The following is a 70184-nucleotide window of genomic DNA, read 5'->3' as shown; positions in this document are numbered from 1 at the left end:
ACATGTAGGAGGGAAGGAAGAACCATGGAAAGGGTAAATATTTGAGTAAAGATAGGAATTTCGAAGGATGATTCCATCGTTAATGAATTAATAGAACATTAGCCCACATTTACTCTGTATTTGATTTCAAAAATCATTTTGACCTGTATTGAGCCTTGGGCATGAATGCTCTCCAGTTGGAGACCCATGTGTCAGAAGGATGCAAAGGTTGGGGGCCTTACTGTGAATTCTGAGGGATGACAGCTCCACATCAACTTCCGGAAAGAAAAAACCAGAATAACTGCCCTGATGGACCTGCTGGCCCAGGAGGAAGCTGTAGATGCTAATTCTTGAGCATACATATATATAAATTTATTTATTTTTGGCTGCGTTGGGTCTTTGTTGCTGCACGCGGGCTTTCTCTACTTGTGGTGAGCAGGGGCTACTCTTTGTTGCGGTGCACAGGCGTCTCATTGCGGTGGCTTCTCCTGTTGTGAAGCACGGGTTCTAGGTGCACAGGCTTCAGTAGTTGTGGTTCGCTAGCTCTAGAAGGCAGCCTCAGAAGTTGTGGCGCACGGGCTTAGTTGCTCCATGGCATGTGGGATCTTCCTGGACCAGGGCTTGAACCCCTGTCCCCTGAATTGGCGGGCGGATTCTCAACCACTGCGCCACCAGGAAAGTCCCTGTAGATGTTAATTCTTTTAGTCCTTCTTTTCCTAAGTAGTCAGCCTGTCCCCATATCCTCCTTGCATATGCCCTTCAGGTATGATGGGAATAGTAATTAGGATCCAACGAGGAAAACAGAAACTCTTCTCTGTATTTAAAACAGCGAGAACTACATCCAAATGTTATTCTGAATTGGATCTTTGCACAGGAAAAGAACATTAGTGAAAAAACGTATTAATTCCAAATAAAGTTTGTACTAGTTAATGATTGAATCAATGTTAATTGCTTGTTTTTGACAGATGTACTATGGTTATGCGAAACATTAACATTAGGGGAAACTGTGTGAAGGGCATATGGGATTTTTCTGTGTCTTTGCAACTTTTCTGCAAATCTAAAATTACGACAAGGTAGGTTTTTTTAAAAAATAAGTTAGCAAAGATCTAAACAAACATTTCTCCAAAGAAGACATAAAGATGGCCAACAGGCACATGAAAAGATATTCAACATCGCTAATTATTAGAGAAATGTAACTCAAAACTACAATGAGGTATCACCTGTCAGAATGGCTGTCATCACACATATATATGGAATCTAAAAAAAAAATGGTTCTGCAGAACCTAGGGACAGGACAGGAATAAAGATGCCGACGTAGAGAATGGACTTGAGGATACGGGGAGGGGGAAGGGTAAGCTGGGATGAAGGGAGGGAGTAGCACCGACATATATACACTACCAAATGTAAAACAGATAGCTAGTGGGAAGCAGCTGCATAGCACAGGGAGATCAGCTCGGTGCTTTGTGACCACCTAGAGGGGAGGGTGGGAGGGAGACGCAAGAGGGAGGAGATACGGGGATATATGTATATGAATAGCTGATTCACTTTGTTATACAGCAGAAACTAACACAATATTGTAAAGTAATTATACTCCAATAAAGATGTTAAAAAAGAAAGAAAGAAAAGAATGGCTATCATCAAAAAATCTATGAATAATAAATGCTGGAGAGGGTGTGAAGAAAAGGGAACCCTCCTATACTCTTGGTGGGAATGTAAATTGGTGCAGTCACTATGGAGAACAGTATGGTGGTTCCTTAAAAAACTAAAATAGAGCTACCATATGACCCAGCAATCCCACTCCTGGGCATATATCTGGAAAAGATGAAAACTCTAATTTGAAAAGATACGTGCACCCCAATGTTCACTGAAGCACTATTCCCAATAGGCAAGATAGGAAAGTAACCTAAGAGTCCATGACAGATGAATAGATAAAGAAGATGTGGTACATATATGCAATGGAATATTACCCAGTCATAAAAACGAATGAAATAATGCCATTTGCAGCAACATAGGTGAAATAATGCCATTTGCAGCAACATAGGTGGATCTAGTGAAGTCAGACAGAAAAAGACAAATATTATATCACTTACATGTGGAATCTAAAAAACAGTACAAATGAACTTACTTACAAATGAACTTACTTACTTACTTACAAAACAGAAACAGATTCACAGACATAGAAAACAGATTCACAGACATAGAAAACAAACTTATGGTTACCAAAGGCGAAAGGAGGAGAGGGATAAATTAGAAGTATGGAATTAACAGATACACACTACCATATATTAAATAGATAAACAAGGATTTGCTGTATAGCACAGGGAAGTCTAGTAATAACCTATAGTGGAAAAGAATTGAGAAAAAAGAATACATGAGTAACACCCACGTATTCTTTTTCCATATATATATATATATATATATATAAAACCAAATCACTTTGCTGTACGCCTGAAACTAACACAATATTGTAAATCAACTACACTTCAATAAAAAAATAAGTTAGCAGATACATATTTTCTAAAAAGAAAAGAAGGATCAATGGTGTTGACTGCAATAAAAATGCACAGTGAGAGTTGTGAGGTTCTGTTTTATTTGGGGACATACTGAGGACTGTTGCCCAAGAGACAGCCTCTCAGAGAGCTCTGAGGAGCTGCTCCGATATCAGCATCTATGTGATTTTGGGGAAGGCGTACATGCCGTCAAGCACACATCTCTGTAGAAAGCTGCTGCTACTCACGAGGAACAGATACCTTAGTTAATGACTTTAGTGCTTTTCTAAGTACGAGAAGATGCAAGAAATTGGGTTCATAAAATCTTCTCCTGAAAATATCTAACTCTCTGAAGGCCTGTTCTGCCAGCTTTCCCAGAGCACAGAGTGCCTCATTCCAGATCCCTGCCTTGAACACCCTTCAGGGTGTGTCGAAAGTGAGTAACTCCAGTGACTAATGACTCAATCCTTGTAGAGCCAGATAGAAAGTGACATTCTCTGGTTGGCAGTGATCACCTGGGACCAAGGAGCAGCGACCATAAAAATAAAATAGCCAGTTTCCTTAGCAGCAAAATGGTTTATTCGGGAATCGCAGAAAATTGCTATTTGGGACAGGCCAGCTATGGTGGATCACAGGCAAGTCTAAAGAGATAAAAGGGAGGTCACCTCTTACCGGGTTTTAGGAGGAAACGGGGAAGGATTGTTTTGAACAGAAATTCACTAAAGAACAAGAGTTAGACGTTGACATTTTCTCATTGGCTGGAAGCAGTGGTTAGAGCATTGTTGCTGGGGCATGGAAGGATCTTCCTTCTTTTTCTTAAAGCAGGGGATGAAATTCCCATGTAATTAATGTCCTCCCTTGTCTAAATAATTCTCGTCTTCCTTCTCCGTACTGGGAGTGCAGGTTGCACCAAGTGCTACATGCCTGAGAGTTCCCCTTTCCGGGCTTCCCGGCTCCATTTTAAATGAGGTTACTTTGCTTATTTTCACAAAGGGAACAAGGAATCTTGGTGGCGATGGAAATCTTGACTATGATGGTGGTTTCACAACTACCAGAGCTCATTGAATTGCACATATTTAATGGATGCAGTTGGCTGTCTGCAAATTATCCTTCAATAAACCTGATAAAAGCCACTAATGAAGATGAGAGAGAGAGAGAGAGAGAGAGAGAGAGAGAGAGAGAGAGAGAAGAGAGAGAGAAGAGAGAGAGAGAGAGAGAGAGAGAGAGAGACCAGAAAAACACGGATACATAGGGCTGGCTGGTGTTAATCAACGAGGGTGACCCCTGGACTTCATCCTTTAGCCTCTACCATCTGCAAGGCCATGAAAATAAAACTTAATGCATCACTGTCAAGGTGAGAGCCATGTTCAGCATTCAACTTGACTCTGGGGAATCTTGTCTTCCTTTAATTTTTGACTACATAGCCTTCACCTAGTGTTCATTTCTTTGAGACATTTAAGAAGACCTTTAAAATAGTCTATTAAGCAATTTTAGTTTTTAAAATAATTATTATTTTAAAATGGAGCGTGGTCCACAGATTTAGTCTGAAATTTTGACAGAAAATCTAGTATATTTATTGTTTACTTATTAAGAATTCCAGGGATAGGCAGTCCCAGGGCTGGTTCAGCATTTGGGGACCTTCTATGAACCCTGGATCTTGTATTCTTTCCCCTCAGTTTGTTCAGTATTTCTGCTATTGTAGTCAAGCTTGTTGCCTCATGGTTGCAAGATGGCTGCTGCAGCTCCAGATATCACATCATCATGATATAGCTGCCCATGGACAGGAGAAAAGGAGGCAAAAGTCTCATGAGACCCTCTGTTATTAAGAGACAAATATGATTCCCAGAAGCCCTGATATATCCTGCTTTATGTATCATTGGCCATACATGCTCATGTGCCCCCTCTGGACCAATCGCTGCAAATGGGATTGCTGGCTTGCCTTAACCCAAATTTTATCCTCTGCACTCCCCTCATCCCTCAGCTCCAGGGTTGGAACATAGCCACTCAAACAGAACTAGGTTTCTGTTGATAAGGAAAAAGTGAGCATCGGCTGCTGTGCAGACATCAGTGTCTGGCACAGCTACCCCCTGGGAGAAGCAGCTCTTGCCTGGCCTCAGGGGCAGTGGACATGAGATTCCCTGATGGGGCTCCTGTCTTACTGGGCTCCGTGTGCACAAACGCCCTCCCCATCCCTGGTCCTGCTCTTTATTTCAGCACCCAGCTGGGTGCCCCACCTGATCCCAAGCCCAGGGCCAGCTCCCAAGGTCTGTCTCCTGATCACCCAATCCCTTTAGGATTTTGCTTGTGCTGATGGACCAGCCTCCCTTTCCCTGGTTCCCATGCCACTTTGGGAAGATAGGCAGAGAACCCATGTGAGTGAGATATTTTTAATGAGCTCAATACCTTGCTGGGAATGTAACATATATTGTAATATTAAATACCTGGAGGGGGATTTGGGGCTTCCCATTTTAAACACAAGGAAATGTTGGCATAAAGTGGTGTAACTCTTTGCCCAAGAACAGACGGCTATTGTGTGGAGCTGGGACCAACAGTCAAGTCAGTTTGCTGCACAAATCCGTGTTCTGCTTGCCCCACAGAGTGAGAATGAGGCTCCCACCTCAAGGGGTGCCTCCAGAGACGAGTTCAGCCTCATCAGTGCACAGGGGGAACAAACAACTTTTGGAAGCCAGGCCCCACCTCTGTCTCGTTAGTGGGAAGCGTGGATGGGAGGGGAGAGAGAGCTCTTCCCCTTTGTGTGAGGCCGTTGATGTAGAAACCCCAGACAGGGGCCCTAGCCACCACATCCTCTTCTCTCGTGTCACCTGCAGGCTCTCTCCTTCACTCACAAACTCCAGGACGGTGCCGGGGGCAGGGGCTGGGCCATGTCCCCCCGTCCCACCACCCTCCTGGGCCTGGGTGAGTCCTGGAATGGAGGGGTAGGAATCCAGGGGCAGAGGGGCTCTGCTTCCCAGCTCCGTCCCGACTCCAGCCCAGAAGACGCTGGGGCCCTAGCGGGGCAAAGTGGTCCCCCTCAGCTCTGGCCAAGACCTAAGTCTTACCACGGAAGGTTCAGTGCTGGAAATGGTGCCTGGGTATGGGGTTGAGTTCAGACTGAGAAGGGCTGGGGGGCAGGGAGGAACACCTGCTTGGAAGAGGGGTTGGGGGTTTGTCCTGAGACGATTTCAGAGCAAGGAGAGGGCTCGTACTCAGAGGCAATGTTGACCGGGGTGTCGGGGAAGTATGGGACGATGACCACCCCCTACCCCGCTGGCTCCTCAAGGCCCCCGCTTGACTGCGGCCCCATGAGGAAACCGTACAGTGGGCGTCTTTCTCACTACAACTTCTCTTCCAGTGCTCTGTCTGGGTCACACGATGCACACACAGGCGGGTGAGTCTTCTCCCCAATCCCCTCTGCACCCCGCAGGCAGATGTAGGTGAGAGTGGAGCTGATCCTGGGGGCCCTGACATACACCTCGAATTGCAAACAACCTCCAATGTATAACCCTCGCTCAGGTCTCTCCCGCGTTCTCCCCCTCTGCTCTTGATGGCCCCCAGGGACGATTCAGAGCATACAGACCAGGCTGCACCCACGAGCTCTCCCCGCACAAGCCCAGATCTCCCGCGGCAGCCCCTGGGCAGAGAACATGACCTCGCCAAGGGCAGACTCAGAATCCTCCTCAATCCCACCGTCTCCATCCTCTCGTACGGACTGTAGCACACAGTGATGTGGTTTTAAATGATCATTTAAAAGTTTTACTTAAAAACTTTAAATATCTATATAGTATATAATTTATCTTCAGGACCGTAATCTTCCTTCAAGTCCTCTCACAGTTTACCTTCAGACAGACTGAGACCCACGCATCTCTCTTTGGCCTGGATCTGTCTGTCCCCATGCTGTCTGGCCCACTTATCTCAGTTACCTTGGTTTTCTTTCCCTTTCTAAATGCCATCTTCCCACTCAGCTCCAGACTCCGCACCACCCTGAATACCCGGTGTCCCCTGTCCCTCGGCCTGGGGAATTCATCCCTGACCTCAGATCTTGGCTCAGATATCTCTTCCCTTGGACCTCCCAGAGGACGGCAGCTCTGCCTCCTGTCTGCCCCCGAGATTCCCACACTCACCCCGAGGGCATGTACCACCGTTTGTACCCGTGGATTTGCACAATTATTTGTCAATGGCTATCCTCTCTCTAGACTTTCAGCCCCAAGAGGGCAGGCATCCTGGGTGTTTCTCATATTTGTGGAACCAGTGGTACATGGAGGCATCAGTAAACAGATAGATGAGAGCTAAGGTGTGGTCAAAAGAAAGAAAGAGTGAATGAGTGACCTCTGCCAGCCCCCTGCCTCTATGGGATTTTGCTGAATGTGAGGCCAGCTTCCTGTTTCAGGGCTACAAACCCGCTCTTCCCCCTGCCCCCAGCCCAGTTGAGACATTTGGGGTTTCCAGAGCCTCCGTAACAAGGAAATGGAAATAAGCTGAGATGAAGGTAAAAATACAGAGAAAACCCAGGGATGAAAGCACAGAAGACTCGCATTGGACACAGAGATCCTCGCCTGCTGAGGAATGTGGGATCAGATCTGTGCTCCAGCTCCTACACACACACACACACACACACACACACACACACACACACACACACACACACACACACACACACAGCCGCGCTGCAGACTGCGTCCCTCACCCCACACAATCCCACCTGGGACTGGCAGCTGCCCTTCAGACCAGCCCAGATCATTCCTACCGACTGAGACCCCTGCTCTCCTTGTCCCAGGAATGACCCGGTCATTCCCGTCCTGTGCCACCCTCCCAGCTGTCTCTGTTCCCCTAGAGTGGCCGTGGGCAGGGAGGGAGCCGCCCCCTGCAGCAGACATGCCCGGGGGCCCAGCCTGCTCTGACACCTCCCACGTCACCCTGAGCAAGACGTGACCAAGCCTCAGGGTCCTTAAGTCAAGTGGGGAAAATCACTCCGCAGTGATGGGAATTTATATGCTCATAGAATGGACCTGGGGGGTCTTTTGGGGGAGGATGATGGAAATGGTCTAAAATTGGATTGTGGGACTTCCCTGGTGGTCCAGTGGTCAAGACTGAATGCTTCCAATGCAGGGGGTGTGGGTTTGATCCCTGGTTGGGGAACGAACATCCCACATGCAGTGCAGCCAAAAAAAATTGTATTGTGGTGACGGTTGCACAACTTTGCAAGTTAAAAAAAAAAAAAGTACCGAATTGAGCAACACAAATGGGTGAATTATGTGACGTGACGATTTTCACTTAATGGATGCTGAGACTCTGCTCTTACCCATCCCAGGGACCCTGCCCAGTCGCTCCACCAGGGCTGAGCCCGACTCTGTAAGCCCCCAGGGGTGGCCTGTGACCATTGTGTGCAGGGGCCCTGCTGGGGCTGAGGAATTCCGTCTGGAGAGGAAGGACAATAGGAGTGACTTCAAGGATGAGAAAACTGTGTTTCAAATTGGTCCATACCAGACAGAGGCCAGATTCTGCATCACCGCTGTGAGTAGAGACGCTGCCCAGCATTATCAGTGCCTCTATCGAAAAGGTGATCACTGGTCTGAGCCCAGTGAGCCCCTGGACCTGCCGGTGACAGGTGAGGAGGTCTCTGCTCTGCCCTCAGGTTTGCCCCAGGTCCCTGGACCCTGTCCCCAGCTGTGTCCTCTGTCCACAGGCTCCCCTGCCCCCTCCTGACCCCCAAACCCTCTGGTTCCCTCTTCCCTCTGCACACACATCTCTCTGCCTTCACACCTGGCTCAGGTCCCTGGAGCCTGGTCTCACCTGGACACCACGGTGACCTGGGCACTCAGCCCCAGCATCAGGGTGGGCACAGAGCTATCCCTGCTGGGCTGGCGGGGGGTGCGCTTCCAGAGATGGGGTGAGGACAGACCCCTTCAAGGGAACCTGTGTCTTTTCCCTCAGATGGTGTCGACTGTCCTTTCCACTGGGTGAGAATCTGTGGGCCCTAGGCCATGTGTCCCCTGTGGTGTGGCCCACCCTCCATTGGGCACATCACATGGTCCTAGACCCCTGACCAGGCCTGGATGGTGCTTTGGGGGACCTCTGGGATGAGGCCGTCCCTGTCCCTGTGTGCAGTCAGCCCCCAGGATGTCCTGGAGTCAGCGCCCACTGGGGACACTTTGACCCCCTCCACACCCTCCTGGGGCACTGACCCCGCCGTGCTGCTTTGGGGACACAGGAGTTCACGTACAGAGGACACCCGCTTAAATATGCTCCCAAATGGGACAACCTGGAGAAGGGCTAATCTTATTAATACCGAGGAAACATTTTCTTCTCACCTCGTGTGCACCAGACAGCCTCCTGCCGTGGGACTGATGCACATGGTGAATGAGGAGAAAGGGTCCCTCGCTTCCCAGACTTTAGCGGGAGAATTCATTAGAATGAATGATAGGGGTGCATATAAGTACACATGGGCGTATGAAAACATAAACATATACGTTACAACGTAAAATTCCAGATCTATAATTTAAGGAAACTAGGATAGTTACACTATTAAATACATAAGTAATACAACATAATATACATTACTATATTGTTACATGAGTGATGTGTGCTATATATTATGTTATCATGTATCATGTATTACTATCATCTGTATATGTAATATTAAAATGTGTACCATAATATATATTAAATATGTATAATTGATATCATTTTTATGTATAGAATAATTATGTATAATTTAAATTATTCATATAAATTAAATTATACATATGTAAGTTAAAAACACATAATTTAAAATATAATATATATTAATATATATAATATATTTATATTATATTATATATATTATATATATTAAAATATATTTATATTTACTATTTAGGCATTAAGCATATTTATATAATATGTAATATACATTATAGATGCAAACATATTGCTATATATTATTTGTACGGGTATAACATATATGCTATTCTAAATCGTAGTAAATGTCAGCAGGGGAAGCTCAGGCAGCAATGGCGTTAAAACGCAGGATGGGGTCGTGGATCCTGGACCAAGGACAGTGTTGAGGAAAGGATGCTCCAAGAAATGAAACTTTCTATTGTAAAGGACGTTGAGGACTCAACCTCTGGAGCAGTGGGAGGGAGGGGGCGCTGACCAGAAGAGGGGATGAAGCGCTCCAACCTTGTGGGTGTACCAGCCCCCGAGACCTCAGTTGGACCGCCTGTAAAATGAGCCATGCTGAGCACGGCACTTAGATGTAAAGGAGGTTATGGACAAAAGGCGCATGCGTGGAGTGCAGCTCGTGGCGGGTGCTGCGTTCTCTCACCTGCTAAAGGCTGGGCTTCAGGCAGCTCGAGGACATCGGGTCTTGGCTTCTTGACTCACAGAAGAGCATTTCCGCCCCATCAGGGATTGCTGCGAAAAACAGAAGAGATCAGACATGGGGATTCTTGTGTTTGGCGTGGGAACCCAGAAGGAGGTGAGCAGGCAGAGGTTCCTGCTCTCGATTCCTGCTGGGTTTCCGTCTCTGTAAAGGTTGCACAAAGCGCGGAGAGCAGCGCCGTCCCACGCAGCCTCCTGCAGGAAGGAGATGCTGTGTATCTGCGTCATCCCGGGAGGGTGTCATTAGCCAGGGGTAGTGCAGTGGCTAGTGCAGCTGGCGATCTGACTTTTAGTTAACCTAAATTTCAGTGAAAATTGTCCCGCGTGACTACCGTGGTGGTAACCATCCTCACAGCAAGGTCCATGGGGCTGTTCTAGGGGGAGCAGGTCGGGGTCCGGGGAGGAGACCCCTTGGAGGTGGGGATGGGGGACTCAGAGGCTTCTCTGTCCAGATCAGGCCTCTGACCCAGACCCTCCTCACTCCTCGGAGACACAGACGCATCCGCAGGACAATGACCGTCCTGATGGGCGAGGGGGACGCAGAAGCACGAGCCCGGTGCGTGTTCTTTGGGGAAAGGGGGAAAGAAGGGGCTTTGGTGCCGGTCATATCCCAGCTTGACCAGTGCCCTGCAGACAGAGGACTCCAGCGCTCAGATCCGGTTTTGTAAAGTGGAGATCATGTCACAGGACTATTGGGCATGAGAGATTTATGTGTAAGTGGGGACATGACAAGCGCCCAGCGCATGGTGGGCATGCCGCCGGTAATCGGATTCCACCCTCCCACCTCCCGCAGGCCTGCCGACAGAGCATCTTTATATTCTCATTGGGGTCCCTGTGGCCTTTCTCCTTTGTCTCCTTCTCCTGGGCCTTTTCCTCCTCCATCGTCGGCACGAGAGAAAACGGGGTAGGTCTTGGGGACAGGGTGGGGTGACCCAGGCGGGCTGTTTGGGGTGCTGGGAAGAAGGCTTCTCTTCTGAATTCACACCCGACTGTCCCCAGGGCCCCCAAGAAGCAAAGGTGAGGAGCAGAGGCCCCAGGAGAGGTGAGGCTCCTGGGAGTGACCCCCGGGCCCCCAACCCCCTGCCCCCAGGCAGCCCCAAGGGCTCACGTGTTCTCTCCCCTCAGGCTCAGCCCCGCTGTTGACGTTGCAGATGAGACACCAGGTAAAGACAAGGATGGGGGACAGGTCTGGGAGCGGGGAAGTGGGGATTCAGTGCCATCAGGAAGCAATGTGGTAGGAGGTGTTCGGGAGCATTCTAGAATGTTCCAGATGGGGTGGGAGACCAAATATGAAGCTATGAGGTCAGACGTATTTGCCCCCTAAGGTCCACCCCAGAGAACTGACCCCTTGTCCTCTCCCTGCCAGATCTGGCCACTGTCGACAGACTTCCTGAGAAGAGTGGGGAAGTGGACACCTCAGTAAGTGCTTGCATTAGTCACCTCCTGCTGGGTACCAAAGCCCCTGAAATTAGCAGCTTAACAAAATCATCTCAGTTTCCTGGGCCAGGAATTAGGAATCGGATCAGCTGGGCGGTGGTGGCTCATGGTCTGTCCTGATGTCGCTGTCAAGATGCCAACCAGGGCTGCATTCATCGGAGGCTCAACTGAGGCTGGAAGATCCACTTCCACGATGGCTCAGTCCCCTGGCTGTGGGGAGGAGCCCCATTTCCCCACCACACGGGCTCCTCCATGGCGGCCGGCCTCCCCCAGCAGGAGGGACCCCAAAGAGGGAGGAACAGAAGGCACACTGTCCTCTGTGGCCTCCCCTACAGGTGGCCCTCACTCTGCCACATTCTATTGGTCACACAGACCAACCCTGCTTCTCTGCGGGAGGGGACTACACAACGGCGACTCAGGAGGTGGGATGTGCGGGGGCACCTGGCATCTGGCGACCAAAGTCTTCCCCTCCCACAGCCCCTCCCTCACCTCAGCCACCCATACTCACCCTGAGTCTCTCTCCTCAGGCCTCTGCTGCAGGAGGCCCCCAGGAGGTGATATATGCCCAGCTGGACCACCCGGCCTTCACACAGAGGGTGGCCAGAGCTGTGTCCCCACTGTCCACAGAGCCCACAGCCAAGTCCAGCATGTATGCAGTCCTTGCCAGAAACTGACCCCAGGCCCACCTGGCCTCTGCACTAAAGACACAGGAGGGCACTCTTGCAAAAGCCTGCAGTGGACATTTGGAGGGTTTCCCTGTGGAATCGGCCCTTCCTGAAGTCATCCGGTCAATTCTCCTGCTGGCAAGAGCTGGAGTCCTGAGACCCTCCAATCAACTTCTAGGAGATTCATTCACCATGTGGCCCCTCCCACAATCAACTAGCTCCTTGGAGAGGACGTGTAGTACTTGTTTCAGAGACCCAGCTGTGGCCCCTTGGCTGTTTCCAGAGAACCAGCTATAGTGCTTGGCTGTTTCCAGAGACCCAGCTGCAGTCTCTTGGCTGTTTCTAGAGACCCAGCTATGGTCCTACAGTCGCCCAGCTGATTCCAGATATGTCCTGTGAATCCTCCCCTGCCCCCAGAGACCTGTTTTGTTTTCTCAGCCGACTGTACGAACCTTCCTAGAGTTCAGTTGTTGATCTTGAATCTGGGCTACACTTATGCGGCTCATTGCTGATACCCTGTTTTCTGGATCATGCTTCACGTTTTTCATCAATAAATGTCCTCACAGGCCCGACTGCGTCAGCCCTGCGTGTGGCGCCGGGGTACACAGGTTCTAGGTCCCAGTCTCTGCCTCCACAGTCACTCAAGACTTAGTGAGGGAAACGACAAAAAGGGCATCCTTGTTTTCCGATTCAAGAGTGTCTCAGGGATGAGAGAGGGAGATGTCTGAGGGGACTTCTGTCTGGGTGAAGGCGCAGGCCTGCCCCACCTGATACAGCTGCCATCCCCCCCGCCATGTGCACGCCCACGAATGCACCCATGTACTGTACAAACGCATATACTTATGCACACACCCACATGCACGGACACGTGTGGAGCGGGCGAGGGAGTTGATGAGACCACGACTGCACACGGAGGGTCCCTCAGGCTTTAGGTCCACCCAGAGGAACATGCAGGTCCCCATTTCGCACCCCTACTCCAGTTCATCCCCACTGGACGCCATGCATTCTCCAAACACAAGAGGACCCATCAGCTGTAGGACACTGTCCTTGATCTGACCTTCACCCCGTCACCTGGCTAATGCCCTTCAGGTTTGGGAATGGAGGCTGTTCATCCCAACAAGCTTGCAGTTGCTGCTGTAACGAACCCCTCACATAGGGGCACCAAACAACACAACTTATTATCCTACAGTTCAGGAGCTCAGAGGCTAACATGTTAAACTGGGCTAAAATCAGGGGTCAGCAGGGCTGCGCTCCTTCTGAAGCCTCCAGGGCAGAGCCCATTCCTTTACCTTTAGCAGCGTCTGGGGGCCGTCTGCATTCCTTGGCTCGGGGCCCCTTCCTCTGCCTTCAAGGAGAACTGTAGCCTCTGCAAATCCTCCCTCTGACTAGGACCCCTGCTTCTGTGGTCGCACCTCCTTCCCTCTCTCTCACCTGCCTCCTCCCTCTTACAAGGACCCTGGTGATTACATTGGGTCCACCTGGAACATACAAGCTCATTCCCCCCCCTTGAGATCCTTAACTCAATCACACCTGCAAAGACCCTTTTTGCACCTAAGGTAACACAGCAGTTGGCTCCAGGGCGTCGGATGCGGACATCTTTGGGGCTGTTATTCTGTCTACCTGAGCGGGTGTCGGGCCTCAGCACCACCTCCGCTTGTGGGCTCCTCTGGGCTTGAATGCCTCACTCTGAATTCTAAGTACCTCCTTGCAGGAATGTTTCCTTCTTCCACTAGCTTGTGAAATGATCAATGTTTGAGAGTCTATTTCTTGTATCCCTAGAACCTCTACGTAAGAGGAGGTCGGGGAGGAAGCAGTGGAGACTGGAAACGCACCCCACAACCCGTTAACCCCCCCACCCCCACCCGGTGCTCAAAGTGACAGGAGGTTCCTGTGTGACAGGTGGTCCCCGTGTGACAGGACTGTGGCTGCTCACCAGCACCGTGTCCTCCCTTCCTGGGCTCCCAGCGAGATGATCTCCCCAGCCTCCCTGCAGTTATGTGTGTCCTGGGATGAAGTTCACAGTGGCATGTGAGCTGGATGGACGGAGCTTCTTCCAAGCCTGGCCCGTGAACCTCCCACACAAGATCCTCACGGCTCTTCCCTTCTGCTGATGGGTATGGATGCCCTGGGTGACCTTGGACCCACACGCTGAGTGTGGCACCTGGTTCCCAGGATGACCCCATAGAGTAGAGCCTGCTGTACCCCTTGTATTAGTCATATTTCAGGTTTCTCTAAAGTTGATGCTTTAACATGGGTCATACATGCATATGCTAGTGTGAAAATTAATAAAGGGAAACCTAATTTAAAACGGAGTTGGGAAGCCCTAAAGGGGAGCTCTCTCACCCCTACCCTCTGCTGCAGCTTACTTTACATTCCTGGGCAGGAAGAAACTTGATTTTCAGAAGAAGGATGATTTTCTCCTCGCCCAGCAATAGCCCAGCCAATGAAAAGAGCAACAGGCTAGCCAATGAGAAACAGTCACAACTTAGCCAATGAGAAACAGCACCAGCTCAGCTAATGAGAAACAGCAACAACTCAGCCAATGAGAAAACAGCAAAGCCCAGCCAATGAGAAACAGTCACAACCTAGCCAAGGAGAAACAGCACCAGCTCAGCTAATAAGAAACAGCAACAACTCAGCCAATGAGAAAACAGCAAAGCCCAGACAATGAGAAACAGTCACAACCTAGCCAAGGAGAAACAGCAAAGCCCAGCCAATGAGAAACCACCACCAGCCTGACCTCCTGGTTTTCTCCAAGGGACTTTCAGTCAAAGCAGCCCCTTCCAGCTTCCTCCTTTTTCTCTGTAAAGTAACATTCCTCTTCCTTGTTCTCTGGACTTGACTGTGGTTTGCCATAGTTTGAATGTCCTGAATCGCAATTCCTCTGCCATTCCTAAATAAACTCATTTTGCCCGTAAAATAACGACATTTAATTTTAAGGTCGACACTGGACACACCTTTTCCTAGATGACCCAATAATATGCCTGAGTCACTTGCATTGTCCCCCCGCCTTCTCCCTCACTGCCCCCCACCCTGCCCCAGCTCCTGAGCAACAGTCCTCTTCCTGGGGTGCACTTATCAAATACAAACCAGTCAACCCAGAGTCCACACCGCACCCCCTCCTTTATGGGGGTCCACAGTCTGGGCCACGACCCACCTGCCCTTGTCACGCTAGGGCCAAGCACATGACAACTAGGGACGCCCCCTCCACCCCAGAACCCGCTGAAATCATTAATCCAGCCAATCCCATGCCTGCTTACCCTTTCCTGCTCATTCCTTCTTGTGGAAACCACAGTAAAGGCTCCCATTTTCCCCTCACTCCATCTCCTCCTTTCTGTCTCTGGTGCTTCCCTACGTGGCCCTGGTGGGTGGCATGCATGCCCCCTCCTCCTGGGAACTGTGATGAATATCTTTTCAATGGCAGGCGTCTCCTGATCTGCTCCCTCACATTTTAGAATTAACACACAGTATTTTAAAGCACCTCCCTGCTGAGCTGGAATCAGCTTCACCTGTTTCATGGAAGAGGCACTAATTCCTATCACGTGAGTCGTTACACTTTTGGGTCTATTGGCTGCAATAGTTACACAGCTGAAACGCACAGTGAGACGGCCTCCGCCCGGGTAAGGGCTTACCCTGCCTTGGCTGCTCAGAAAGCAGACCCCCATATCTGCCTAAGTCTGCTCTTCATCTTCTGTTCCACGTGCACAATGTCAGTCCGCCCAGCGCCCTCTGAATTCCACACCTGGGAGACCTCATGCCTCTCTCCCTGATCCCGCCCCCGCTCCATCACTGACACGTGGGCGGGCCTCATGGACGTGTTATATGAACAGATATAACCAAATATATTCTTTCCTCATGTCAGTTCACACAGATTTAGGTCCGTCCACAACTGCCCACTTGATTACTTAGCCTTGTTGCTGAAGCTACAGGGCTTCTAAACAAGGCCACTCCGTGCTGTCTCAACATGAAACACTTGGGATCTGCACGACCACGTCTCCGGAGAGGGACCAGCTGCGCCGCCAAGGACGTGGGGTCACCGGGAGGCCCTCGCCCGGAGAGCCCCGATCCCGCTGTGAGTGGGACATGTAGGTGGTCACCGCCCTACTTAGGGGTCAGACCTGCGGTTCCCACTCAGATTCAAACGAAACGTTACGGCTTCCCTGGTGGCACAGTGGTTGAGAGTCCGCCTGCCAATGCAGGGGACGCGGGTTCGTGCCCCGGTCCGGGAGGATCCCACATGCCGGGGAGCGGCTGGGCCCGTGAGCCATGGCCGCTGAGCCTGCGCGTCCGGAGCCTGTGCTCCGCAGCGGGAGAGGCCATGACAGTGAGAGGCCCGCATACCGCAATAAAACTAAAAACAACAAAAAACGAAACGTTAGCCTGAAGACCCGCTAGGGGGCGCCAGCATTGAGTTCTCAATTTTTTCGTCTTCTGTATCTTTTTGATAGAAACATAAGAAACCTGCATGCCTGTTAAAGGCCTGGTATTTAAAATGTTCTTATATATCTTAAGAATATTTTAAAAATTCAACCTAGATTCAGCCAGCTCTTAAAATGGTGCAATGGCTCTTTTAGTTCTATGCAAACATTAGCATATTTAAACTTTGTACAAACCCTCCACAGAATGCCCTATTCTTTTCACTTTTTTTAAAACAACTTTATTGGAGTATAATTGCTTTATAATGGTGTGTTAGTTTCTGCTTTATAACAAAGTGAACCAGCTATACATATACATATATCCCCGTATCTCCTCGCTCTTGCGTCTCCCTCCCACACTCCCTATCGCACCCCTCTACGTGGTCACAAAGCACCGAGCTGATCTCCCTGTGCTATGTGGGTGCTTCCCACTAGTTATTTTACATTTGGTAGTGAATATAACTCCACGCTACTCTCTCACATCGTCCCAGCTTACCCTACCCCCTCCCTGTGAACTCAAGTCCATTCTCTATGTCTGCATCTTTATTCCTGTCCTGCCACTATGGTCTTCAAAACCTTTTTTTTTTTTTTAGTTTCCATATATATATATTAGCATACAGTATTTGCTTTTCCCTTTCTGACTTACTTCACTCTGTATGACAGACTCAAGGTCCATCCACCTCACTACAAATAACTCAATTTCGTTTCTTTTTATGGCTGAGTAATATTCCATTGTACATATATGCCACATATTCTTTATCCATTCATCTGTCGATGGACACTTAGGTTGCTTCCAGGTCTTGGCTATTGTAAACAGTGCTGCAATGAATACTGGAGTGCAAGTATCCTTTTGGACCATGTTGTTCTCCAGATATATGCCCAGGAGTGGGTCTGCAGGATCATATGGTAGCTCTATTTTTAGTTCTTTATGGAACCTCCATACTGTTCTCCATAGTGGCTGCACCAACTTACATTCCCACCATCAGTGTAGGAGGGTTCCCTTCTCTCCACACCCTCTCCAGCATTTATTGTTTGTGGATTTTTTGATGATGGCCATTCTGACTGGTGTGAGGTGATACCTCATTGTAGTTTTGATTTGCATTTCTCTAATAATTAGCGATGTTGAACATCTTTTCATGTGCCTCTTGGCCATCGGTATATCTTCTTTGGAGAAACGTCTGTCTAGGTCTTCTGCCCATTTTTTCATTGGGTTGTTTGTTCTGATGATATTAAGCCTCATGAGCTGTTTGTAAATTTTGGGGACTAATCCCTTGTCAGTCACATCATCTGCAACAAATATTTTCTCCCAATCCGTGGGCTGTCTTTTGGTTTTGTTTATGGTTTCCTTTGCCGTGCAAAAGCTTTTGAGTTTAACAAGCTTTTCTTCTTGAACTAGACAAGTTGATACTAAGCTCCATATGGAAAAATAAAAACGTAAGAATACTTAGGAAAACACACAAAGAGAAGAGCTATGCGGGTAGTGGGGACGAGATCAACCAGAAATTAAAACACACCATACAGCCTCTGAGTCGTGAGGAAATAAGAAAGCCTAGATCCGTCTGCTTATTATGACAGAAGAAACACAAGAAGGATTGGCCGTATTTTACAGGCATTTAAAAGTACTGGGATATTATAAACAATGTGATTTCCACGTGAATGGGTGCATTTGGGAGAAGAGAAGCTTTTGCTATGGCATAGGGTCAGTAGCTGCTAAACTTATAAAGTGAAAATTTAATAAGGAGCATGATACGTACAAACTCTCAAAGTGCCTCCCCACAGACCAGTGATTAATTACAAAGGGGAAATAACAGCCTTACTCTGGAGAAACCTGGGGCATGCCGAATTAACCAAGTCAGGAAAGACCCAATCACCAAAAAGGAGAAACAAGGACAATATGGCTTGAGTGGTATTCCACCCCAAAATGCACAACTGGCATCTAAGCAGGAAGTGCTTTGGGCAAACCTCCTATTCTGTGTGTATCACGCTTCCTTTCTCTGCAGGGTCTGCCCTTCCTCAGGAGCCCTCAGTCACGTCTCTCATCAACCCCAGTATGACCAAGGCTGTGAAGGAAAGAACCCAACATCTCAATTCGTGAGCTTGTTTTAAATCTCATTAATCCAAACAGGACTCCATGATCTAGGAGCGTTTGGAGATGAACACAAACCACTGAAGTGGGGGGAGAGGAAATACCTTGGGCGGGAACCATTGATCTTCTGACCGTCCAGCTCGAAAGCCAGCATCGGGCTCGCGGCACTTGATGGCGTATTTGGACCGTGTCTGGAGCTCACATCTGGGGTTTATGACGCGCAGAAATTGTTTTCTGAAAAAGGAGGCGTCATGCATCTCATTTGGGATGGTAACAGAGACTGACGTGTAGGGAAACAGCTGCTCTGCTTCCTGTGAAACCTTTAGTGTCGAAACCCGTGCTGGGGGTGATGGGCACCTGCCCGAGGTATCCTTAGTCGGCGTCGCCTCCCAGGCTCTGTTCTCTTGTCTCTCTGCTCAGACGGGGTGGGCAGGAAAGTCACCGTGATTTCGAAACTCACTACCTGCTCTACCTTACTCCGCGCAGAAGGATACTGAGTTCTATTTGTATTATTATCATTTTGTACTCTTAGGATGAGCCCTGAATTTCCCCTGAAGATCCCCCAAGGCACCTTCTAAGTGCTGGAGATGAGGAGACAGTCCTGGATTACCCGGGGGGGGCGGTGCGGCCACGTTACCACCGAGGTCCTGAGGAGTGAAGGAGCGAGGTACAAAGGTCAGAGCCAAGGTCAATGGGACTCAGAAGCAGAAGAAGGAGAGACGCGCCTGCGGGCTTGGAAGATGGGAGGGGCTGAGTCCGGGGACAGGGCAGCCTGCAGAAGGCCGCTGCCCACTCCAGCCTGAGCCCTGTGGAAACTAGTGCCAGGCTCCTGCGGAGGGGCAGTTCCCCTTCCTGTGGGGCTGCTGACGTGACAGCCCCGTGACGGGGAGGACCAGCCTCCCAGTGGACACACCCTCGGGTCTCCGTCCTGAGGGCACCGTGGTCTCCTCCATCTGCACCGCCTGGACCACAGGGACGAGACGCCATGACCCCCAGCCTCACGGCCCTGCTCTGCCTCGGTGAGATGGAGGAGGGGGAGGGGAAGACCCAGCCAGAGAGGGACCTCTCCCCACAGCCAGGCTGCTCTGTCAGGAGACCCCAGGACTCAGGAGGCCCACGGGTAGGAGAGGCGCTGCTCAGGATTCAGGGCGAAACTCTCACAGGGGTCTCTCTTCCAGGGCTCAGTGTGGGCCTGAGGACCCAGGTGCAGGCAGGTGAGTCTGTCCCCAGGTGTCCCAGCTCCCTACTGATCATGGGGACAAGGGGCCACCCTCAGGCAATGGGGTGGGGAACAGCAGTTCAGGGCTGAAGGAGGGGGAGTCTGGGAGGTTGGGGGCTGAGAGCTGGGGACGTGGGGGTGAGGATGTCTTGTGACGCAACCTCTGATGTCCTTCCAGGCACCCTCCCCAAACCCACCATCTGGGCTGAGCCAGGCTCTGTGATCCCCTGGGGGAGCCCCGTGACCATCCGGTGTCAGGGGACCTTGGGGGTCCGGGAGTTCCATCTGAATAAAGAGGGAAGCTCACCTCCCTGGTACAGAAAGCCCTCACTGGAGCCCGGGGACAAGGGCAAGTTCTCCATCTCATATATGACACAATCCGACGCAGGGAGATATCACTGTTACTATCACAGCCCCACTGGCTGGTCAGAGCGCAGTGACCCCCTGGAGCTGGTGGTGACAGGTGAGAGGACACTCGGGGGTCCCAGCCTCGGGCTCTGCCCTCAGGAAGGGGGTCTGCTCTCAGGGGTGTGTCCCTCTCACAGCCCAGCCCTGGAGGAGGCAAGGGGGGTGTGAGCCCCATTTGACAAGCTCCCTCCTTCTCTCCTAGGGGTCCACAGCAAACCCACCCTCTCAGCCCTGCCGAGCCCTGTGGTGACCTCGGGAGGGAACGTGACCCTCCAGTGTGGCTCATGGCAGCGACTGGACAGGTTCATTCTGACTAAGGAAGGAGAACCCAAGTCCTCCTGGACCCTGGATGCACAGCGAGGCCCCCATGGGCAGACCCAGGCCCTGCTCCCCGTGGGTCGCGTGACCCCCAGCCACAGGTGGATGTTCAGATGCCACGGCTTTTACAGGGACACCCCCCAGGTGTGGTCGGCCCCCAGTGACCCCCTGGAGCTCCTGTTCCCAGGTGAGGAGGTCCCACCCTGGCCTCACGCACTTTTTGAGGCACGAGACAGATTATTAGATGCTTTTCTCCCAGGATTGTCCCAGATGAGAGGGTGGGGTGAGGGGGGAGCGGGGGCGCACAGGACAGAGACACAGAGTGTAGCGACAGTGAGGCCTGGGGACTAGGACGGGAGAAGGGGCTTCATGGGAGGAACCAGCCCCTACAGCCCAGGGCTGGTCTTCCCCCAGGTGTGTCTGGGAAGCCCTCCCTCCTGACCCCGCAGGGCCCTGTCGTGGCCTCTGGACAGAGCCTGACCCTCCAGTGTCGCTCTGACGTCGGCTATGACAGATTCGCTCTGTCCCAGGAGGGGAGACAGGCCCTCCCCCAGCGTCCTGGCCGGCAGCCCCAGGCTGGGCTCTCTCAGGCCGACTTCCCCCTGGGCCCGGTGACCAACACCCACGCGGGCCGGTACAGATGCTACGGTGGACACAACCTCTCCTCCGAGTGGTCGGCCCCCAGTGACCCCCTGGACATCCTGGTGGCAGGTGAGGAGCCAGCGGGTCAGTCAGGGACCCAGACTCTGCAGAGGCCCTGCCGGGGGAGCCCCAGCTGGTGATGCTGCGACCAGGCGTGAGGGGTCCCCAGGGAGGGAGGGAGGGAGACAGAGAGAGACGGGGGTGGGCAGGGAGAGGGAGAGACTCGGAAAAAACAGAGACAGACAGAGATGAGGGGCCTCAGGGAGGCCCTGCTGAGTCGCAGTTCGGAACCAGGGGGCGGGCAGCCCCTCACCCCCCTTCCTCTCTCTAGGGTGGTTCCCTGACACGCCCTCCCTCTCGGTGCAGCCGGGCCCCCTGGTGGCCTCAGGAGAGAACGTGACCCTGCTATGTCAGTCAAGGAGCACAAAGGAAACTTTCCTTCTGTCCAAGGAGAGGGCAGCCCAGCCCCCACTGCGTCTTAGATCAAAGTACCGAGGTGGGCATTTCCAGGCCGAATTCTCCATGAGTCCCGTGACCTCAGCCCACAATGGGACCTACAAGTGCTACAGCTCACTCAGCAGTAACCCCTACCTGCTGTCACATGCCAGTGCCCCCCTGGAGCTCGCGGTCTCAGGTGAGGGACGCTGACCCTGTCCTCTCTGACTCAGTCAGCTCAGGGCTCTGTCCCGAGCACTCTGGGCTGGGGTTGAGTGAGGGGACTGTGAGGGAGGGTCACCCAGAGGGGGATCTGCCCCTCAGAGGCCCTCCCATCCCCTCCCACACCTTCTCACCTCACCTGGAATCCGGAACCTGACGACTGTAGAGGAGACCACAGGGCAGGTGTAAGGGAAAGGTTTCATGAGGTGGGGACTCCAGGGTCAGCCCCACCCGCTTCCTGTCCTCATTCCCAGGACCCTCTGGGGGCCCCAGCCCCCCACCGACAGGCCCCAGTTCAACAACTAGGAAGTCACTGAGGCCTCTCTGCAGAGGGAGCACAGGCCACCCCAAGGCAGTTTCAGGGTCTCTGGGAGGATCTAATGCCCTCAGATCCTCAAGGACAGGCTGGTGGTCAAGCAGAGATGCCAGGAGGACCCCAGGGCTCCAGGAGCTCTGAGGCTGGTGGATGAAGGGTGGGGGTCATGGAGAGGGAATGACCCCTCGGGGCCCATCCTGGGGGAGGAGCAGTGGGCTGAGGTGGGGAGAAGCAGCCCCCGACCCTCACCTTCTGTCCTGACCCCCAGGAGGCTCTGAAGTTGGGGCCCTTCCCCCCACGGAGCCAGGCCCACAGACGGGTGAGTGAGGGTCTGTGGGACATGGTGTTGGGCCCAGGGGGGCAGGGCTCGGTTATGGCCTTGGTTCACGCACCTCTGGAGACGCTGACTTGGACCCCCTTCCCCTGCCTGGGCCTCAGTTTCTCCAAGTGTAAAGGCAGAGAATCGTGGCCCGGAGCTTAGATTTCCTTCAGTTCTGACTTCTGGCTCTGACCCCCCAGGAGAGGAGGCCTCACAGGGAGGCCCCTGAGGATGTGACTGTATGGGGGCCTGTCCCCAGTGCCGCAGTGGTGGTGGCATTGTACGGGGAGGGGGAGGGAAAGATGAAGAGTCCACCGCACACAGCCGGCCCCTCCCCCAGTCCCTGCTGTGGTGGGGGAGGGCAGGGTAACAAGGAAGGACCCTCGGCTCCAGATGAGACCCTCGGACAGGCCCCCCTGCAGATGAGAAGCCCCCAGAGCACAAAGCTGGTGTCCACCTTGGGTGGGGCGCGGCAGGAGGACAGCTCGGGGAGCCCACAGCCCTGGGTTCCAATCCCAGCTCTGCCACCTCCAGACTGGGTCACTGGGGTTGGTGAATTCCCTCTCTGTGCCTCAGTTTCCTCATCTGTAAAATGGGTGGGGTGGGTTAGAGGAGATGAATGCACAGACCCCAGCACGAGCCTGCACACAGTAGGCGCTCAATTAAATGGCATCTTGGGCTCATGCATGACGTCACTGGTGCCCCAGGTCTCAAATGGTACCTGAACGTCCTGATTGGGGTCTCGGTGGCCTTCGTCCTGCTGCCCCTCGTCCTCCTCGTCCGACACTGGAGTCAGAGCAGACGCAGGAAGTCAGGTGAGTAGGGAACGGGGTGACTGGAGGTGGTGGGCTTAGGGCACCAGCCGAAGGGAAACCTAAGAGATGGGCAAGGTCAGCTTAGAAAAAGATTGTCCAGAGTCTGAAACTCAAAAATCTAGAAAGAAAACACGTACTGTCAGCTGACATGTATAATTTAAGGTATTTTCCTCCTTTTCAATCTCATGAAGTGTTGAAACATGTACGCAAGTATGAGTTCAGGTCTCCTTCTTTCCTCCTGAATCCCGTGTGAGGGGCGGGGGTCGTAAGAGTCCCAGGGCCGAGCCTCTGTCATCTGCCCCAGCCCAGGGCGAAGCTGATTTCCACCCTCCCGCAGGGGCTGCAGACCCAGAGCCCAAGGACACAGGCCTGCAGAGCAGGTAACTCCCGCCCCGAAGACCCCCAGGCCCGCCCCGCCCACAGCTCCCCCTCATTCTCCCCCTAACACGCCCGCCTCCTCCCCAGCTCCTGCTCGGCCGCCGCCGCCCAGGACCAGGCCCTCTGTGAGCAGAAGAGGACGGGGTGGGGGACACAGGGTTCTGGAGGCACCTGTGTGGGGGAGGGGAAGGCTGGGAAGGGGTGGGCTCAGGGGGTGCGGACTGAAACCCCACACTTCCCCTCACCCCTGGGTCTCAGTGGCCCCTTCTGGATGCACTGCGGGGGCTCCAGCTCTGAGGGATCTCAGGGGATCCCACCAAGCGATACACACCCTGTTCCGCCCCAGCAGATGCTGCCGTGAAGGACACACAGCCTGAGGACGGGGTGCAGCTGGACCATCCGGTGAGACCCCTGCTCCTGTCCAGGCCACCAGAGACCTTCTTGTTGCCAAACTCAGTCCAATGGACACATCTCTGTCCTCACATCCCAGCTCCAGCAGTGTTCCACACTGACGTCTCCTTCCGCGCTTCCTGGGTCGTCCTGCTGTGACTCCACCCCTCCTGCTTCCTTGTGACCTCATGGCCCCTCCTTCGGGGTCCCCTTTCCTGGCTCCCCGTCCTCTGTCTGACCTTCTGGTGTTGCAGAGAAGCCCCACGTCTCAAGAGGATTTGTGAATAAGTGAATCACCCGAAAGTCCCCAGGCCCCCCTTCCTTCATTCACCCAAAAGTGGTGCACAAGGAGAGCGCATCCCCCCGGCTCCCTGTAGGTGCTGCAGGTGCAGCAGGGAGCTCACCTGGTGGGTGAGAGAGACTATATGTAAAGAAGCAGGTAGCGTCCTAGAATGCAAGGTCCTGATAAGGAAAGTAAAGCAAGAGGTGACAGAGTGCATGGTGGGGGGGCAGCAAGTGCAAAGGTCCTGAGGCAGGGACGTGCTTTTGCAGGAAGATGGCCGTGCGGCTGGAGCCAAATGTGCAAGGGAGATAACGTGTTAATACTGAAATCAGAACAGTAGAAAGAATCCAGAGGCTCCAAGGTGTTAGGAGGTCCCCGGAGGTTCCATCAGGAAAGTGACCTGACCTAAGGTTTTAAAGCATCACTCTGCCAACACAGTGGAAAGCTGACGGAAGGAGATCACAGTGGATCCAGAAAGTCCCCTTTCTGTCCTACTCTCTCCCTCCAGCAGAACAGGCAGGATGCAGACCCCCAGGAGGGGACATACGCCCAGGTGAACCACTCAAGATCAAGACTAAGGCGGGGGGTGGCCACCTCTCCTTCCTCCCTGTCGGGGAGATTGCTGGACACAAAGGACAGACAAGCGGAAGAGGACGAGCAGAGGGACGGTCATGTGGGTCCTATCCTGTCCGGGCCCCCAGGCTTCCCCCACCCCAACCACACACCCTCCCTCCCTCTCCCCCACCACAGGCCGCCGCATCTGAAGCCCCCCAGGATGTGACCTATGCCCAGCTGAACCACTCGACCTTCAGACGGGAGACTGCAACCCCTGCCCCCCAGTCAGGGGAGCCCCCAGAAGAGCCCAGCGTGTATGCTGCTCTCGCCGTCCGCTAGCCCACGAAGGACCCAGACCCCACGCTCCGGGGACGCAGACTGCACGGACCCCGGAAGGCACAGGAGCTGCCTGCCCGCAGTGGACACCGCCTAATGACCATCAGACAGCCTGGACTCCCAACACAGACCACCAGGAGCCCCTGGGGCCCTTGGGCAGTCACCTGATTCTACCCTCAAAGATAACTAATATCCTTACATTTGGGAAATAATGCAACAGACTTCTCAAAAATCAATGTGTGAACTGAAAACCAAAATCAAAACAAAACAAAAAAAAAACAAAACAGAAGTGGGAAAATGTTTTCAACGAATGATCATGTAAATAATACACATCAAACCTATGAATTGAGAAAATTAAGAATCATGAATGAATTAGAAAAGCCTTTAAAAAAATCGATGACCTAACATATCACACCAAGAGTTTAGGATTAAAATAGCAAATTATTTCAAATGAAGGCAGAAGGTGGGAATAATAATGACAAGGGTAGCTAATAATGAAGACAACCAAAAAGTAGAGAAAATCAATTAAGGCAAAAAATAAACTCATTCTTGAAAACATTCATGAATCCTAGCCACCACAGCCGAGGGAAAAAGAGAGAAGGCTCACACTTCTAATAGCATGAAAGGGATTGCAGACAGCACTACAAATCCTACAGACGTTATAAAGATAGTAACAGAACATTATGAGAAATTTGACGCCAACATACAGAAAATGTAGATGGAATGGAAATCTTCACGTGTACAATTTACTAAATGGACAAAATAAGTGGAAAATCTATCACCTTATACATTGACTCTAATCAAAACTTACCCACGACTGAACTATATAGAATCTAACAAAGTCAAAATGAAAGAAATAGTAGAATGCTGGTTCCCGGGGTTGGAGCGAGGGGGAAATGGGAAGATATTGGTCAAAGGGCACAAGCTTCCAGTTATAAGATGAATAAGTTCTGGGAATCTAATATACAGCATGGTGGTTACAGCTAATCACACTGTATCCCATTCTTGAGTGTTTTTTTTTTTCCTTCGGTATGCGGGCCTCTCACTGTTGTGGCCTCTCCCGTTGCAGAGCACAGGCTCCGGACGCGCAGGCTCAGCGGCCACGGCTCACGGGCCCAGCCGCTCCGCGGCATGTGGGATCTTCTCGGACCGGAGCACGAACCCGTGTCCCCTGCATCGGCAGGTAGACTCTCAACTACTGCGCCACCAGGGAAGCCCCTCTTGAGTGTTTTGAAGAGAGCAGATCTCAAATGTTCTCACCAAAAAAAGAAATGGCGACTGTGTGATGGGATGCAGACAAATGCTGTGACGGTCATCATTGTCCGACGTATAAGTGTGCAGTTCAGGCGGCTTCACTGGTGATTTCTTCCGAGCACTTATGTACTCGTGAAAGACACACACACACGCACACACACACCCCAAAACTGCACAAACATTTCCCGAGAACAGAAAAAGAAGAAACATACCTCAACACATCAGATCAGGACAATATTTATACCAAAACCTGACAAGGGAATTATACATGGGGAAGTCACAGGAAGATCTCTCACATGAGCTTAGATGGAAATCCCTAAACAAAGTGTACACAAATAAGATTTAGTGATATATAAAAAGGACATTACTTCATGACCATACTGTGGGATGTTTTATTTTGAAGGCTAGAGTAGCTTAAAATCTATCACATAGTGCAATACCTTAACAGAACAAATAAAAAATAATCACCTTAACAGATGCAGACAAAGCCTTTGATAAAATATACCAACAATTCCTGGTGAAAATAAAAACGCATCAGAAATAGAAGGGAATTCCCTTTCGTTGATGAGGGCATGTTTAACAACACTAGACGTCACTTGTACAGGTGAGAACCTGAGGTCCTTTCGTCTACGACTGGTAATGATCCAAGTATGTTCCGTATGACCACTTGTATTCACCAGTGCCCTGGAGGCACCAAGCAAGTAAGTGAAACAAAACAAGGCGAGAAGCTCTGAAGTGGATAAGAATAATATTGTATTACTAAGAGACTGCACAGCTGTGTTCGTAGAAAATCCAAAATAATGTAAAGATCTTCTACTCTAATTAAAAAAGTTTTCCTGCATCGCTGCATACAAGGTCAATATATAGAATTCAACCGCCTTCGAGACTTCCGGTTCTGGATGGAGATGAAGTAAATGAGTGTCTCCCTGTTCCCTGACTTTATACCAGTGACCTGACTGTATACTGCTGAATTCCAAGAGCCGTAAGATAATATATTTGGGCTGTTTTTCTTTTTTTGAATTTTATTTTATTTTTTTATACAGTAGGTTCTTATTAGTTATCCATTTAATACATATTAGTGTATATATGTCAATCCCAATCTCCCAATTCATCACACCACCACCACCACCACCACCCGCCACTTTCCCCCCTTGGTGTCCATAGGTTTGTTCTCTACATCTGTGTCTTAATTTCTGCCCTGCAAACCGGTTCATCTGTACCATTTTTCTAAGTTCCACATAGATGTGTTAATATACGATATTTGTTTTTCTCTTTCTGACTTACTTCACTCTGTATGACAGTCTCTGGATCCATCCACATCTCTACAAATGACCCAATTTCATTTCTTTTTATGCCTGAGTAATATTCCATTGTATATATGTACCACATCTTCTTTATCCATTCGTCTGTCGATGGGCATTTAGGTTGCTTCCATGACCTGCCTATTGTAAATAGTGCTGCAATGAACATTGGGGTGCATGTGTCTTTTTGAATTATGGTTTTCTCTGGGTATATGCCCAGTATTGGGATTGCTGGGTCATATGGTAATTCTATTTTTAGTTTTTTAAGGAACCTCCATACTTTTCTCCATAGTGGCTGTATCAATTTACATTCCCACCAACAGTGCAAGAACGTTCCCTTTTCTCCACACCCTCTCCAGCATTTGTTGTTTGTTGATTTTCTGATGATGCCCATTCTAACTGGTGTGAGGTGATACCTCATTGTAGTTTTGATTTGCATTTCTCTAATAATTAGTGATGTTGAGCAGCTTTTCATGTGCTTCTTGGCCATGTGTATGTCTTCTTTGGAGAAATGTCTATTTAGGTCTTCTGCCTATTTTTGGATTGGGTTGTTTTTTTCATATTGAGCTGCATCAGCTGTTTATATATTTTGGAGATAATCCTTTGTCTGTGGATTCGTTTGCAAATATTTTCTCCCATTCTGAGGGTTGTCTTTTCATCATTTTTGTAGTTTCCTTTGCTGTGCAAAAGCTTTGAAGTTTCATTAGGTCCCATTTATTTTTGTTTTTATTTCCATTACTCTAGGAGGTGGATCAAAAAAGATCTTGCTGTGGTTTATGTCAAAGAGTATTCTTCCTATGTTTTCCTCTGAGAGTTTTATAGTGTCCAGTCTTACATTTAGGTCTCTAATACATTTTGAGTTTATTTTTGTGTATGGTGTTAGGGAGTGTTCTAATTTCATTCTTTTACATGTAGCTGTCCAATTTTCCCAGCACCACTTATTGAAGAGACTGTCTTTTCTCCATTGTATATCCTGGCCTCCTTTGTCATAGATTAGTTGACCATAGGTGTGTGGGTTTATCTCTGGGCTTTCTATCCTGTTCCATTGACCTATATTTCTGTTATTCTGCCAGTGCCATACTGTCTTGATTACTGTAGCTTTGTAGTATAGTCTGAGGTCAGGGAGTCTGATTCCTCCAGCTCCATTTTTTACCCTCAAGACTGCTTTGGCTATCTGGGGTCCTTTGTGGTTCCATAAAAATTTTAAGTTTTGTTCCAGTTCTGTAAAAATAGCCATTGGTAATTTGATAGAGATTGCACTGAATCTGTAGATTGCTTTGGGTAGTATAGTCATTTTCACAATATTGATTCTTCCAATCCAAGAACATGGTATATCTCTCCATCTGTTGGTATCATCTTTAATTTCTTTCATCAGTGTCTTATAGTTTTCTGCATACAGGTCTTTTGTCTTCCTAGGTAGGTTTATTCCTAGGTATTTTATTCTTTTTGTTGCAATGGTAAATGGGAGTGTTTCCTTAATTTCTCTTTCAGCTTTTTCATCATTAGTTTATAGGAATGCAAGAGATTTCTGTGCATTAATTTTGTATCCTGCAACTTTACCAAATTCGTTGATTAGCTCTAAGTGGTTTCCTGGTGGCATCTTTAGGATTCTCTATGTTTGTATTCTCTCATGTCATCTGCAAACAGTGACAGTTTTACTTCTTCTTTTCCAATTTGTATTCCTTTTATTTCTTTTTCTTCTCTGATTGCCGTGGCTAGGCCTTCCAAAACTATGTTGAATAAAAGCGGCAAGAGTGGACAACCTTGTCTCGTTCCTGATCTTAGAGGAAATACTTTGTTTTTCAACATTGAGAATGATGTTTGCTGTGGGTTTGTCATATATGGCCTATATTATGTTGAGGTAGGTTCCCTCTATGCCCACTTTCTGGAGAGTTTTTATCATAAATCGGTGATGAATTTTGTCAAAAGCTTTTTCTGAATTTATTGAGATGATCATATGGTTTTTATTCTTCAATTTGTTAATATGGTGTATCACATTGATTTGCATATATTGAAGAATCCTTGCATCCCTGGGATAAAGCCCACTTGATCATGGTGTATGATCCTTTTAATGTGTTGTTGGATTCTGTTTGCTAGTATTTTGTTGAGGATTTTTGCATCTATATTCATCAGTGAAATTGGTCTGTAATTTTCTTTTTTTGTAATATCTTTGTCTGGTTTTTGTATCAGGGTGATGATGGCCTCATACAATGAGTTTGGGGGTGTTCCTTCCTCTGCAATTTTTTGGAAGAGTTTGAGAAGGATGGGTGTTAGCTCTTCTGTAAATGTTTGATAGAATTCACCTGTGAAGCCATCTGGTCCTGGACTTTTGTTTGTTGGAAAATTTTCATCAGAGTTTCAATTTCATTACTTGTCATTGGTCTGTTCATATTTTCTATTTCTTCCTGGTTCACTCTTGGAAGGTTATACCTTTCTAAGAATTTGTCCATTTCTTCCAGGTTGTTCATTTTATTCACAGAGTTGCCTGTAGTAGTCTCTTAGGATGCATTGTATTTCTGCAGTGTCTTTTGTAACTTCTCCTTTTTATTTCTAATTTTACTGATCTGAGTCCTCTTCCTCTTTTTCTTGATGAGTCTGGCTACTGGTTTATCAATTTTGTTTATCTTCTCAAAGAACCAGCTTTTAGTTTTATTGATCTTTGCTATTATTTTCTTTGTTTCTATTTCCTTTATTTCTGCTCTGATCATTATGATTTCTTTCCTTCTGCTAACTTTGGGCTTTGTTTTTTCTTCTTTCTCTAGTTCCTTTAGGTGTAAGGTTAGATTGTTTATTTGAGATGTTTCCTGTTTCTTGAGGTAGGCTTATATTGCTATAAACTTCCTTCTTAGAACTGCTTTTGCTGCATCCCATAGGTTTCGGGTCATCGTGTTTTCGTTGTCATTTGTCTCTAGGTATTTTTTTTGATTTCCTCTTTTATTTCTTCCATGATCTCTTGGTTATTTAGTAACATACTGTTTAGCCTCCATGTGTTTGTGGTTTTTACATTTTTTTTTCCCTGTAACTGATTTCTAATCTCATAGTGTTGTGGTCAGAAAACATGCTTCATACGATTTCAATTTTTTTAAATTTACTGAGGCTTGACTTGTGACCTAAGATGTGATCTACCCTGGATAGTGTTCCGTGCACACTTGAAAAGAAAGTGTAATCTGCTGTTTTCGGGTGGAATGTCCTATAAATATCAATTAAATCTCTCTGGTCTATTGTGTCATCTAAAGCTTGTGTTTCCTTATTAATTTTCTGTTTGGATGATCTGTCCATTGGTGTAAGTGAGGTGTTAAAGTCCCCCATTATTATTGTGTTACTGTCAATTTCCTCTTTTATAGCTGATAGTTGCCTTATGTATTGAGGTGCTCCTATGTTGGGTGCATATATATTTATAATTGTTATATCTTCTTCTTGGATTGATCCCTTGATCATTATGTCCTTCCTTTTCTCTTGTAACATTCTTTATTTTAAACTCTATTTTATCTGATATGAGTATTGCTACTCCAGCTTTCTTTTGATTTCTAATTTTCATGGAATATCTTTTTCCATCCCCTCACTTTCAGTCTGTATGTGTCCCTAGGTCTGAATTGGGTCTCTTGTAGACAGCCTATATATGGGTCTTGTTTTTGTATCCATTCAGCAAGCCTGTGTCTTTTGGTTGGAGCATTTAATCCATTCATGTTTAAGGTAATTATTGATACGTATGTTCCTATTCCCATGTTCTTAATTGTTCTGGGTTTGTTTTTGTAGGTCCTGTTCTTCTGTAGTGTTTCTCACTTAGAGAAGCTCCTGTAGCATTTGTTGTAGAGCTGGTTTTGTGGTGCTGAATTCTCTTAGCGTTTGCTTGTCTGTAAAGGTTTTGATTTCTCCGTCGAATCTGAATGAGATCCTTGCTGGGTAGAGTAATCTTGGTTGTAGGTTCTTCCCTTTCATCATTTCAAATATGTCATGCCACTCCCTTCTGGCTTGTAGAGTTTCTGCTGAAAAATCAGCTGTTAACCTTATGGGAATTCCCTTGTATGTTGTTTTTCCCTTGTTGCTTTCAATATTTTTTCTTCATCTTTAATTTTTGTCAATTTGATTACTCGTGTCTTGGCGTTTTTCTCCTTGGGTTTATCCTACCTGGGACTCTCTGTGCTTCCTGGACGTGGGTGGCTATTTCCTTTCCTATGTTAGGGAGGTTTTCAAATACAATCTCTTCAAATATTTTCTCAGATCCTTTCTCTCTCTCTCTTCTTTTTTTGGGACCCTTACAATGCAAATGTTACTGCGTTTAATGCTGTCCCAGAGGTCTCTTAGGCTGTCTTCATTTCTTTTCATTCTTTTTTCTTTATTCTCTTCCACAGCAGTGAATTCCACCATTCTGTCTTCCAGGTCACTTATCCGTTCTTCTGCCTCAGTTATTCTGCTATTGATTCCTTCTAGTGTAATTTTCATTTCAGTTATTGTATTGTTCACCTCTGTTTGTTTGTTCTTTAATTCTTCTAGGTCTTTGTTAAACCTTTCTTGCATCTTCTCGACCTTTGCCTCCATTCTTCTTCTGAGGTCCTGGATCATCTTCACTATCATTATTCTGAATTCTTTTTCTGGAAGGTTGCCTATCTACACATCATTTAGTTGTTTTTCTGGGGTTTTATCTTGCTCCTTCACCTGCTACGTAGCCCTCTGCCTTTTCATCTTGTCTATCTTTCTGTGAATGTGGTTTTTGTTCCACAGGCTGCAGGACTGTAGTTCTTCTTGCTTCTGCTGTCTGCCCTCTGGTGGTGGATGAGGCTACCTAAGAGGCTTGTGCAAGTTTCCTGATGGGAGGGACTGGTGGTGGGTAGAGCTGGGTGTTGCTCTGGTGGGCAGAGCTCAGTAAAATTTTCATCTGCTTGTCTGCTGATGGGTGGGGCTGAGTTCCCTCCCTGTTGGTTGTTTGGCCTGAGGCGACCCAACACTGGAGCCTTCCCTGGGCTCTTGGGTGGGGCTAATGGCAGACTCTGGGAGGGCTCACGCCAAGGAGTACTTCCCAGAACTTCTTCTGCCAGTGTCCTTGTCCTCACAGTGAGCCACAGCCACCCCCTTCCTCTGCAGGAGACCCTCCAACACTAGCAGGTAGGTCTGGTTCAGTCTCCTATGCGGTCACTGCTCCTTCCCCTGGGTCCTGACGTGCACACTACTTTGTGTGTGCCCTCCAAGAGTGGAGTCTCTTTCCCCCAGTCCTGCTGAAGTCCTGCAATCAAATCCCACTAGCCTTCAAAGTCTGATTCTCTAGAAATTCCTCCTCTCGTTGCTGGACCCCCAGGTTGGGAAGCCTGACATGGGGTTCAGAACCTTCACTCCAGTGGGTGGACTTATGTGGTATGAGTGTTCTCCAGTTTGTGAGTCACCCACCCAGCAGTTATGGGATTTGATATTATTGTGATAGCGCCCCTCCTACCGTCTCATTGCAGCTTCTCCTTTGTCTTTGCACGTGAGGTATCTTTTTTGGTGAGTTCCAGTGTCTTCCTGTCGATGACTGTTCAGCAGTTAGTTGTGATTCAGGTGCTCTTGCAAGAGAGAGTGAGAGCACGTCTTTCTGCTCCGCCATCGTGAACCCCAGATGTCACTTTTAAATACAGGCGTCCTAGCACTTAGTTGCCCTGTCCTCATCTCTGAAAAATGTTCAATTCTTCATTTCTTTGGCCGTTGTTATACGTCACGACCTTTCCTTCTGACACTTACAATAGATATGACGTGGGCCCTCCTCATTCTATTCCCCAAGTATCTTGAATTTCCATTTCTGGTATCTCTAAGCTTCATTGTGGAACATTTCCTCGATATTGTATTCAATTCCATAACTGGTCCCTCAGCTGTCTTGTCCTTGATGCGGTGACATTTTTTAATGTGTTCATCCTACTGGATTTGTCATCTCTACCTTTTCTAGCTCTTAATAACTGCCCTTTCTTCTATAAAATAATCCATATGGTTGCCTCCCTTTATTTTTCAGATACTTAAACACGCTTAATTTAAATCGACTGTCATATTTCCCTACTGATTCTTTCTTTCATATTTTTATTTCAGCAAAGCCACTAATTGTGTTGTGATACAATCAAGATATTCACATCAAGTATGTTCTACATTTTTCTTCACCTCTTTATTGGTTTCCTACTGATTCTGTTTCCTTGCCTAGGACACCCCCATTCGTCAGCAGACGGCTGTCCGTAGCACTGTCATCATTACTAGGGTCACTGTGATGTCCATTCCTGTTAAAGGCTCTGCCCTCACACCCCCGGTCTCTCCTAGAAGGCTTCTCCCGGGGCTGTCCTGGGAGTCAGGCTGACCAGGGGAGACTGCTGCAGCTGCTCTGCCCCGTGCTGCCCACCGTCTCAGACTTAGCATCTGCTCACAGCTGTGGCCTCAGGGATGTTGCAATGGGACCCTCACACTCTCACGAGGGTGGACGCCCAGGGCTGACAATCGTGGACTGAGTCTGTTTCACGCCACACAGGGGAGGTGGCTCAATGCTGACCACGGGCTTGGGGCAGTGAGCAGAGCTATCCCAGTGCCCGTCCAGAAAGGCGGGGAAGTGGGGCCGCAGCTTCAACCTCCACCTGGAGCCCTGACCCCTCCCTGCCTGTGAGGACCTGGGTCCCTCTCTCTGTCCACACAGGTGGGAACCTCCTCCCTATGACCCCCTTGATGATCCCGGTCAGCGGGGGCCACTCAGCCTAGTTCCCTCTTCTTTGGTCTGGTTCCCTCTCCATTTGGGGAACTTTCTTTCTCTTTTTCTGCATGTGTCTGTGGGTACGTGTTTCAGAAATATTCAAAATAGCATTTCTCAGTGTTAGGAGCAGAGGAGGGCTCTTAGGTGGGCACCACAAACACCCACTTTGCGGTGGAGTCTGAGCCCAGGATCCTCTCATGTCCCACCCACTGCTGTTGTCACCTGCTCTGGAAATTAACAACGGTGATCCTGCAATGAACCTGACACCACTGAGCTCACAGCCACTCTGAGGAGTGGGGCTCGCGACAACATGCAGAGGAGGAAACTCAGGCTCAGAAAGGGCACTGCCCTCACGGTTACAAGAGCAGTGGGGACAGAGTTAAATAGAGATGTTTTCCTTCAAAGGGAGACCTCTACCTCAAATCAAGGTCCCCTAAGCTTCCAGGCAGGATGACAGGACGGGGAGGAGAGCCCTGTCCAAGGATCAAGGGCCACCGAGCAGGCAGGAACGACTCAGGGGCTTGTTCCCAGGAAGGTGGGGTGGACGCTGTTTCAAGAAAAAGGGAGAAGTCCCTGAAGGGGGCTGAGACAGAAAGCAAACCCACACTCTGGGGCCAGGGGAGCAGGCATGTTTCCTTCCTTATTGCCCCGAACTTCTCCTCTGTGCTCATTGCCACACTGACCTCCACGGAGCTGTGGGCAGATGTTAAACGTGTGTCTCTGCTGATCTGAGCTCTGCGGTGCAGCAGGAACCTGCAACCTCCCTGAAGCATCGCCAGGGCCTGGGTGATCCCTGTCCATGGTGAGGACCCCACAGGGACCTGCCGATGGACCGGCTAAGGACGAAGGAGACCCAACGGCGATGCTCTAAGAGGGAAAGACGTGCCTGGGTCACCCTCATATGGAAGGGGCGTCTCAGGAAGACACCGGGCCTGTCATGGGAATGAGAGCCAGGCTCCTGGGGAGGGGCAGTTCCCCTTCCTGTGGGGCTGCTGACGTGACAGTCCCCTGACGGGGAGGACCAGCCTCCCAGTGGACACACCCTCGGGTCTCCGTCCTGAAGGCACCGTGGTCTCCTCCATCTGCACCGCCTGGACCACAGGGACGAGACGCCATGACCCTCAGCCTCACGGCCCTGCTCTGCCTCGGTGAGATGGAGGAGGGGGAGGGGAAGCCCCAGCCAGGGACGGACCCCTCCCCACAGCCAGGCTGCTCTGTCAGGAGACCCCAGGACTCAGGAGGCTCACGGGTAGGAGAGGCGCTGCTCAGGATTCAGGGCGAACCTCTCACAGGGGTCTCTCTTCCAGGGCTGAGTGTGGGCCTGAGGACCCAGGTGCAGGCAGGTGAGTCTGTCCCCAGGTGTCCCACCTCCCTACTGATCATGGGGACAAGGGACCACCCCCAGGCAATAGGGTGGGGAGCAGCGGCTCTGGGCTGAAGGAGGGGGAGTCCGGGAGGTTGGGGGCTGAGAGCTGGGAACCTGGGGTGAGGATGTCTTGTGACCCAGCCTCTGATGTCCTTCCAGGCACCCTCCCCAAACCCACCATCTGGGCTGAGCCAGGCTCTGTGATCCCCTGGGGGAGCCCCGTGACCATCTGGTGTCAGGGGACCCGGGGGGCCCAGATGTTCCGTTTGGATAAAGAGGGAAGCTCACCTCCCTGGGACAGACGGCCCTCACTGGCGCCCGGGAACAAGGGCAATTTCTCCATCTCATACATGACACAGGACTATGCAGGGATATATCACTGTTACTATCGCAGCCCCACTGGCCGGTCAGAGAGCAGTGGCCCCCTGGAGCTGGTGGTGACAGGTGAGAGGACACTCGGGGGTCCCAGCCTCAGGCTCTGCCCTCAGGAAGGGGGTCTGCTCTCAGGCGTGTGTCCCTCTCACAGCCCAGCCCTGGTGGAGGAAAGGGGCGTGTGAGCACCATTTCACAAGCTCCCTCCTTCTCTCCTAGGGGCCCACAGCAAACCCACCCTCTCAGCCCTGCCGAGCCCTGTGGTGACCTCGGGAGGGAACGTGACCCTCCAGTGTGGCTCATGGGAGGGACTGGACGGGTTCATTCTGACTAAGGAAGGAGAACCCAAGTCCTCCTGGACCCTGGATGCACAGCGAGGCCCCCATGGGCAGACCCAAGTCCTGCTCCCCGTGGGTCGCGTGACCCCCAGCCACAGGTGGATGTTCAGATGCCACGGCTTTTACAGGGACACCCCCCAGGTGTGGTCGGACCCCAGTGACCCCCTGGAGCTCCTGGTCCCAGGTAAGGAGGTCTCCCCCGGCCTCACACACTTTTTGAGGCACGAGACATTATTAGATGCTTTTCTCCCAGGATTGTCCCAGATGAGAGGGTGGGGTGAGGGGGGAGCGGGGCGCACAGGATAGAGACACAGAGTGTGAGTGACAATGAGGACTGGGGACCAGGATGGGAGAAGGGGCTTCATGGGAGGAACCAGCCCCTACAGCCCAGGGCTGGTCTTCCCCCAGGTGTGTCTGGGAAGCCCTCCCTCCTGACCCTGCAGGGCCCTGTCGTGGCCTCTGGACAGAGCCTGACCCTCCAGTGTCGCTCTGACGTCAGCTATGACAGATTCGCTCTGTCCCAGGAGGGGAGACAGGCCCTCCCCCAGCGCCCTGGCTGGCAGCCCCAGGCTGGGCTCTCTCAGGCCGGCTTCCCCCTGGGCCCGGTGACCATCACCCACGCGGGCCGGTACAGATGCTACAGTGGACACAACCTCTCCTCCGAGTGGTCGGCCCCCAGTGACCCCCTGGACATCCTGGTGGCAGGTGAGGAGCCAGCGGGTCAGTCAGGGACCCAGACTCTGCACAGGCCCTGCCGGGGGAGCCCCAGCTGGTGATGCTGCGACCAGGCGTGAGGGGTCCCCAGGGAGGGAGGGAGGGAGACAGAGAGAGACGGGGGTGGGCAGGGAGAGGGAGAGACTCGGAAAAAACAGAGACAGACAGAGATGAGGGGCCTCAGGGAGGCCCTGCTGAGTCGCAGTTCGGAACCAGGGGGCGGGCAGCCCCTCACCCCCCTTCCTCTCTCTAGGGTCGTTCCCTGACACGCCCTCCCTCTCGGTGCAGCCGGGCCCCCTGGTGGCCTCAGGAGAGAACGTGACCCTGCTATGTCAGTCAAGGAGCACAAAGGAAACTTTCCTTCTGTCCAAGGAGAGGGCAGCCCAGCCCCCACTGCGTCTTAGATCAAAGTACCGAGGTGGGCGTTTCCAGGCCGAATTCTCCATGAGTCCCGTGACCTCAGCCCACAATGGGACCTACAAGTGCTACAGCTCACTCAGCAGTAACCCCTACCTGCTGTCACATGCCAGTGCCCCCCTGGAGCTCGCGGTCTCAGGTGAGGGACGCTGACCCTGTCCTCTCTGACTCAGTCAGCTCAGGGCTCTGTCCCGAGCACTCTGGGCTGGGGTTGAGTGAGGGGACTGTGAGGGAGGGTCACCCAGAGGGGGATCTGCCCCTCAGAGGCCCTCCCATCCCCTCCCACACCTTCTCACCTCACCTGGAATCCGGAACCTGACGACTGTAGAGGAGACCACAGGGCAGGTGTAAGGGAAAGGTTTCATGAGGTGGGGACTCCAGGGTCAGCCCCACCCGCTTCCTGTCCTCATTCCCAGGACCCTCTGGGGGCCCCAGCCCCCCACCGACAGGCCCCAGTTCAACAACTAGGAAGTCACTGAGGCCTCTCTGCAGAGGGAGCACAGGCCACCCCAAGGCAGTTTCAGGGTCTCTGGGAGGATCTAATGCCCTCAGATCCTCAAGGACAGGTTGGTGGTCAAGCAGAGATGCCAGGAGGACCCCAGGGCTCCAGGAGCTCTGAGGCTGGTGGATGAAGGGTGGGGGTCATGGAGAGGGAATGACCCCTCGGGGCCCATCCTGGGGGAGGAGCAGTGGGCTGAGGTGGGGAGAAGCAGCCCCCGACCCTCACCTTCTGTCCTGACCCCCAGGAGGCTCTGAAGTTGGGGCCCTTCCCCCCACGGAGCCAGGCCCGCAGACGGGTGAGTGAGGGTCTGTGGGACATGGTGTTGGGCCCAGGGGGGCAGGGCTCGGTTATGGCCTTGGTTCACGCACCTCTGGAGACGCTGACTTGGACCCCCTTCCCCTGCCTGGGCCTCAGTTTCTCCAAGTGTAAAGGCAGAGAATCGTGGCCCGGAGCTTAGATTTCCTTCAGTTCTGACTTCTGGCTCTGACCCCCCAGGAGAGGAGGCCTCACAGGGAGGCCCCTGAGGATGTGACTGTATGGGGGCCTGTCCCCAGTGCCGCAGTGGTGGTGGCATTGTACGGGGAGGGGGAGGGAAAGATGAAGAGTCCACCGCACACAGCCGGCCCCTCCCCCAGTCCCTGCTGTGGTGGGGGAGGGCAGGGTAACAAGGAAGGACCCTCGGCTCCAGATGAGACCCTCGGACAGGACCCCCTGCAGATGAGAAGCCCCCAGAGCACAAAGCTGGTGTCCACCTTGGGTGGGGCGCGGCAGGAGGACAGCTCGGGGAGCCCACAGCCCTGGGTTCCAATCCCAGCTCTGCCACCTCCAGACTGGGTCACTGGGGTTGGTGAATTCCCTCTCTGTGCCTCAGTTTCCTCATCTGTAAAATGGGTGGGGTGGGTTAGAGGAGATGAATGCACAGACCCCAGCACGAGCCTGCACACAGTAGGCGCTCAATTAAATGGCATCTTGGGCTCATGCATGACGTCACTGGTGCCCCAGGTCTCAAATGGTACCTGAACGTCCTGATTGGGGTCTCGGTGGCCTTCGTCCTGCTGCCCCTCGTCCTCCTCGTCCGACACTGGAGTCAGAGCAGACGCAGGAAGTCGGGTGAGTAGGGAACGGGGTGACTGGAGGTGGTGGGCTTAGGGCACCAGCCGAAGGGAAACCTAAGAGATGGGCAAGGTCAGCTTAGAAAAAGATTGTCCAGAGTCTGAAACTCAAAAATCTAGAAAGAAAACACGTACTGTCAGCTGACATGTATAATTTAAGGTATTTTCCTCCTTTTCAATCTCATGAAGTGTTGAAACATGTACGCAAGTATGAGTTCAGGTCTCCTTCTTTCCTCCTGAATCCCGTGTGAGGGGCGGGGGTCGTAAGAGTCCCAGGGCCGAGCCTCTGTCATCTGCCCCAGCCCAGGGTGAGGCTGATTTCCACCCTCCCGCAGGGGCTGCAGACCCAGAGCCCAAGGACACAGGCCTGCAGAGCAGGTAACTCCCGCCCCGAAGACCCCCAGGCCCGCCCCGCCCACAGCTCCCCCTCATTCTCCCCCTAACACGCCCGCCTCCTCCCCAGCTCCTGCCCGGCCGCCGCCGCCCAGGACCAGGCCCTCTGTGAGCAGAAGAGGACGGGGTGGGGGACACAGGGTTCTGGAGGCACCTGTGTGGGGGAGGGGAAGGCTGGGAAGGGGTGGGCTCAGGGGGTGCGGACTGAAACCCCACACTTCCCCTCACCCCTGGGTCTCAGTGGCCCCTTCTGGATGCACTGCGGGGGCTCCAGCTCTGAGGGATCTCAGGGGATCCCACCAAGCGATACACACCCTGTTCCGCCCCAGCAGATGCTGCCGTGAAGGACACACAGCCTGAGGACGGGGTGCAGCTGGACCATCCGGTGAGACCCCTGCTCCTGTCCAGGCCACCAGAGACCTTCTTGTTGCCAAACTCAGTCCAATGGACACATCTCTGTCCTCACATCCCAGCTCCAGCAGTGTTCCACACTGACGTCTCCTTCCGCGCTTCCTGGGTCGTCCAGCTGTGATCCACCCCTCCTGCTTCCTTGTGACCTCATGGCCCCTCCTTCGGGGTCCCCTTTCCTGCTCCCCGTCCTCTGTCTGACCTTCTGGCGTTGCAGAGAAGCCCCACGTCTCAAGAGGATTTGTGAATAAGTGAATCACCCAAAAGTCCCCAGGCCCCCCTTCCTTCATTCACCCAAAAGTGGTGCACAAGGAGAGCGCATCCCCCCGGCTCCCTGTAGGTGCTGCAGGTGCAGCAGGGAGCTCACCTGGTGGGTGAGAAGACTATATGTAAAGAAGCAGGTAGCGTCCTAGAATGCAAGGTCCCGATAAGGAAAGTAAAGCAAGAGAAGGTGACAGAGTGCATTGGGGGGGCAGCAAGTGCAAAGGTCCTGAGGCAGGGACGTGCTTTTGCAGGAAGATGGCCGTGCGGCTGGAGCCAAATGTGCAAGGGAGATAACGTGTTAATACTGAAATCAGAACAGTAGAAAGAATCCAGAGGCTCCAAGGTGTTAGGAGGTCCCCGGAGGTTCCATCAGGAAAGTGACCTGACCTAAGGTTTTAAAGCATCACTCTGCCAACACAGTGGAAAGCTGACGGAAGGAGATCACAGTGGATCCAGAAAGTCCCCTTTCTGTCCTACTCTCTCCCTCCAGCAGAACAGGCAGGATGCAGACCCCCAGGAGGGGACATACGCCCAGGTGAACCACTCAAGATCAAGACTAAGGCGGGGGGTGGCCACCTCTCCTTCCTCCCTGTCGGGGAGATTGCTGGACACAAAGGACAGACAAGCGGAAGAGGACGAGCAGAGGGACGGTCAGGTGGGTCCCATCCTGTCCGGGCCCCCAGGCTTCCCCCACCCCAACCACACACCCTCCCTCCCTCTCCCCCACCGCAGGCCGCCGCATCTGAAGCCCCCCAGGATGTGACCTATGCCCAGCTGAACCACTCGACCTTCAGACGGGAGACTGCAACCCCTGCCCCCCAGTCAGGGGAGCCCCCAGAAGAGCCCAGCGTGTATGCTGCTCTCGCCGTCCGCTAGCCCACGAAGGACCCAGACCCCACGCTCCGGGGACGCAGACTGCACGGACCCCGGAAGGCACAGGAGCTGCCTGCCCGCAGTGGACACCGCCTAATGACCATCAGACAGCCTGGACTCCCAACACAGACCACCAGGAGCCCCTGGGGCCCTTGGGCAGTCACCTGATTCTACCCTCAAAGATAACTAATATCCTTACATTTGGGAAATAATGCAACAGACTTCTCAAAAATCAATGTGTGAACTGAAAACCAAAATCAAAACAAAACAAAAAAAAAACAAAACAGAAGTGGGAAAATGTTTTCAACGAATGATCATGTAAATAATACACATCAAACCTATGAATTGAGAAAATTAAGAATCATGAATGAATTAGAAAAGCCTTTAAAAAAATCGATGACCTAACATATCACACCAAGAGTTTAGGATTAAAATAGCAAATTATTTCAAATGAAGGCAGAAGGTGGGAATAATAATGACAAGGGTAGCTAATAATGAAGACAACCAAAAAGTAGAGAAAATCAATTAAGGCAAAAAATAAACTCATTCTTGAAAACATTCATGAATCCTAGCCACCACAGCCGAGGGAAAAAGAGAGAAGGCTCACACTTCTAATAGCATGAAAGGGATTGCAGACAGCACTACAAATCCTACAGATGTTATAAAGATAGTAACAGAACATTATGAGAAATTTGACGCCAACATACAGAAAATGTAGATGGAATGGAAATCTTCACGTGTACAATTTACTAAATGGACAAAATAAGTGGAAAATCTATCACCTTATACATTGACTCTAATCAAAACTTACCCACGACTGAACTATATAGAATCTAACAAAGTCAAAATGAAAGAAATAGTAGAATGCTGGTTCCAGGGGTTGGAGCGAGGGGGAAATGGGAAGATATTGGTCAAAGGGCACAAGCTTCCAGTTATAAGATGAATAAGTTCTGGGGATCTAATATACAGCATGGTGGTTACAGCTAATCACACTGTATCCCATTCTTGAGTGTTTTTTTTTTTTCCTTCGGTATGCGGGCCTCTCACTGTTGTGGCCTCTCCCGTTGCAGAGCACAGGCTCCGGACGCGCAGGCTCAGCGGCCACGGCTCACGGGCCCAGCCGCTCCGCGGCATGTGGGATCTTCTCGGACCGGGGCATGAACCCGTGTCCCCTGCATCGGCAGGTAGACTCTCAACTACTGCGCCACCAGGGAAGCCCCTCTTGAGTGTTTTGAAGAGAGCAGATCTCAAATGTTCTCACCAAAAAAAGAAATGGCGACTGTGTGATGGGATGCAGACAAATGCTGTGACGGTCATCATTGTCCGACGTATAAGTGTGCAGTTCAGGCGGCTTCACTGGTGATTTCTTCCGAGCACTTATGTACTCGTGAAAGACACACACACACGCACACACACACCCCAAAACTGCACAAACATTTCCCGAGAACAGAAAAAGAAGAAACATACCTCAACACATCAGATCAGGACAATATTTATACCAAAACCTGACAAGGGAATTATACATGGGGAAGTCACAGGAAGATCTCTCACATGAGCTTAGATGGAAATCCCTAAACAAAGTGTACACAAATAAGATTTAGTGATATATAAAAAGGACATTACTTCATGACCATACTGTGGGATGTTTTATTTTGAAGGCTAGAGTAGCTTAAAATCTATCACATAATGCAATACCTTAACAGAACAAATAAAAAATAATCACCTTAACAGATGCAGACAAAGCCTTTGATAAAATATACCAACAATTCCTGGTGAAAATAAAAACGCATCAGAAATAGAAGGGAATTCCCTTTCGTTGATGAGGGCATGTTTAACAACACTAGACGTCACTTGTACAGGTGAGAACCTGAGATCCTTTCGTCTACGACTGGTAATGATCCAAGTATGTTCCGTATGACCACTTGTATTCACCAGTGCCCTGGAGGCACCAACCAAGTAAGTGAAACAAAACAAGGCGAGAAGCTCTGAAGTGGGTAAGAATAATATTGTATTACTAAGAGACTGCCAGCTGTGTTCGCAGAAAATCCAAAATAATGTAAAGATCTTCTACTCTAATTAAAAAGTTTTCCTGCATCGCTGCATACAAGGTCAATATATAGAATTCAACCGCCTTCGAGACTTCCGGTTCTGGATGGAGATGAAGTAAATGAGTGTCTCCCTGTTCCCTGACTTTATACCAGTGACCTGACTGTATACTGCTGAATTCCAAGAGCCGTAAGATAATATATTTGGGCTGTTTTTCTTTTTTTGAATTTTATTTTATTTTTTTATACAGTAGGTTCTTATTAGTTATCCATTTAATACATATTAGTGTATATATGTCAATCCCAATCTCCCAATTCATCACACCACCACCACCACCACCACCCGCCACTTTCCCCCCTTGGTGTCCATAGGTTTGTTCTCTACATCTGTGTCTTAATTTCTGCCCTGCAAACCGGTTCATCTGTACCATTTTTCTAAGTTCCACATAGATGTGTTAATATACGATATTTGTTTTTCTCTTTCTGACTTACTTCACTCTGTATGACAGTCTCTGGATCCATCCACATCTCTACAAATGACCCAATTTCATTTCTTTTTATGCCTGAGTAATATTCCATTGTATATATGTACCACATCTTCTTTATCCATTCGTCTGTCGATGGGCATTTAGGTTGCTTCCATGACCTGCCTATTGTAAATAGTGCTGCAATGAACATTGGGGTGCATATGTCTTTTTGAATTATGGTTTTCTCTGGGTATATGCCCAGTATTGGGATTGCTGGGTCATATGGTAATTCTATTTTTAGTTTTTTAAGGAACCTCCATACTTTTCTCCATAGTGGCTGTATCAATTTACATTCCCACCAACAGTGCAAGAACGTTCCCTTTTCTCCACACCCTCTCCAGCATTTGTTGTTTGTTGATTTTCTGATGATGCCCATTCTAACTGGTGTGAGGTGATACCTCATTGTAGTTTTGATTTGCATTTCTCTAATAATTAGTGATGTTGAGCAGCTTTTCATGTGCTTCTTGGCCATGTGTATGTCTTCTTTGGAGAAATGTCTATTTAGGTCTTCTGCCTATTTTTGGATTGGGTTGTTTTTTTCATATTGAGCTGCATCAGCTGTTTATATATTTTGGAGATAATCCTTTGTCTGTGGATTCGTTTGCAAATATTTTCTCCCATTCTGAGGGTTGTCTTTTCATCATTTTTGTAGTTTCCTTTGCTGTGCAAAAGCTTTGAAGTTTCATTAGGTCCCATTTATTTTTGTTTTTATTTCCATTACTCTAGGAGGTGGATCAAAAAAGATCTTGCTGTGGTTTATGTCAAAGAGTATTCTTCCTATGTTTTCCTCTGAGAGTTTTATAGTGTCCAGTCTTACATTTAGGTCTCTAATACATTTTGAGTTTATTTTTGTGTATGGTGTTAGGGAGTGTTCTAATTTCATTCTTTTACATGTAGCTGTCCAATTTTCCCAGCACCACTTATTGAAGAGACTGTCTTTTCTCCATTGTATATCCTGGCCTCCTTTGTCATAGATTAGTTGACCATAGCTGTGTGGGTTTATCTCTGGGCTTTCTATCCTGTTCCATTGACCTATATTTCTGTTATTCTGCCAGTGCCATACTGTCTTGATTACTGTAGCTTTGTAGTATAGTCTGAGGTCAGGGAGTCTGATTCCTCCAGCTCCATTTTTTACCCTCAAGACTGCTTTGGCTATCTGGGGTCCTTTGTGGTTCCATAAAAATTTTAAGTTTTGTTCCAGTTCTGTAAAAATAGCCATTGGTAATTTGATAGAGATTGCACTGAATCTGTAGATTGCTTTGGGTAGTATAGTCATTTTCACAATATTGATTCTTCCAATCCAAGAACATGGTATATCTCTCCATCTGTTGGTATCATCTTTAATTTCTTTCATCAGTGTCTTATAGTTTTCTGCATACAGGTCTTTTGTCTTCCTAGGTAGGTTTATTCCTAGGTATTTTATTCTTTTTGTTGCAATGGTAAATGGGAGTGTTTCCTTAATTTCTCTTTCAGCTTTTTCATCATTAGTTTATAGGAATGCAAGAGATTTCTGTGCATTAATTTTGTATCCTGCAACTTTACCAAATTCGTTGATTAGCTCTAAGTGGTTTCCTGGTGGCATCTTTAGGATTCTCTATGTTTGTATTCTCTCATGTCATCTGCAAACAGTGACAGTTTTACTTCTTCTTTTCCAATTTGTATTCCTTTTATTTCTTTTTCTTCTCTGATTGCCGTGGCTAGGCCTTCCAAAACTATGTTGAATAAAAGCGGCAAGAGTGGACAACCTTGTCTCGTTCCTGATCTTAGAGGAAATACTTTGTTTTTCAACATTGAGAATGATGTTTGCTGTGGGTTTGTCATATATGGCCTATATTATGTTGAGGTAGGTTCCCTCTATGCCCACTTTCTGGAGAGTTTTTATCATAAATCGGTGATGAATTTTGTCAAAAGCTTTTTCTGAATTTATTGAGATGATCATATGGTTTTTATTCTTCAATTTGTTAATATGGTGTATCACATTGATTTGCATATATTGAAGAATCCTTGCATCCCTGGGATAAAGCCCACTTGATCATGGTGTATGATCCTTTTAATGTGTTGTTGGATTCTGTTTGCTAGTATTTTGTTGAGGATTTTTGCATCTATATTCATCAGTGAAATTGGTCTGTAATTTTCTTTTTTTGTAATATCTTTGTCTGGTTTTTGTATCAGGGTGATGATGGCCTCATACAATGAGTTTGGGGGTGTTCCTTCCTCTGCAATTTTTTGGAAGAGTTTGAGAAGGATGGGTGTTAGCTCTTCTGTAAATGTTTGATAGAATTCACCTGTGAAGCCATCTGGTCCTGGACTTTTGTTTGTTGGAAAATTTTCATCAGAGTTTCAATTTCATTACTTGTCATTGGTCTGTTCATATTTTCTATTTCTTCCTGGTTCACTCTTGGAAGGTTATACCTTTCTAAGAATTTGTCCATTTCTTCCAGGTTGTTCATTTTATTCACAGAGTTGCCTGTAGTAGTCTCTTAGGATGCATTGTATTTCTGCAGTGTCTTTTGTAACTTCTCCTTTTTATTTCTAATTTTACTGATCTGAGTCCTCTTCCTCTTTTTCTTGATGAGTCTGGCTACTGGTTTATCAATTTTGTTTATCTTCTCAAAGAACCAGCTTTTAGTTTTATTGATCTTTGCTATTATTTTCTTTGTTTCTATTTCCTTTATTTCTGCTCTGATCATTATGATTTCTTTCCTTCTGCTAACTTTGGGCTTTGTTTTTTCTTCTTTCTCTAGTTCCTTTAGGTGTAAGGTTAGATTGTTTATTTGAGATGTTTCCTGTTTCTTGAGGTAGGCTTATATTGCTATAAACTTCCTTCTTAGAACTGCTTTTGCTGCATCCCATAGGTTTCGGGTCATCGTGTTTTCGTTGTCATTTGTCTCTAGGTATTTTTTTTGATTTCCTCTTTTATTTCTTCCATGATCTCTTGGTTATTTAGTAACATACTGTTTAGCCTCCATGTGTTTGTGGTTTTTACATTTTTTTTTCCCTGTAACTGATTTCTAATCTCATAGTGTTGTGGTCAGAAAACATGCTTCATACGATTTCAATTTTTTTAAATTTACTGAGGCTTGACTTGTGACCTAAGATGTGATCTACCCTGGATAGTGTTCCGTGCACACTTGAAAAGAAAGTGTAATCTGCTGTTTTCGGGTGGAATGTCCTATAAATATCAATTAAATCTCTCTGGTCTATTGTGTCATCTAAAGCTTGTGTTTCCTTATTAATTTTCTGTTTGGATGATCTGTCCATTGGTGTAAGTGAGGTGTTAAAGTCCCCCATTATTATTGTGTTACTGTCAATTTCCTCTTTTATAGCTGATAGTTGCCTTATGTATTGAGGTGCTCCTATGTTGGGTGCATATATATTTATAATTGTTATATCTTCTTCTTGGATTGATCCCTTGATCATTATGTCCTTCCTTTTCTCTTGTAACATTCTTTATTTTAAACTCTATTTTATCTGATATGAGTATTGCTACTCCAGCTTTCTTTTGATTTCTAATTTTCATGGAATATCTTTTTCCATCCCCTCACTTTCAGTCTGTATGTGTCCCTAGGTCTGAATTGGGTCTCTTGTAGACAGCCTATATATGGGTCTTGTTTTTGTATCCATTCAGCAAGCCTGTGTCTTTTGGTTGGAGCATTTAATCCATTCATGTTTAAGGTAATTATTGATACGTATGTTCCTATTCCCATGTTCTTAATTGTTCTGGGTTTGTTTTTGTAGGTCCTGTTCTTCTGTAGTGTTTCTCACTTAGAGAAGCTCCTGTAGCATTTGTTGTAGAGCTGGTTTTGTGGTGCTGAATTCTCTTAGCGTTTGCTTGTCTGTAAAGGTTTTGATTTCTCCGTCGAATCTGAATGAGATCCTTGCTGGGTAGAGTAATCTTGGTTGTAGGTTCTTCCCTTTCATCATTTCAAATATGTCATGCCACTCCCTTCTGGCTTGTAGAGTTTCTGCTGAAAAATCAGCTGTTAACCTTATGGGAATTCCCTTGTATGTTGTTTTTCCCTTGTTGCTTTCAATATTTTTTCTTCATCTTTAATTTTTGTCAATTTGATTACTCGTGTCTTGGCGTTTTTCTCCTTGGGTTTATCCTACCTGGGACTCTCTGTGCTTCCTGGACGTGGGTGGCTATTTCCTTTCCTATGTTAGGGAGGTTTTCAAATACAATCTCTTCAAATATTTTCTCAGATCCTTTCTCTCTCTCTCTTCTTTTTTTGGGACCCTTACAATGCAAATGTTACTGCGTTTAATGCTGTCCCAGAGGTCTCTTAGGCTGTCTTCATTTCTTTTCATTCTTTTTTCTTTATTCTCTTCCACAGCAGTGAATTCCACCATTCTGTCTTCCAGGTCACTTATCCGTTCTTCTGCCTCAGTTATTCTGCTATTGATTCCTTCTAGTGTAATTTTCATTTCAGTTATTGTATTGTTCACCTCTGTTTGTTTGTTCTTTAATTCTTCTAGGTCTTTGTTAAACCTTTCTTGCATCTTCTCGACCTTTGCCTCCATTCTTCTTCTGAGGTCCTGGATCATCTTCACTATCATTATTCTGAATTCTTTTTCTGGAAGGTTGCCTATCTACACATCATTTAGTTGTTTTTCTGGGGTTTTATCTTGCTCCTTCACCTGCTACGTAGCCCTCTGCCTTTTCATCTTGTCTATCTTTCTGTGAATGTGGTTTTTGTTCCACAGGCTGCAGGACTGTAGTTCTTCTTGCTTCTGCTGTCTGCCCTCTGGTGGTGGATGAGGCTACCTAAGAGGCTTGTGCAAGTTTCCTAATGGGAGGGACTGGTGGTGGGTAGAGCTGGGTGTTGCTCTGGTGGGCAGAGCTCAGTAAAATTTTCATCTGCTTGTCTGCTGATGGGTGGGGCTGAGTTCCCTCCCTGTTGGTTGTTTGGCCTGAGGCGACCCAACACTGGAGCCTTCCCTGGGCTCTTGGGTGGGGCTAATGGCAGACTCTGGGAGGGCTCACGCCAAGGAGTACTTCCCAGAACTTCTTCTGCCAGTGTCCTTGTCCTCACAGTGAGCCACAGCCACCCCCTTCCTCTGCAGGAGACCCTCCAACACTAGCAGGTAGGTCTGGTTCAGTCTCCTATGCGGTCACTGCTCCTTCCCCTGGGTCCTGACGTGCACACTACTTTGTGTGTGCCCTCCAAGAGTGGAGTCTCTTTCCCCCAGTCCTGCTGAAGTCCTGCAATCAAATCCCACTAGCCTTCAAAGTCTGATTCTCTAGAAATTCCTCCTCTCGTTGCTGGACCCCCAGGTTGGGAAGCCTGACATGGGGTTCAGAACCTTCACTCCAGTGGGTGGACTTATGTGGTATGAGTGTTCTCCAGTTTGTGAGTCACCCACCCAGCAGTTATGGGATTTGATATTATTGTGATAGCGCCCCTCCTACCGTCTCATTGCAGCTTCTCCTTTGTCTTTGCACGTGAGGTATCTTTTTTGGTGAGTTCCAGTGTCTTCCTGTCGATGACTGTTCAGCAGTTAGTTGTGATTCAGGTGCTCTTGCAAGAGAGAGTGAGAGCACGTCTTTCTGCTCCGCCATCGTGAACCCCAGATGTCACTTTTAAATACAGGCGTCCTAGCACTTAGTTGCCCTGTCCTCATCTCTGAAAAATGTTCAATTCTTCATTTCTTTGGCCGTTGTTATACGTCACGACCTTTCCTTCTGACACTTACAATAGATATGACGTGGGCCCTCCTCATTCTATTCCCCAAGTATCTTGAATTTCCATTTCTGGTATCTCTAAGCTTCATTGTAGAACATTTCCTCGATATTGTATTCAATTCCATAACTGGTCCCTCAGCTGTCTTGTCCTTGATGCGGTGACATTTTTTAATGTGTTCATCCTACTGGATTTGTCATCTCTACCTTTTCTAGCTCTTAATAACTGCCCTTTCTTCTATAAAATAATCCATATGGTTGCCTCCCTTTATTTTTCAGATACTTAAACACGCTTAATTTAAATCGACTGTCATATTTCCCTACTGATTCTTTCTTTCATATTTTTATTTCAGCAAAGCCACTAATTGTGTTGTGATACAATCAAGATATTCACATCAAGTATGTTCTACATTTTTCTTCACCTCTTTATTGGTTTCCTACTGATTCTGTTTCCTTGCCTAGGACACCCCCATTCGTCAGCAGACGGCTGTCCGTAGCACTGTCATCATTACTAGGGTCACTGTGATGTCCATTCCTGTTAAAGGCTCTGCCCTCACACCCCCGGTCTCTCCTAGAAGGCTTCTCCCGGGGCTGTCCTGGGAGTCAGGCTGACCAGGGGAGACTGCTGCAGCTGCTCTGCCCCGTGCTGCCCACCGTCTCAGACTTAGCATCTGCTCACAGCTGTGGCCTCAGGGATGTTGCAATGGGACCCTCACACTCTCACGAGGGTGGACGCCCAGGGCTGACAATCGTGGACTGAGTCTGTTTCACGCCACACAGGGGAGGTGGCTCAATGCTGACCACGGGCTTGGGGCAGTGAGCAGAGCTATCCCAGTGCCCGTCCAGAAAGGCGGGGAAGTGGGGCCGCAGCTTCAACCTCCACCTGGAGCCCTGACCCCTCCCTGCCTGTGAGGACCTGGGTCCCTCTCTCTGTCCACACAGGTGGGAACCTCCTCCCTATGACCCCCTTGATGATCCCGGTCAGCGGGGGCCACTCAGCCTAGTTCCCTCTTCTTTGGTCTGGTTCCCTCTCCATTTGGGGAACTTTCTTTCTCTTTTTCTGCATGTGTCTGTGGGTACGTGTTTCAGAAATATTCAAAATAGCATTTCTCAGTGTTAGGAGCAGAGGAGGGCTCTTAGGTGGGCACCACAAACACCCACTTTGCGGTGGAGTCTGAGCCCAGGATCCTCTCATGTCCCACCCACTGCTGTTGTCACCTGCTCTGGAAATTAACAACGGTGATCCTGCAATGAACCTGACACCACTGAGCTCACAGCCACTCTGAGGAGTGGGGCTCGCGACAACATGCAGAGGAGGAAACTCAGGCTCAGAAAGGGCACTGCCCTCACGGTTACAAGAGCAGTGGGGACAGAGTTAAATAGAGATGTTTTCCTTCAAAGGGAGACCTCTACCTCAAATCAAGGTCCCCTAAGCTTCCAGGCAGGATGACAGGACGGGGAGGAGAGCCCTGTCCAAGGATCAAGGGCCACCGAGCAGGCAGGAACGACTCAGGGGCTTGTTCCCAGGAAGGTGGGGTGGACGCTGTTTCAAGAAAAAGGGAGAAGTCCCTGAAGGGGGCTGAGACAGAAAGCAAACCCACACTCTGGGGCCAGGGGAGCAGGCATGTTTCCTTCCTTATTGCCCCGAACTTCTCCTCTGTGCTCATTGCCACACTGACCTCCACGGAGCTGTGGGCAGATGTTAAACGTGTGTCTCTGCTGATCTGAGCTCTGCGGTGCAGCAGGAACCTGCAACCTCCCTGAAGCATCGCCAGGGCCTGGGTGATCCCTGTCCATGGTGAGGACCCCACAGGGACCTGCCGATGGACCGGCTAAGGACGAAGGAGACCCAACGGCGATGCTCTAAGAGGGAAAGACGTGCCTGGGTCACCCTCATATGGAAGGGGCGTCTCAGGAAGACACCGGGCCTGTCATGGGAATGAGAGCCAGGCTCCTGGGGAGGGGCAGTTCCCCTTCCTGTGGGGCTGCTGACGTGACAGTCCCCTGACGGGGAGGACCAGCCTCCCAGTGGACACACCCTCGGGTCTCCGTCCTGAAGGCACCGTGGTCTCCTCCATCTGCACCGCCTGGACCACAGGGACGAGACGCCATGACCCTCAGCCTCACGGCCCTGCTCTGCCTCGGTGAGATGGAGGAGGGGGAGGGGAAGCCCCAGCCAGGGACGGACCCCTCCCCACAGCCAGGCTGCTCTGTCAGGAGACCCCAGGACTCAGGAGGCTCACGGGTAGGAGAGGCGCTGCTCAGGATTCAGGGCGAACCTCTCACAGGGGTCTCTCTTCCAGGGCTGAGTGTGGGCCTGAGGACCCAGGTGCAGGCAGGTGAGTCTGTCCCCAGGTGTCCCACCTCCCTACTGATCATGGGGACAAGGGACCACCCCCAGGCAATAGGGTGGGGAGCAGCGGCTCTGGGCTGAAGGAGGGGGAGTCCGGGAGGTTGGGGGCTGAGAGCTGGGAACCTGGGGTGAGGATGTCTTGTGACCCAGCCTCTGATGTCCTTCCAGGCACCCTCCCCAAACCCACCATCTGGGCTGAGCCAGGCTCTGTGATCCCCTGGGGGAGCCCCGTGACCATCTGGTGTCAGGGGACCCGGGGGGCCCAGATGTTCCGTTTGGATAAAGAGGGAAGCTCACCTCCCTGGGACAGACGGCCCTCACTGGCGCCCGGGAACAAGGGCAATTTCTCCATCTCATACATGACACAGGACTATGCAGGGATATATCACTGTTACTATCGCAGCCCCACTGGCCGGTCAGAGAGCAGTGGCCCCCTGGAGCTGGTGGTGACAGGTGAGAGGACACTCGGGGGTCCCAGCCTCAGGCTCTGCCCTCAGGAAGGGGGTCTGCTCTCAGGCGTGTGTCCCTCTCACAGCCCAGCCCTGGTGGAGGAAAGGGGCGTGTGAGCACCATTTCACAAGCTCCCTCCTTCTCTCCTAGGGGCCCACAGCAAACCCACCCTCTCAGCCCTGCCGAGCCCTGTGGTGACCTCGGGAGGGAACGTGACCCTCCAGTGTGGCTCATGGGAGGGACTGGACGGGTTCATTCTGACTAAGGAAGGAGAACCCAAGTCCTCCTGGACCCTGGATGCACAGCGAGGCCCCCATGGGCAGACCCAAGTCCTGCTCCCCGTGGGTCGCGTGACCCCCAGCCACAGGTGGATGTTCAGATGCCACGGCTTTTACAGGGACACCCCCCAGGTGTGGTCGGACCCCAGTGACCCCCTGGAGCTCCTGGTCCCAGGTAAGGAGGTCTCCCCCGGCCTCACACACTTTTTGAGGCACGAGACATTATTAGATGCTTTTCTCCCAGGATTGTCCCAGATGAGAGGGTGGGGTGAGGGGGGAGCGGGGCGCACAGGATAGAGACACAGAGTGTGAGTGACAATGAGGACTGGGGACCAGGATGGGAGAAGGGGCTTCATGGGAGGAACCAGCCCCTACAGCCCAGGGCTGGTCTTCCCCCAGGTGTGTCTGGGAAGCCCTCCCTCCTGACCCTGCAGGGCCCTGTCGTGGCCTCTGGACAGAGCCTGACCCTCCAGTGTCGCTCTGACGTCAGCTATGACAGATTCGCTCTGTCCCAGGAGGGGAGACAGGCCCTCCCCCAGCGCCCTGGCTGGCAGCCCCAGGCTGGGCTCTCTCAGGCCGGCTTCCCCCTGGGCCCGGTGACCATCACCCACGCGGGCCGGTACAGATGCTACGGTGGACACAACCTCTCCTCCGAGTGGTCGGCCCCCAGTGACCCCCTGGACATCCTGGTGGCAGGTGAGGAGCCAGCGGGTCAGTCAGGGACCCAGACTCTGCACAGGCCCTGCCGGGGGAGCCCCAGCTGGTGATGCTGCGACCAGGCGTGAGGGGTCCCCAGGGAGGGAGGGAGGGAGACAGAGAGAGACGGGGGTGGGCAGGGAGAGGGAGAGACTCGGAAAAAACAGAGACAGACAGAGATGAGGGGCCTCAGGGAGGCCCTGCTGAGTCGCAGTTCGGAACCAGGGGGCGGGCAGCCCCTCACCCCCCTTCCTCTCTCTAGGGTCGTTCCCTGACACGCCCTCCCTCTCGGTGCAGCCGGGCCCCCTGGTGGCCTCAGGAGAGAACGTGACCCTGCTATGTCAGTCAAGGAGCACAAAGGAAACTTTCCTTCTGTCCAAGGAGAGGGCAGCCCAGCCCCCACTGCGTCTTAGATCAAAGTACCGAGGTGGGCGTTTCCAGGCCGAATTCTCCATGAGTCCCGTGACCTCAGCCCACAATGGGACCTACAAGTGCTACAGCTCACTCAGCAGTAACCCCTACCTGCTGTCACATGCCAGTGCCCCCCTGGAGCTCGCGGTCTCAGGTGAGGGACGCTGACCCTGTCCTCTCTGACTCAGTCAGCTCAGGGCTCTGTCCCGAGCACTCTGGGCTGGGGTTGAGTGAGGGGACTGTGAGGGAGGGTCACCCAGAGGGGGATCTGCCCCTCAGAGGCCCTCCCATCCCCTCCCACACCTTCTCACCTCACCTGGAATCCGGAACCTGACGACTGTAGAGGAGACCACAGGGCAGGTGTAAGGGAAAGGTTTCATGAGGTGGGGACTCCAGGGTCAGCCCCACCCGCTTCCTGTCCTCATTCCCAGGACCCTCTGGGGGCCCCAGCCCCCCACCGACAGGCCCCAGTTCAACAACTAGGAAGTCACTGAGGCCTCTCTGCAGAGGGAGCACAGGCCACCCCAAGGCAGTTTCAGGGTCTCTGGGAGGATCTAATGCCCTCAGATCCTCAAGGACAGGTTGGTGGTCAAGCAGAGATGCCAGGAGGACCCCAGGGCTCCAGGAGCTCTGAGGCTGGTGGATGAAGGGTGGGGGTCATGGAGAGGGAATGACCCCTCGGGGCCCATCCTGGGGGAGGAGCAGTGGGCTGAGGTGGGGAGAAGCAGCCCCCGACCCTCACCTTCTGTCCTGACCCCCAGGAGGCTCTGAAGTTGGGGCCCTTCCCCCCACGGAGCCAGGCCCGCAGACGGGTGAGTGAGGGTCTGTGGGACATGGTGTTGGGCCCAGGGGGGCAGGGCTCGGTTATGGCCTTGGTTCACGCACCTCTGGAGACGCTGACTTGGACCCCCTTCCCCTGCCTGGGCCTCAGTTTCTCCAAGTGTAAAGGCAGAGAATCGTGGCCCGGAGCTTAGATTTCCTTCAGTTCTGACTTCTGGCTCTGACCCCCCAGGAGAGGAGGCCTCACAGGGAGGCCCCTGAGGATGTGACTGTATGGGGGCCTGTCCCCAGTGCCGCAGTGGTGGTGGCATTGTACGGGGAGGGGGAGGGAAAGATGAAGAGTCCACCGCACACAGCCGGCCCCTCCCCCAGTCCCTGCTGTGGTGGGGGAGGGCAGGGTAACAAGGAAGGACCCTCGGCTCCAGATGAGACCCTCGGACAGGACCCCCTGCAGATGAGAAGCCCCCAGAGCACAAAGCTGGTGTCCACCTTGGGTGGGGCGCGGCAGGAGGACAGCTCGGGGAGCCCACAGCCCTGGGTTCCAATCCCAGCTCTGCCACCTCCAGACTGGGTCACTGGGGTTGGTGAATTCCCTCTCTGTGCCTCAGTTTCCTCATCTGTAAAATGGGTGGGGTGGGTTAGAGGAGATGAATGCACAGACCCCAGCACGAGCCTGCACACAGTAGGCGCTCAATTAAATGGCATCTTGGGCTCATGCATGACGTCACTGGTGCCCCAGGTCTCAAATGGTACCTGAACGTCCTGATTGGGGTCTCGGTGGCCTTCGTCCTGCTGCCCCTCGTCCTCCTCGTCCGACACTGGAGTCAGAGCAGACGCAGGAAGTCGGGTGAGTAGGGAACGGGGTGACTGGAGGTGGTGGGCTTAGGGCACCAGCCGAAGGGAAACCTAAGAGATGGGCAAGGTCAGCTTAGAAAAAGATTGTCCAGAGTCTGAAACTCAAAAATCTAGAAAGAAAACACGTACTGTCAGCTGACATGTATAATTTAAGGTATTTTCCTCCTTTTCAATCTCATGAAGTGTTGAAACATGTACGCAAGTATGAGTTCAGGTCTCCTTCTTTCCTCCTGAATCCCGTGTGAGGGGCGGGGGTCGTAAGAGTCCCAGGGCCGAGCCTCTGTCATCTGCCCCAGCCCAGGGTGAGGCTGATTTCCACCCTCCCGCAGGGGCTGCAGACCCAGAGCCCAAGGACACAGGCCTGCAGAGCAGGTAACTCCCGCCCCGAAGACCCCCAGGCCCGCCCCGCCCACAGCTCCCCCTCATTCTCCCCCTAACACGCCCGCCTCCTCCCCAGCTCCTGCCCGGCCGCCGCCGCCCAGGACCAGGCCCTCTGTGAGCAGAAGAGGACGGGGTGGGGGACACAGGGTTCTGGAGGCACCTGTGTGGGGGAGGGGAAGGCTGGGAAGGGGTGGGCTCAGGGGGTGCGGACTGAAACCCCACACTTCCCCTCACCCCTGGGTCTCAGTGGCCCCTTCTGGATGCACTGCGGGGGCTCCAGCTCTGAGGGATCTCAGGGGATCCCACCAAGCGATACACACCCTGTTCCGCCCCAGCAGATGCTGCCGTGAAGGACACACAGCCTGAGGACGGGGTGCAGCTGGACCATCCGGTGAGACCCCTGCTCCTGTCCAGGCCACCAGAGACCTTCTTGTTGCCAAACTCAGTCCAATGGACACATCTCTGTCCTCACATCCCAGCTCCAGCAGTGTTCCACACTGACGTCTCCTTCCGCGCTTCCTGGGTCGTCCAGCTGTGATCCACCCCTCCTGCTTCCTTGTGACCTCATGGCCCCTCCTTCGGGGTCCCCTTTCCTGCTCCCCGTCCTCTGTCTGACCTTCTGGCGTTGCAGAGAAGCCCCACGTCTCAAGAGGATTTGTGAATAAGTGAATCACCCAAAAGTCCCCAGGCCCCCCTTCCTTCATTCACCCAAAAGTGGTGCACAAGGAGAGCGCATCCCCCCGGCTCCCTGTAGGTGCTGCAGGTGCAGCAGGGAGCTCACCTGGTGGGTGAGAAGACTATATGTAAAGAAGCAGGTAGCGTCCTAGAATGGAAGGTCCCGATAAGGAAAGTAAAGCAAGAGAAGGTGACAGAGTGCATTGGGGGGGCAGCAAGTGCAAAGGTCCTGAGGCAGGGACGTGCTTTTGCAGGAAGATGGCCGTGCGGCTGGAGCCAAATGTGCAAGGGAGATAACGTGTTAATACTGAAATCAGAACAGTAGAAAGAATCCAGAGGCTCCAAGGTGTTAGGAGGTCCCCGGAGGTTCCATCAGGAAAGTGACCTGACCTAAGGTTTTAAAGCATCACTCTGCCAACACAGTGGAAAGCTGACGGAAGGAGATCACAGTGGATCCAGAAAGTCCCCTTTCTGTCCTACTCTCTCCCTCCAGCAGAACAGGCAGGATGCAGACCCCCAGGAGGGGACATACGCCCAGGTGAACCACTCAAGATCAAGACTAAGGCGGGGGGTGGCCACCTCTCCTTCCTCCCTGTCGGGGAGATTGCTGGACACAAAGGACAGACAAGCGGAAGAGGACGAGCAGAGGGACGGTCAGGTGGGTCCCATCCTGTCCGGGCCCCCAGGCTTCCCCCACCCCAACCACACACCCTCCCTCCCTCTCCCCCACCGCAGGCCGCCGCATCTGAAGCCCCCCAGGATGTGACCTATGCCCAGCTGAACCACTCGACCTTCAGACGGGAGACTGCAACCCCTGCCCCCCAGTCAGGGGAGCCCCCAGAAGAGCCCAGCGTGTATGCTGCTCTCGCCGTCCGCTAGCCCACGAAGGACCCAGACCCCACGCTCCGGGGACGCAGACTGCACGGACCCCGGAAGGCACAGGAGCTGCCTGCCCGCAGTGGACACCGCCTAATGACCATCAGACAGCCTGGACTCCCAACACAGACCACCAGGAGCCCCTGGGGCCCTTGGGCAGTCACCTGATTCTACCCTCAAAGATAACTAATATCCTTACATTTGGGAAATAATGCAACAGACTTCTCAAAAATCAATGTGTGAACTGAAAACCAAAATCAAAACAAAACAAAAAAAAAACAAAACAGAAGTGGGAAAATGTTTTCAACGAATGATCATGTAAATAATACACATCAAACCTATGAATTGAGAAAATTAAGAATCATGAATGAATTAGAAAAGCCTTTAAAAAAATCGATGACCTAACATATCACACCAAGAGTTTAGGATTAAAATAGCAAATTATTTCAAATGAAGGCAGAAGGTGGGAATAATAATGACAAGGGTAGCTAATAATGAAGACAACCAAAAAGTAGAGAAAATCAATTAAGGCAAAAAATAAACTCATTCTTGAAAACATTCATGAATCCTAGCCACCACAGCCGAGGGAAAAAGAGAGAAGGCTCATACTTCTAATAGCATGAAAGGGATTGCAGACAGCACTACAAATCCTACAGATGTTATAAAGATAGTAACAGAACATTATGAGAAATTTGACGCCAACATACAGAAAATGTAGATGGAATGGAAATCTTCACGTGTACAATTTACTAAATGGACAAAATAAGTGGAAAATCTATCACCTTATACATTGACTCTAATCAAAACTTACCCACGACTGAACTATATAGAATCTAACAAAGTCAAAATGAAAGAAATAGTAGAATGCTGGTTCCAGGGGTTGGAGCGAGGGGGAAATGGGAAGATATTGGTCAAAGGGCACAAGCTTCCAGTTATAAGATGAATAAGTTCTGGGGATCTAATATACAGCATGGTGGTTACAGCTAATCACACTGTATCCCATTCTTGAGTGTTTTTTTTTTTTCCTTCGGTATGCGGGCCTCTCACTGTTGTGGCCTCTCCCGTTGCAGAGCACAGGCTCCGGACGCGCAGGCTCAGCGGCCACGGCTCACGGGCCCAGCCGCTCCGCGGCATGTGGGATCTTCTCGGACCGGGGCATGAACCCGTGTCCCCTGCATCGGCAGGTAGACTCTCAACTACTGCGCCACCAGGGAAGCCCCTCTTGAGTGTTTTGAAGAGAGCAGATCTCAAATGTTCTCACCAAAAAAAGAAATGGCGACTGTGTGATGGGATGCAGACAAATGCTGTGACGGTCATCATTGTCCGACGTATAAGTGTGCAGTTCAGGCGGCTTCACTGGTGATTTCTTCCGAGCACTTATGTACTCGTGAAAGACACACACACACGCACACACACACCCCAAAACTGCACAAACATTTCCCGAGAACAGAAAAAGAAGAAACATACCTCAACACATCAGATCAGGACAATATTTATACCAAAACCTGACAAGGGAATTATACATGGGGAAGTCACAGGAAGATCTCTCACATGAGCTTAGATGGAAATCCCTAAACAAAGTGTACACAAATAAGATTTAGTGATATATAAAAAGGACATTACTTCATGACCATACTGTGGGATGTTTTATTTTGAAGGCTAGAGTAGCTTAAAATCTATCACATAATGCAATACCTTAACAGAACAAATAAAAAATAATCACCTTAACAGATGCAGACAAAGCCTTTGATAAAATATACCAACAATTCCTGGTGAAAATAAAAACGCATCAGAAATAGAAGGGAATTCCCTTTCGTTGATGAGGGCATGTTTAACAACACTAGACGTCACTTGTACACGTGAGAACCTGAGGTCCTTTCGTCTACGACTGGCAATGATCCAAGTATGTTCCGTATGACCACTTGTATTCACCAGGGCCCTGGAGGCACCAAGCAAGTAAGTGAAACAAAACAAGGCGAGAAGCTCTGAAGTGGGTAAGAATAATATTGTATTACTAAGAGACTGCACAGCTGTGTTCGCAGAAAATCCAAAATAATGTAAAGATCTTCTACTCTAATTAAAAAGTTTTCCTGCATCGCTGCATACAAGGTCAATATATAGAATTCAACCGCCTTCGAGACTTCCGGTTCTGGATGGAGATGAAGTAAATGAGTGTCTCCCTGTTCCCTGACTTTATACCAGTGACCTGACTGTATACTGCTGACTTCCAAGAGCCGTAAGATAATATATTTGGGCTGTTTTTCTTTTTTTGAATTTTATTTTATTTTTTTATACAGTAGGTTCTTATTAGTTATCCATTTAATACATATTAGTGTATATATGTCAATCCCAATCTCCCAATTCATCACACCACCACCACCACCACCACCCGCCACTTTCCCCCCTTGGTGTCCATAGGTTTGTTCTCTACATCTGTGTCTTAATTTCTGCCCTGCAAACCGGTTCATCTGTACCATTTTTCTAAGTTCCACATAGATGTGTTAATATACGATATTTGTTTTTCTCTTTCTGACTTACTTCACTCTGTATGACAGTCTCTGGATCCATCCACATCTCTACAAATGACCCAATTTCATTTCTTTTTATGCCTGAGTAATATTCCATTGTATATATGTACCACATCTTCTTTATCCATTCGTCTGTCGATGGGCATTTAGGTTGCTTCCATGACCTGCCTATTGTAAATAGTGCTGCAATGAACATTGGGGTGCATGTGTCTTTTTGAATTATGGTTTTCTCTGGGTATATGCCCAGTAGTGGGATTGCTGGGTCATATGGTAATTCTATTTTTAGTTTTTTAAGGAACCTCCATACTTTTCTCCATAGTGGCTGTATCAATTTACATTCCCACCAACAGTGCAAGAACGTTCCCTTTTCTCCACACCCTCTCCAGCATTTGTTGTTTGTTGATTTTCTGATGATGCCCATTCTAACTGGTGTGAGGTGATACCTCATTGTAGTTTTGATTTGCATTTCTCTAATAATTAGTGATGTTGAGCAGCTTTTCATGTGCTTCTTGGCCATGTGTATGTCTTCTTTGGAGAAATGTCTATTTAGGTCTTCTGCCTATTTTTGGATTGGGTTGTTTTTTTCATATTGAGCTGCATCAGCTGTTTATATATTTTGGAGATAATCCTTTGTCTGTGGATTCGTTTGCAAATATTTTCTCCCATTCTGAGGGTTGTCTTTTCATCATTTTTGTAGTTTCCTTTGCTGTGCAAAAGCTTTGAAGTTTCATTAGGTCCCATTTATTTTTGTTTTTATTTCCATTACTCTAGGAGGTGGATCAAAAAAGATCTTGCTGTGGTTTATGTCAAAGAGTATTCTTCCTATGTTTTCCTCTGAGAGTTTTATAGTGTCCAGTCTTACATTTAGGTCTCTAATACATTTTGAGTTTATTTTTGTGTATGGTGTTAGGGAGTGTTCTAATTTCATTCTTTTACATGTAGCTGTCCAATTTTCCCAGCACCACTTATTGAAGAGACTGTCTTTTCTCCATTGTATATCCTGGCCTCCTTTGTCATAGATTAGTTGACCATAGGTGTGTGGGTTTATCTCTGGGCTTTCTATCCTGTTCCATTGACCTATATTTCTGTTATTCTGCCAGTGCCATACTGTCTTGATTACTATAGCTTTGTAGTATAGTCTGAGGTCAGGGAGTCTGATTCCTCCAGCTCCATTTTTTACCCTCAAGACTGCTTTGGCTATCTGGGGTCCTTTGTGGTTCCATAAAAATTTTAAGTTTTGTTCCAGTTCTGTAAAAATAGCCATTGGTAATTTGATAGAGATTGCACTGAATCTGTAGATTGCTTTGGGTAGTATAGTCATTTTCACAATATTGATTCTTCCAATCCAAGAACATGGTATATCTCTCCATCTGTTGGTATCATCTTTAATTTCTTTCATCAGTGTCTTATAGTTTTCTGCATACAGGTCTTTTGTCTTCCTAGGTAGGTTTATTCCTAGGTATTTTATTCTTTTTGTTGCAATGGTAAATGGGAGTGTTTCCTTAATTTCTCTTTCAGCTTTTTCATCATTAGTTTATAGGAATGCAAGAGATTTCTGTGCATTAATTTTGTATCCTGCAACTTTACCAAATTCGTTGATTAGCTCTAAGTGGTTTCCTGGTGGCATCTTTAGGATTCTCTATGTTTGTATTCTCTCATGTCATCTGCAAACAGTGACAGTTTTACTTCTTCTTTTCCAATTTGTATTCCTTTTATTTCTTTTTCTTCTCTGATTGCCGTGGCTAGGCCTTCCAAAACTATGTTGAATAAAAGCGGCAAGAGTGGACAACCTTGTCTCGTTCCTGATCTTAGAGGAAATACTTTGTTTTTCAACATTGAGAATGATGTTTGCTGTGGGTTTGTCATATATGGCCTATATTATGTTGAGGTAGGTTCCCTCTATGCCCACTTTCTGGAGAGTTTTTATCATAAATCGGTGATGAATTTTGTCAAAAGCTTTTTCTGAATTTATTGAGATGATCATATGGTTTTTATTCTTCAATTTGTTAATATGGTGTATCACATTGATTTGCATATATTGAAGAATCCTTGCATCCCTGGGATAAAGCCCACTTGATCATGGTGTATGATCCTTTTAATGTGTTGTTGGATTCTGTTTGCTAGTATTTTGTTGAGGATTTTTGCATCTATATTCATCAGTGAAATTGGTCTGTAATTTTCTTTTTTTGTAATATCTTTGTCTGGTTTTTGTATCAGGGTGATGATGGCCTCATACAATGAGTTTGGGGGTGTTCCTTCCTCTGCAATTTTTTGGAAGAGTTTGAGAAGGATGGGTGTTAGCTCTTCTGTAAATGTTTGATAGAATTCACCTGTGAAGCCATCTGGTCCTGGACTTTTGTTTGTTGGAAAATTTTCATCAGAGTTTCAATTTCATTACTTGTCATTGGTCTGTTCATATTTTCTATTTCTTCCTGGTTCACTCTTGGAAGGTTATACCTTTCTAAGAATTTGTCCATTTCTTCCAGGTTGTTCATTTTATTCACAGAGTTGCTTGTAGTAGTCTCTTAGGATGCTTTGTATTTCTGCAGTGTCTTTTGTAACTTCTCCTTTTTATTTCTAATTTTACTGATCTGAGTCCTCTTCCTCTTTTTCTTGATGAGTCTGGCTACTGGTTTATCAATTTTGTTTATCTTCTCAAAGAACCAGCTTTTAGTTTTATTGATCTTTGCTATTATTTTCTTTGTTTCTATTTCCTTTATTTCTGCTCTGATCATTATGATTTCTTTCCTTCTGCTAACTTTGGGCTTTGTTTTTTCTTCTTTCTCTAGTTCCTTTAGGTGTAAGGTTAGATTGTTTATTTGAGATGTTTCCTGTTTCTTGAGGTAGGCTTATATTGCTATAAACTTCCTTCTTAGAACTGCTTTTGCTGCATCCCATAGGTTTCGGGTCATCGTGTTTTCGTTGTCATTTGTCTCTAGGTATTTTTTTTGATTTCCTCTTTTATTTCTTCCATGATCTCTTGGTTATTTAGTAATATACTGTTTAGCCTCCATGTGTTTGTGGTTTTTACATTTTTTTTTCCCTGTAACTGATTTCTAATCTCATAGTGTTGTGGTCAGAAAACATGCTTCATACAATTTCAATTTTTTTAAATTTACTGAGGCTTGATTTGTGACCTAAGATGTGATCTACCCTGGATAGTGTTCCGTGCACACTTGAAAAGAAAGTGTAATCTGCTGTTTTGGGGTGGAATGTCCTATAAATATCAATTAAATCTCTCTGGTCTATTGTGTCATCTAAAGCTTGTGTTTCCTTATTAATTTTCTGTTTGGATGATCTGTCCATTGGTGTAAGTGAGGTGTTAAAGTCCCCCATTATTATTGTGTTACTGTCAATTTCCTCTTTTATAGCTGATAGTTGCCTTATGTATTGAGGTGCTCCTATGTTGGGTGCATATATATTTATAATTGTTATATCTTCTTCTTGGATTGATCCCTTGATCATTATGTCCTTCCTTTTCTCTTGTAACATTCTTTATTTTAAACTCTATTTTATCTGATATGAGTATTGCTACTCCAGCTTTCTTTTGATTTCTAATTTTCATGGAATATCTTTTTCTATCCCCTCACTTTCAGTCTGTATGTGTCCCTAGGTCTGAATTGGGTCTCTTGTAGACAGCCTATATATGGGTCTTGTTTTTGTATCCATTCAGCAAACCTGTGTCTTTTGGTTGGAGCATTTAATCCATTCATGTTTAAGGTAATTATTGATACGTATGTTCCTATTCCCATGTTCTTAATTGTTCTGGGTTTGTTTTTGTAGGTCCTGTTCTTCTGTAGTGTTTCTCACTTAGAGAAGCTCCTGTAGCATTTGTTGTAGAGCTGGTTTTGTGGTGCTGAATTCTCTTAGCGTTTGCTTGTCTGTAAAGGTTTTGATTTCTCCGTCGAATCTGAATGAGATCCTTGCTGGGTAGAGTAATCTTGGTTGTAGGTTCTTCCCTTTCATCATTTCAAATATGTCATGCCACTCCCTTCTGGCTTGTAGAGTTTCTGCTGAAAAATCAGCTGTTAACCTTACGGGAATTCCCTTGTATGTTGTTTTTCCCTTGTTGCTTTCAATATTTTTTCTTCATCTTTAATTTTTGTCAATTTGATTACTCGTGTCTTGGCGTTTTTCTCCTTGGGTTTATCCTACCTGGGACTCTCTGTGCTTCCTGGACGTGGGTGGCTATTTCCTTTCCTATGTTAGGGAGGTTTTCAAATACAATCTCTTCAAATATTTTCTCAGATCCTTTCTCTCTCTCTCTTCTTTTTTTGGGACCCTTACAATGCAAATGTTATTGCGTTTAATGCTGTCCCAGAGGTCTCTTAGGCTGTCTTCATTTCTTTTCATTCTTTTTTCTTTATTCTCTTCCACAGCAGTGAATTCCACCATTCTGTCTTCCAGGTCACTTATCCGTTCTTCTGACTCAGTTATTCTGCTATTGATTCCTTCTAGTGTAATTTTCATTTCAGTTATTGTATTGTTCACCTCTGTTTGTTTGTTCTTTAATTCTTCTAGGTCTTTGTTAAACCTTTCTTGCATCTTCTCGACCTTTGCCTCCATTCTTCTTCTGAGGTCCTGGATCATCTTCACTATCATTATTCTGAATTCTTTTTCTGGAAGGTTGCCTATCTACACATCATTTAGTTGTTTTTCTGGGGTTTTATCTTGCTCCTTCACCTGCTACGTAGCCCTCTGCCTTTTCATCTTGTCTATCTTTCTGTGAATGTGGTTTTTGTTCCACAGGCTGCAGGACTGTAGTTCTTCTTGCTTCTGCTGTCTGCCCTCTGGTGGTGGATGAGGCTATCTAAGAGGCTTGTGCAAGTTTCCTGATGGGAGGGACTGGTGGTGGGTAGAGCTGGGTGTTGCTCTGGTGGGCAGAGCTCAGTAAAATTTTCATCTGCTTGTCTGCTGATGGGTGGGGCTGAGTTCCCTCCCTGTTGGTTGTTTGGCCTGAGGCGACCCAACACTGGAGCCTTCCCTGGGCTCTTGGGTGGGGCTAATGGCAGACTCTGGGAGGGCTCACGCCAAGGAGTACTTCCCAGAACTTCTGCTGCCAGTGTCCTTGTCCTCACAGTGAGCCACAGCCACCCCCTTCCTCTGCAGGAGACCCTCCAAGACTAGCAGGTAGGTCTGGTTCAGTCTCCTATGCGGTCACTGCTCCTTCCCCTGGGTCCTGACGTGCACACTACTTTGTGTGTGCCCTCCAAGAGTGGAGTCTCTTTCCCCCAGTCCTGCTGAAGTCCTGCAATCAAATCCCACTAGCCTTCAAAGTCTGATTCTCTAGAAATTCCTCCTCTCGTTGCTGGACCCCCAGGTTGGGAAGCCTGACATGCGGTTCAGAACCTTCACTCCAGTGGGTGGACTTATGTGGTATGAGTGTTCTCCAGTTTGTGAGTCACCCACCCAGCAGTTATGGGATTTGATTTTATTGTGATAGCGCCCCTCCTACCGTCTCATTGCGGCTTCTCCTTTGTCTTTGCACGTGAGGTATCTTTTTTGGTGAGTTCCAGTGTCTTCCTGTCGATGACTGTTCAGCAGTTAGTTGTCATTCAGGTGCTCTTGCAAGAGAGAGAGAGAGCACGTCTTTCTGCTCCGCCATCGTGAACCCCAGATGTCACTTTTAAATACAGGCGTCCTAGCACTTAATTGGCCTCTCCTCATCTCTGAAAAATGTTCAATTCTTCATTTCTTTGGCCGTTGTTATACGTCACGACCTTTCCTTCTGACACTTACAATAGATATGACGTGGGCCCTCCTCATTCTATTCCCCAAGTATCTTGAATTTCCATTTCTGGTCTCTCTAACCTTCATTGTGGAACATTTCCTCGATATTGTTTTCAATTCATTAACTGGTCCCTCAGCTGTCTTGTCCTTGATGGGGTGACTTTTTTAATGTGTTCATCCTACTGGATTTGTCATCTCTACCTTTTCTAACTCTTAATAACTGCCCTTTCTTCTCTAAAATAATCCATATGGTTGCCTCCCTTTATTTTTCAGATACTTAAACACGCTTAATTTAAATCGACTGTCATATTCTCCTACTGATTCTTCTTTTGCATATTTTTATTTCAGCAAAGCCACTAATTGTGTTGTGATACAATCAAGATATTCACATCAAGTATGTTCTACATTTTTTTCCATCTCTTTATTGGTTTCCTACTGATTCTGTTTCCTTGCCTAGGACACCCACATTCGACAGCAGACGGCTGTCCGTAGCACTGCCATCATTACTAGGGTCACTGTGATGTCCATTCCTGTTAAAGGCTCTGCCCTCACACCCCCGGTCTCTCCTAGAAGGCTTCTCCCGGGGCTGTCCTGGGAGTCAGGCTGACCAGGGGAGACTGCTGCAGCTGCTCTGCCCCGTGCTACCCACCGTCTCAGACTTAGCATCTACTCACAGCTGTGGCCTCAGGGATGGTCCAATAGGACCCTCACACTCTCACGAGGGTGGACGCCCAGGGCTGACCGTCGTGGACTGAGTCTGTTTCATGCCACACAGGGGAGGTGGCTCAATGCTGACCACGGGCTTGGGGCAGTGAGCAGAGCTATGCCAGTGCCCGTCCAGAAAGGCGGGGAAGTGGGGCCGCAGCTTCAACCTCCACCTGGAGCCCTGACCCCTCCCTGCCTGTGAGGACCTGGGTCCCTCTCTCTGTCCACACAGGTGGGAACCTCCTCCCTATGACCCCCTTGATGATCCCGGTCAGCGGGGGCCACTCAGCCTAGTTCTCTCTTCTTCGGTCTGGTTCCCTCTCCATTTGGGGAACTTTCTTTCTCTTTTTCTGCATGTGTCTGTGGGTACGTGTTTCAGAAATATTCAAAATAGCATTTCTCAGTGTTAGGAGCAGAGGAGGGCTCTTAGGTGGGCACCACAATCACCCACTTTGCCGTGGAGTCTGAGCCCAGGATCCTCTCATGTCCCACCCACTGCTGTTGTCACCTGCTCTGGAAATTAACAATGGTTATCCTGCAATGAACCTGACACCACTGAGCGCACAGCCACTCTGAGGAGTGGGGCTCGCGACAACATGCAGAGGAGGAAACTCAGGCTCAGAAAGGGCACTGCCCTCACGGTTACAGACCAGTGGGGACAGACTTAAATAGAGATGTGTTCCTTCAAAGGGAGACCTCTAACTCAAATCAAGGTCCCCTAAGCTTCCAGGCAGGACGACAGGACGGGGAGGAGAGCCCTGTCCAAGGATCAAGGGCCACCGAGCAGGCAGGAACGACTCAGGGGCTTGTTCCCAGGAAGGTGGAGTGGACGCTGTTTCAAGAAAAAGGGAGAAGTCCCTGAAGGGGGCTGAGACAGAAAGCAAACCCACACTCTGGGGCCAGGGGAGCAGGCATGTTTCCTTCCTTATTACCCCGAACTTCTCCTCTGTGCTCATTGCCACACTGACCTCCACGGAGCTGTAGGCAGATGTTAAACGTGTGTCTCTGCTGATCTGAGCTCTGCGGTGCAGCAGGAACCTGCAACCTCCCTGAAGCATCGCCAGGGCCTGGGTGATCCCTGTCCATGGTGAGGACCCCACAGGGACCTGCTGATGGACCAGCTGAAGACGAAGGAGATCCAACGGGGAGGCTCTGAGAGGGAAAGACGTGCCTGGGTCACCCTATTATGGAAGGGGCGTCTCAGGAAGACACCGGGTCTGTCATGGGAATGAGAGCCAGGCTCCTGGGGAGGGGCAGTTCCCCTTCCTGTGGGGCTGCTGACGTGACAGCTCCGTGACGGGGAGGACCAGCCTCCCAGTGGACACACCCTCGGGTCTCCGTCCTGAGGGCACCGTGGTCTCCTCCATCTGCACCGCCTGGACCACAGGGACGAGACGCCATGCCCCCCAGCCTCACGGCCCTGCTCTGCCTCGGTGAGATGGAGGAGGGGGAGGGGAAGCCCCAGCCAGGGACGGACCCCTCCCCACAGCCAGGCTGCTCTGTCAGGAGACCCCAGGACTCAGGAGGCTCACGGGTAGGAGAGGCGCTGCTCAGGATTCAGGGCGAAACTCTCACAGGGGTCTCTCTTCCAGGGCTCAGTGTGGGCCTGAGGACCCAGGTGCAGGCAGGTGAGTCTGTCCCCAGGTGTCCCACCTCCCTACTGATCATGGGGACAAGGGACCACCCCCAGGCAATAGGGTGGGGAGCAGCGGCTCTGGGCTGAAGGAGGGGGAGTCCGGGAGGTTGGGGACTGAGAGCTGGGAACCTGGGGTGAGGATGTCTTGTGACCCAGCCTCTGATGTCCTTCCAGGCACCCTCCCCAAACCCACCATCTGGGCTGAGCTAGGCTCTGTGATCCCCTGGGGGAGCCCCGTGACCATCTGGTGTCAGGGGACCCGGGGGGCCCAGATGTTCCGTTTGGATAAAGAGGGAAGCTCACCTCCCTGGGACAGACGGCCCTCACTGGCGCCCGGGAACAAGGGCAATTTCTCCATCTCATACATGACACAGGACTATGCAGGGATATATCACTGTTACTATCGCAGCCCCACTGGCTGGTCAGAGAGCAGTGGCCCCCTGGAGCTGGTGGTGACAGGTGAGAGGACACTCGGGGGTCCCAGCATCGGGCTCTGCCCTCAGGAAGGGGGTCTGCTCTCAGGGGTGTGTCCCTCTCACAGCTCAGCCCTGGGAGAGGAGAGGGGCGTGTGAGCCCCCATTTCACAAGCTCCCTCCTTCTCTCCTAGGGGTCCACAGGAAACCCACCCTCTCAGCCCTGCCGAGCCCTGTGGTGACCTCGGGAGGGAACGTGACCCTCCAGTGTGGCTCATGGGAGGGACTGGACGGGTTCATTCTGACTAAGGAAGGAGAACCCAAGTCCTCCTGGACCCTGGATGCACAGCGAGGCCGCCATGGGCAGACCCAGGCCCTGCTCCCCGTGGGTCGCGTGACCCCCAGCCACAGGTGGATGTTCAGATGCCACGGCTTTTACAGGGACACCCCCCAGGTGTGGTCAGCCCCCAGTGACCCCCTGGAGCTCCTGGTCTCAGGTGAGGAGGTCCCACCCTGGCCTCACGTACTTCTTGAGGCACGAGACAGATTATTAGATGCTTTTCTCCCAGGATTGTCCTTGATGAGAGGCTGGGGTGAGGGGGAAGCGGGGCGCACAGGACAGAGACACAGAGTGTGAGCGACAGTGAGGTCTGGGCCCAGGATGGGAAAAGGGGCTTCATGGGAGGAACCAGCTCCTACAGCCCAGGGCTGGTCTTCCCCCAGGTGTGTCTGGGAAGCCTTCCCTCCTGACCCCGCAGGGCCCTGTCGTGGCCTCTGGACAGAGCCTGACCCTCCAGTGTCGCTCTGACGTCGGCTATGACAGATTCGCTCTGTCCCAGGAGGGGAGACAGGCCCTCCCCCAGAGCCCTGGCCGGCAGCCCCAGGCTGGGCTCTCTCAGGCCGACTTCCCCCTGGGCCCGGTGACCAACACCCACGCGGGCCGGTACAGATGCTACGGTGGACACAACCTCTCCTCCGAGTGGTCGGCCCCCAGTGACCCCCTGGACATCCTGGTGGCAGGTGAGGAGCCAGCGGGTCAGTCAGGGACGCAGACTCTGCACAGGCCCTGCCGGGGGAGCCCCAGCTGGTGATGCTGGGACCAGGTGTGAGGGGTCCCCAGGGAGGGAGGGAGAGAGACAGAGAGAGACGGGGGTGGGCAGGGAGAGGGAGAGACTCGGAGAAAACAGAGACAGACAGAGATGAGGGGCCTCAGGGAGGCCCTGCTGAGTCGCAGTTCAGAACCAGGGCGCGGACAGCCCCTCACCCCCCTTCCTCTCTCTAGGGTGGTTCCCTGACACGCCCTCCCTCTCGGTGCAGCCGGGCCCCCTGGTGGCCTCAGGAGAGAACGTGACCCTGCTGTGTCAGTCAGGAAGCAGAAGGGAAACTTTCCTTCTGTCCAAGGAGGGGGCAGCCCGGCCCCCACTGCGTCTTAGATCAAAGTACCGAGGTGGGCATTTCCAGGCCGAATTCTCCATGAGTCCCGTGACCTCAGCCCACAATGGGACCTACAAGTGCTACAGCTCACTCAGCAGTAACCCCCACCTGCTGTCACACGCCAGTGCCCCCCTGGAGCTCGCGGTCTCAGGTGAGGGACCCTGACCCTGTCCTCTCTGACTCAGTCAGCTCAGGGCTCTGTCCCCAGAAATGTCTGAGGTAGTAATGAATGAGGGGACACAGTGGGCCTCCAGAGAGGAGGACATTCAATGGCCCCTGACTCCAAAGTCTCATCACTGGATCCTGGGTCCTCAGCTGTTGAACCAGTGGGAACTCCCAGAAGTAGGAGAGTAAGATTATAGGCTTCAATCTCAGACTGAACACAGAACACACAGCACTCAATTATTTCTGTCTTAAGAGACCACTTTTCTCACTGATCCTGAGCACCGGGGGCACAGCCAATTCTGTTCCAAAGTGATTCCAAAGCAGGTTCTGAATTCAAAGAACACATGGCGGCTGAGAAAACCCAATGAGGAGAGCAGAGGGAACCTGGCATATTAGAGGAAGGGCTCATTAAGGAACTGTGTAGAAGCTGTAATATGAGAATTGGAGGCATTGACGACACAGAACCCAGGAGAAGGGCTCGTGTCTCCCCAA

At 49.8% G+C, this 70184-nt stretch overlaps 5 protein-coding genes across 5 annotated transcripts in view; all 5 read left to right on the top strand.

Moving 5' to 3' along the window:
• Positions 1–5350: 5350 nt before the first annotated feature.
• LAIR1 (leukocyte associated immunoglobulin like receptor 1) lies at positions 5351–12315 on the top strand (the record flags this gene model as incomplete). Its single annotated transcript, XM_082677282.1, has 9 exons — positions 5351–5384; positions 5821–5856; positions 7777–8073; positions 9855–9924; positions 10621–10731; positions 10827–10844; positions 10953–10990; positions 11194–11246; positions 11792–12315. The coding sequence occupies 9 exons, from the start codon at positions 5351–5353 to the stop codon at positions 11936–11938; spliced, it is 804 nt and encodes a 267-aa protein (XP_082533408.1). The 3' UTR covers positions 11939–12315.
• Positions 12316–19415: 7100 nt separating this feature from the next.
• LOC309836993 (leukocyte immunoglobulin-like receptor subfamily B member 3) lies at positions 19416–26015 on the top strand (the record flags this gene model as incomplete). The annotated part of the gene is made up of 12 exons (XM_082677252.1): positions 19416–19644; positions 19828–20112; positions 20260–20562; positions 20790–21086; positions 21349–21651; positions 22259–22309; positions 23017–23124; positions 23462–23504; positions 23590–23627; positions 23852–23904; positions 24684–24848; positions 24926–26015. The coding sequence occupies 12 exons, from the start codon at positions 19416–19418 to the stop codon at positions 25067–25069; spliced, it is 2019 nt and encodes a 672-aa protein (XP_082533378.1). The 3' UTR covers positions 25070–26015.
• A 9414-nt stretch (positions 26016–35429) lies between these two features.
• On the top strand, positions 35430–42685 carry LOC309836992 (leukocyte immunoglobulin-like receptor subfamily B member 3; the record flags this gene model as incomplete). The annotated part of the gene is made up of 12 exons (XM_082677251.1): positions 35430–35658; positions 35841–36125; positions 36273–36575; positions 36800–37096; positions 37359–37661; positions 38269–38319; positions 39027–39134; positions 39472–39514; positions 39600–39637; positions 39862–39914; positions 40692–40856; positions 40934–42685. 12 exons carry the CDS (start codon positions 35430–35432, stop codon positions 41075–41077), a joined length of 2019 nt encoding a protein of 672 aa, XP_082533377.1. The 3' UTR covers positions 41078–42685.
• An 8751-nt stretch (positions 42686–51436) lies between these two features.
• LOC309836991 (leukocyte immunoglobulin-like receptor subfamily B member 3) lies at positions 51437–57651 on the top strand (the record flags this gene model as incomplete). The annotated part of the gene is made up of 12 exons (XM_082677250.1): positions 51437–51665; positions 51848–52132; positions 52280–52582; positions 52807–53103; positions 53366–53668; positions 54276–54326; positions 55034–55141; positions 55479–55521; positions 55607–55644; positions 55869–55921; positions 56699–56863; positions 56941–57651. The coding sequence occupies 12 exons, from the start codon at positions 51437–51439 to the stop codon at positions 57082–57084; spliced, it is 2019 nt and encodes a 672-aa protein (XP_082533376.1). The 3' UTR covers positions 57085–57651.
• A 9792-nt stretch (positions 57652–67443) lies between these two features.
• The window catches only part of LOC309837000 (leukocyte immunoglobulin-like receptor subfamily A member 6), a gene marked incomplete at its 5' end in the record, with an annotated part of 3492 nt that continues 751 nt past the window's right edge, over positions 67444–70184 (top strand). The window contains 6 exons of the mRNA XM_082677263.1: positions 67444–67477; positions 67637–67672; positions 67855–68139; positions 68288–68590; positions 68817–69113; positions 69376–69678. Coding sequence (XP_082533389.1) covers positions 67444–67477; positions 67637–67672; positions 67855–68139; positions 68288–68590; positions 68817–69113; positions 69376–69678 — 1258 coding nt within the window. The remainder of the gene's footprint in view (positions 67478–67636; positions 67673–67854; positions 68140–68287; positions 68591–68816; positions 69114–69375; positions 69679–70184) is intronic.

The sequence above is a fragment of the Grampus griseus genome (assembly GCF_964374135.1).
Source record: "Grampus griseus genome assembly, chromosome: 19".
In the NCBI taxonomy this organism is placed as follows: domain Eukaryota; kingdom Metazoa; phylum Chordata; class Mammalia; order Artiodactyla; family Delphinidae; genus Grampus; species Grampus griseus.
Note: the sequence above shows the minus strand (reverse complement) of the source record. Positions and strands in the feature narration are given on the sequence as shown.